This window comes from Ailuropoda melanoleuca, chromosome 17, assembly GCF_002007445.2.
Source record: "Ailuropoda melanoleuca isolate Jingjing chromosome 17, ASM200744v2, whole genome shotgun sequence".
Taxonomy (NCBI): domain Eukaryota; kingdom Metazoa; phylum Chordata; class Mammalia; order Carnivora; family Ursidae; genus Ailuropoda; species Ailuropoda melanoleuca.
Window position 1 is genome coordinate 438369 of NC_048234.1, and position 60546 is coordinate 498914.

A 60546-nucleotide genomic window follows, 5' to 3' on the forward strand; every position below is an offset into this window, starting at 1 on the left:
AGGGGGCGTGGGGCTGCGCGCCCTGGGACCGCCCCTCCGCCGCGAGTGCGTGCGCCCGCCCGCGCGCGTCTGCTGGGCTGGGGGCCGTGCCGCCGCTGGCCGCTGGGACTCGGGGTGGGGGTCTGGCCACCGCTGCGGAGTGGGAGAGGGCCGGAGAAGCCTGCCCGCTGCACCTGTCTCGGGCCCCCTCCTTTCTTTGGAGCCAGGCCCTGTTTGCCCAGAGTTCTGTCACCCTCTCCCCTTTGTCCCATGACGCTAAGGGCTTGGGCGCTGAGATAGGGCCCCTGACCGTTTCAACACCGCCTGGGCCGGCGTGTCCGAATGGTCAGCAGCCCCCGACTCCCCACCTCCATTCACGCGCCCCCCGCGTTGCCGCTTCACTGAGGCCTGACGGCTCCGTTATTAATTAACCCAGATTGAGAACTCAGGCCCCCTGTGTGAGTGAGAGAGGGAGGCGAGGACACAACGTGGTTGGGGCAGCCGCGTTTGGAAACTGGCAGGGGGTTAAGAGAGCCAGGGAAACCAGCCTTGAGCAGTGTCTAGCTTCCTGGGGTCAGTGACCCGCGCAGGGGGGTGGTGGAGGCTGGTGTGGACCAGTCACTTCCCTGAGCATGGGGCCTCCTGGAGAGGCAGGTTAGACTGTTTCCATGGTGTGTGCAGCGGCCCTTAGGTGGGATTTTCCACTCTGCTTGGGCATGTGCTCGGGGGTTGGGTTTCCAGGGTGTGGGTCTGAGCCCTGTGCACCTGCTGCCCCTCCTTGGGTCAATCCCTCATGCGTTCACTCTCCTGTGTGGGCTGGGCTGCACCTCAGGCCAGGAGGAGGGTGACCAGATCAGGGCCTGCCCCTGGAGGTCCCAGCTGGGTGAGAGAGGGCCCCAATAGAGCGGTGCCAGCCGTGTGGGCAGCCAGATCGGATGTTCCTTCCCAGCGGGTGTCCCAGGAGGCCTTTGTGCTTTAGGCCCAGGGCTCCTGCTGCTGGTGCAGGTGGAGGTGGGCTGGGGGCTGTGCTTGCAGGCTCCGCAACGCTAAAGGGACTGCCTGGCCAGAGGGGGAGCCGGGTGGGGATGAGAGCGGAGGGGTGAACTGTGAGGACCCTCTGGGTGCTGGGTAAGGGAGCTGGGCTTTGTCTCTGGGGGCGAGACATTCTTCAACCTTTGGTGGTGGCAGAGCCCCTGGGTGGCCCAGTGCTCGGTGTGGAGTGTCGGGAGTATGGATACACTTGATTCTGTCCTGTGACCACAACCCGCTACATGTCCGTGGTATAAAATCACCACTGTGAGCTCACACGTGCCTGATCACCTGTGTCATCGGCTGTTTCTGAAGTTGTAGCCTAACACACATGCTCATGGAAGCAGCTGCCCAAGGGTTCAGAAAAACAGCATCCACATCATGCGTATATGAGCATATATTTGCACATGCTTGCTCGTGCGTGTGTGGAGGGGGCTCTCCGGTCATCTGCCTCCGTGGGAACTGGCTGTTCTCGCCTGAGGTGAGCTGGTCCTCTTGGTTATGGGGTGGTGGGTGAGGGGTGCTGGGCAGCGAGGGATGGGTCCTCCCTGGCGCCATCCGCAGGCTTCCGCAAGGATGGACGGCAGGTTGGAGGGTGGCTGGAGACAGGGCGGGTTAAGTGGGATGGCCCTAGCAGAGAAGATGGTCTGAACTGGGGCAGGGGTAGGGGCATGGAGACTGGGAGCTGCCTCGGGGAGAGGTCTGCAAGGGGGAGTCAGCAGGGTGAGGTGGTGTTTGGGCTCAGACGGGATCCTGCCCGGGGAACTGCCGGGTCACAGATCTGGTGGAGATGCCAGGTGCTGGTTGGGTCATGCTGCGCGTGAGGGGCTGCGGACGTCCGAGGGAAGCTGTCTGAGAGCAGGTGGAGTCCGGATCTGGGGTGCCAACAGTGGTCGAGGCTGCGTGTCAGGGAGCTACGAGGGGAGAGCTGTCTGTTGAAGCCCTGAAACGGGCGAGGTCTTCAGGGCAATTGTACGGAAGGACAAGGTGAGGCGGGAGTCCTGGGCAGGGGAGGAGATGCGGGGGCCAGCAGGCCTACAGATCAACAGCTTGGGGTCAGGGACGCTGCAGCTCTTTCGGGGATGGGGACGGAGACGGGGGGGAAAGTGGGTTTTGAGCCTCAGAAAGCATCGCTGAGTCCTTGGGTGGGGGATGGTCAAGGTCTCCATGGGGGGGTCAGCTTCCCCTCGCCTGACTTCGGAAGCGCTGGTCCCCACTTCTTACGCAGCCCACCTCTCAGGAGCGCGGACACGCACTCCGGGCCAGGTGCTGGCAGTGAAGGGGGCCGTGTGGAACCATGTGCGCCTTCCCGCTCGTGTAGTGTGACAGGCAGCTCGGTCACGCACGGGAAGCTTGGTCTCGGACAGGGAGTCGGCTTCAGGCTGGGCACGGGGTGGCTGGCCCTTCTCACCCCGTGTCTGTGTCACGGGGGAGGGTCTGCTTACGGCTGCGCGGAGGCTGGGGTTAGTCCGCCCTTCTGTAATCAGTGAGATTCTGAGTGCACAGACCTTGTCCTTGCTGGGTAGTGAGAAGACAGAGCCATAGCCTGGGACGCTGCGGGAGGAGGGAGAGGGCCGGGCAGTGGAGTGGGAGCAACCAGGGTGGACTGCCCGTAGGAGGCCCAGGTCCCTGGAGCAGACAGGGGCTGCCTTTGTCATGTCTGCGGTGAGGTCTTGCAAGCATCTCCTCGGAGGCGGACCTCACTTTCTGTATCTAAACCAGGGGGATTGGGCTGGGCTGGGCGGGCCCCTCGCGCTGAGTGGGTGGGGTTCTTCCAACGGTGACACCCGCAGGATCCGTTCACACGCGTGCACGGGGGCCGCGGCCTGTGGAGGGTGGCGGCTGCCTGAGGCCAGGCGGAGCTGTTCCCTGGAAGTGTTCTGGGCTGAGCTGCAGGCACCGCATTCTCACGGTGCGTTCTCATGGTGGAGGCCCTCAGGGACAGCTGCCAGGAGCTTGGGTCGAGGCCCGCCTGCGAAAGAAACCAGACTCCCTTATCTGCCTTCCTCTCCCAGGCGCTCCGTGCGATAGCAGAGGTCACTGCTCTCGGGAGGCAGGCGGGTTTGGATTGTCTTGAGAACCGTGTGAGGGAGGGAGGGGGAGCAGCGGTCTGGGGTGGGGGACTCGGTCACTCCAGGGCTGCCCGCGGCAGGTCGGGGCGGGGGGGTCAGGCAGAACTGAGAACACCTGACATGTGCCCCCCCTCTCAAAAGTGTTTACAGACTTCCCAGGGAGGGGACTGTGTCTCCGGGGTCCCTGAAATCACTCAGCCCGTGCCTCCCCAGGATTGTCCCCAGGCCTGGGCTCCCTGACAGGGGCCCCATCCTCTTCACACAAAGCCCAGATGGGGAACCCCGCAGGACCAGTTCCCATCCCCAGGTCTCCCAGTCCCAGCACCCTGAGGAGCCTCCCTGGTTCTCTTCCTGGGGCCGAGGCAGGCTGCCCCCCAAGACCGAGCTGGAGGCCCCAGGGGTGTGCCTGGGGACCCCGACAAGGGCTTGCTCCAGCCCAGCTCACAGAGTCCTGCTGGGTGCTTACCCCCTTGCCACCGCATTTCCTCCCCCTCATCTGGCTAAGACAGGTCCAGTGGGGGCCAGGGCCTGCCCTGCCCCAGGCTCTAGGGGGCACGTTGGTGCTGAGCTGTCCTCTGTGTTCTGGACACAGAGCTCTCTCTGGACAGAGCCTTGGGTTGGGGTAGGAGACCCGGGCCCCAAACCTTGACTCCAGCACTGCCTTGAGAAGAGTGGGGGTTTAGGCCACCGGGGTGTGTGACGGTGGGATGGAGGGTGGTCTCCGAAGATCCCCCTTGGCCTGAGATGTGGGCAGAGAAGAGCCCTCTCCCCTAGTGAGGGACAGGGGACCCTGGGGGTCTGGGCTTAGCCCCCACCCTGGCTGCAGTCTAGCAGAGACCCCTTGATGGGAAACTGGCTGGTCCAGACCTTCTTTCTGTCTGGTTGTGGCATCTGGTCCCCTGGGGCATCCCAGGGGTGGGGACCTGCAACGTGCAGGGGCAGGTGTCTGGGGGCCCCCCCATAGAGACCCACATTCCTGAGGAATGGTTTCACCATCAGCCTGTCCCTCCAGGCTCCTACCTGGACCTGTGGCACCGGTTGGACCAGAGTAGGGAGGGTGGGGGGACACGGAGACCCCAGATCTGAGTTGGCCCTTGTGACAGGTAGGGGCTGGGGTTCAGGGTGGACTTCTGCTGAGTTGGCTTCCAGTCAGCCCACGTGTGGCTCTGGGGGTGCTCACAGATGCCCCCTTCTCCACTGTACCTGCCAGGGGGCCTGGCCCCTCCCCCATCCTCCTGAGTCAGGAGTTGAGGGGTCACGTGAATCCTGTCCTTTCTCACTTCTGCAGGGACCCCACCCCGCAGAGGGTCCCTCGTCCCACCTCTTCCGTCTGGAGGAGCCCCTCTGACTCTCCCCATCTCCCCTCATGGCAGAGTTTCCCCCCACTGACACCGCCCCCCCCCCGCCCTGATTCGGTTCCTAAACTCACCAGCAGGCTCTTTGATGAACCCAGCAGGCACGGTCTAGATCTCATCGCGACTTTTCCTTGACCCCAGGCCACCTTTGGGTGCCGTGGGCAGACCTGCCTTCTTGCTGCACGCCCCCCACCCCTCTGGCTGCTCCCGCTCTCAGACACCCCTTCTCCCCGTCCCAGGCCCCGTGCGCCCCAGGCCGCCTCTTGCTCTGCTATGCTGGGGAGGCGAGACTCCTGTTTCTCCCGCATTCCTCCATCCGTCCTCTTCAACCGCAGGCTCAGACAGCCGGCCCTCTCCTGACCTCAAGTCCGTGCTTCTCCAGGGGACACCTTACACTCAGCGTGTCCCAAACCCAAGTGCTTGTTTTCCCACCAGCACACCTCCCTCCCTCTCAGCACTCGGGTCCAAAGCCAGGCTTCGAAGAGACCTCACTCCTCTCCTCCCTCCACATGCACTCACTACCCCCAGGGCTCTGAGCCCTTCTGCCTTTGCCCTCCCATGGCCCCGCGTCCCCTCCCCTCTGAGCTGGCACCGGGGGCTGCACAGTGTGTCTCCTGCCACTGGACCAGAATGCTTTGTGCCTCGAAGCCTGTTTCTGCAGGCACGAGTCGCTCTGCTGGGAATGGCCTCCGCTCCTCGTCCACCCGGCTCAATCCAGACTTGGCTTGGGCTCTGCCGTCTCTGGGAAGCCCTCCCTGACCCACTGGGCTGGAGGAAGTCTGTCGTAGGCACGACTCTCAGGTGGCTTGGTGGTGCTGTGTGCTCGAGGTCCTGGCTCCCCCACCAGACTGACTCCTGCTGGCAGAGTGGCCTCCGCTAGCCCTGGGTGCAGGAGCAGTCGAGCTGCCTGGGGCCCGGGATGGGCTTCGTTAGTCGTCTGGGAACCTTGCAGAGCGGGAACCAGCCTGGAGGTGTCTAGGGAAGGGGACGGCCGACCTCTCCAGGTGTGCATCGTGGCCTCTCGGGAGAGCCCTGGTGGTGGACAGCCTCGATCCCCTTCCTGCCAGGTGGACCCACAGCCCCCGGCCTTGCAGACCCTCGGGGCCCCCACACGTCCCTCACCGTGAGAAGGGCAGGGCCCCGGTGGAGGAGAACGTCCCTCCTGGCCACAGAGGTCAGGTGGTTCTCCCGTGCGGCTGTGGACAACATGCCCCTTCGCCCTCGGGGTCTGCCTGCCGCACGCACCTGGGAGCACGGGAGCACGGTGGTTTTCGTGGTGCATCCAGAGAACAGGCCTGACACCTGCGAGACGCTCCGATGGCTCTTGCGGAGTGGCCTGGCCTCCAGCAGGGAAACCGAGACCCGGAAGGGGCTGTGACCTGAGCCCAGCAGCACGGCGGTCGGTGGCGTGGCCGGTGGCACAGCCGGGACACCAGGCCCCCCAGTGGCTCTTGGGATTGGCTCTGCTGCAGTGCAGAGGGGAAGGAGGGACCCCGAGGAGCCAGTCAGGCCCCCGTTCTCCGGGCATCTGGGCAGATTTTGTAACTCTGGGTCTAAGGAAAAGCCCTCAGTTCCCCCAGCCTGATGTTGGCCCTGAGGACCTTATACTTCTGGTTTTGGCTGCCCTCCTAGTGGAGCCGTGCTGGCCTGCCCGACTCAGATGAATGGGCTCTCCCAGGAAGGGGTGCGGGCTCTCCTGGGCAGGGGTGCGGTCTGGGAGAGGGCTGGGCCACCTTCTACGTGGCTCGGATCCCTTGCTCCCGATCTCTTGTCCCCAGCACTCTTGGGCATGTGTGCCTGGCTGGATCCCGGGGCTCAGCGGCGGGGGATGGGTCCACCCCAGCGTGCTGTGTGGCCTGGGCCCACTACAGTGTCTTCTGGGGGCTATCTCTCAAACCTGAGTGTTGTTTGCCCCAGAACAGTAATTTTGGGGGTGGGCCCCCCTGACGAGGCCTCCTCGGTGGCGTGTGTCTCTGCAGAGTGTGGACCAGCAGGACGAGGCCAGTGGGCTGGAGCTGAGAAAGGCCTCGGACTCGTGCGTCATGGAGAACGGGCACCAGCCAGGGGCAGGTAGGGGCCTACGGCACGGGACGGGTGGCTGGGGTTTGCATCTGTGCCAGGCCAGCCCCTGGCTGGGAGGGCACCTGACCCTGGACCCCCGCAGGTAGAGAGGCTGCCAGGAGGGCGGCTTTGGTCAGGACAAAGCAGAACTTTTCAACACAGAGGGAAATGGGAGCTCTCGAAAGGTGATGAGCGCCCCTGTTTCTGGGGGAATGCAAGCAGGGGCTGAGGAATCATCCAGGCATCAAGTAGCCTAGAGTGGCCGGCCCGCTGGCTAGTGTTTATTGAGCTGACTGTGAGGGCAGTTTGGAAGAGACATAAACTCTGGTTGGAGCATCGAGGCGTTCCCGGAAGAGGGAGGTCAGGGAGGCCTTCCTGGAGGAGGTGGGCGGAGGGTTCAGAGAGGCTAGTGTCCTCTGGCGGAGGGGGGTGGTCTGAGGTCCCAGTGAATGCCACGGCTGGCCTGCACCCCCGCCCCTCTGGTCACATGTTCCAGGTCTGGGCGATGGACCCCCGGATGCTAGCCAAGCCTTCCCGGTACCAGAGCCCCCAAAGCCTCGCCCCGTGAGCCTCTCCTTGCGGCAGCCTCACCAGCCCGTCACGGCCGTCACTCGGGTCTCTGAGCGGTTCTCGGGGGAGACCTCAGCCGCGGTGCTCTCGCCCACGTCCGCCGCCATCCTGGGGGGCCTCAGCCCGAGCCCCAGTGAGGCCACCACACCCTGGACTCCCTGTCCCAGCGGTAGGAGCAGGAGAGCATGGCCTGGGGGCAGGGTGAGAGGGCAGGCAGGGTGGGGGGGGGTTGGCAGGAGACCCAGAAAAGCTGGGGCCAGGCCGCAGCCCCACCTGTGCCCACCACTGCGACCCCCTTCCCCAGCCCGTCAGCGTGGCCCGTCCATGCCTGACTGAGGGATGTCCCGCGGGACACAACCACGCTGCCGTGACAGGTCCAGCTGTGGGGAAAAGGTGGCTTGCACCCCTGCACACTTTGGCATGGTTCCCTGGGCCTGGCTTGCTGTGGTCAGGCCGCCGGTGGTGGCCCTGGGGTGGGTTTGGGAACAAAGTGTTTGCTGGGTATGTGGCACAGGAGGACCTGGGCCCCGTGCCCTCAGACGCGGGGTGGGGACACCTACAAGACCTTTTCCGTCCTTCTCTACGTTCCCAGCTTCCTCTCTGTCAACTGCTGGCCAAGGTGGGGCCCGTGGAGCCTGGCAGCCCGCCTGTCCGGGGAGTGATGCCGGGGCGGGGGGGGGGCCGGCGGCTGGCCCTCCCCTCCACGCCCAGGGTTACTTCTCTTCTCTCCTCGTCCCACAGAGAAGAATCCTTCCGTCCCACGGTCGAGCCCCGGCTATGGGGCAGTGTCGGCAGGCAGGAACAGTGACAGGTGGGTCAGATGGCCGCAGCTCCCCAGCCCCCAGCGGCGTGCCCCCTGTGCTGAGCCAGGGCCCAGAGCCGGGGCAGCAGGGGCAGGGGAGGGATGTGGAGGGGAGGCAAGGCAGTCCTCCCCTTGGACAGTCTTGTTTGGAGAAATATGGTCGCAGCTGTTTCCGTGTGGACTCCTCTGGGCGAGGATGGGAGGGGTGTCTCAGGCCCCACAGAGGAAGGAGGGTGGGAGGCTGTCTTCATTCTGGCTGGCTGGGCTCCCTCCGTGGGGTGCTTTCTGGCAGATGGGACGGAGGAGGTCCCTGGAGAGGCCCCTGGGCTGGGGCAGGTGTGTGGGCCCCCCCCCGCACGGTGTAGGCCCCCTCCTGGCTCCCCCAGGCCAGCTGGACTGAGATTGGAGCTGGGATGGGGCTGAGGGGGCTGGCTTGACTTTTCTTGTAATAATAAAGGAAAATTGCGACTTTCTGGCAAACTGTTGAGGAGGAAACAAAGGGTGTCTTATCTAGTGGTGGTGGGGCCTGGGCCTGGCGGGGCTGGTCTGGAGTGTGTCCCCTGCCCGCCCCAGCGATTGGCACCTGCTGAGGGGTGGGTGATTACGCCCAGAGAGAGGGCCTACTCTCCCTCGGGGTTGGGCCTGGACAGAGGCTGTATCCCCAAACCGGCTCAACAGGTCAGGCCTGGAGCGAGTGGTCCCTCCTCTGTTCCTGCCACGACAGCCCCCACTTTGGCCTCCGTCACTCTGTGGGGCGATCCTGGGCCCGTGTGGGCCGGGGTGTTCCCGACACGCTGGTTTTCTCCTCAGCCCGCCCCTGGTGACGCCGCCCCGGTCGCCCCCATCTCCCCCGCCGCCAGCCACCGCCCAGGCCCGGCGCCGGGAGCTGGTGAGGTCGCAGACGCTGCCCCGCACGTCGGGAGCGCAGGCCCGGAAGGCCTTGTTTGAGAAGTGGGAGCAGGATACCGCGGGCAAGTACGGACGCTCATGCCCAGAGTGGGGGCCCAGCCCCAGGTGGGGACCAGGGGGTGCAGCACAGCAGAGCTGGCCCTGCCGTCGTCCCCTTGATGAGAGCCCCTCGCTTGCCCCATTCCAGAGCTGCCCTGGACTGCCCTCCGCCGCCTTCCCTTGGTTTCTGGGCATGACAGGGATTCCCAGGGGGAGCTGAGGGACACGTTGCCCCTCTTAGAGACAGGGCTGGTGTTTGCATAGGTATCCAGCTGTCAGCATGACACCTGCTGTGCGCAGGGTGGGGCCCAGGCCTGTGCGGGGAGGACATCCCCCATCCTGGCGTCCTCCCACCCGTGAGGGAGCCTGAGCCAGGCAGCCTGATCTCAGCTGCTAGGGAGTGTCCTCGGGGCCCGGAGAAGGACCCCTGTCTCTGGCTAGGAAGGAACCATGTCAGGGTGGCCTCGGGGTGGCTGGGATGAAGGGGGAGCAGAGGGCAGGGGCCTAAGGCCATGCGGGCTCTGGACCCCTGATTTCTGGGGCAGGATATAGATGGGGGCTTGGGGGCTGGAGGGAGGACAGTCCTGCCAGATACGGTCTAGGGAGGCTGTTCCCCGGGGGAGCAGAGCAGGTGGGGTCCTCTTGGACGCCCGGCCATCAGAGCAGAGCCCCACCGCAGGCCTGCGCTCTTCGCGCAGGGGCAAAGGCGAGGTGCGGGCCAAGCTGAAGCGGTCCCAGAGCTTTGGCGTGGCCAGTGCCGGCAGCATCAAGCAGCTTCTCCTCGAGTGGTGTCGCAAGAAGACTCTCGGCTACCAGGTGAGCCCGGGATCCCGCCCCAGCCGGGGTCACCTCCCTGGCGGGGCTGGGCGGTGGGAGCTGGAGTCCCGTGCCTTCCCCGTGGGCCGCCAGCCGCCCGCAGCACGTGCTCGGAAACCCTGGGGCTCCCGCGGCTGGACCCGAGCGGCTGAGGTCTGGGGGCCTGAGGTCTGGCGGCTCGGGCTTCTTGCTAAGCTGGCAGGTGCTGGGAGAGGCTGCTTGTGGGGGCGCCGCGCCCTCACTCACCTTCCTGTGTTGACCCCCCCCCCCCGGCGCCGGAAGCACGTAGACCTGCAGAACTTCTCCTCCAGCTGGAGCGACGGGATGGCCTTCTGCGCCCTGGTGCACTCCTTCTTCCCCGACGCCTTCGACTATAGCGCCCTGAGCCCCGCGCAGCGGCAGAAGAACTTCGAGCTGGCCTTCACCATGGCTGAGTGAGTATGGTGGGGCCTGAGCCGCCATCTGCCCCGGGGGGTTGCAGATGTGAGGCCCTCCACTCTGCCGGCCTCCTGTACAGGTGGGGAGAAGCCAGTCGGTGGGGGGGGGGGATCGCCCAGACTCGCCGTGGAGCCGGTGCTCTGCTCGCCATACCTGCCCTTCCTGCTGGCTGCCTGGCCCCTGCTGTGTGGTCTGGGAGACCGACCTTCAGGGCACGGGGCCCGTGGGGTCTCCCAGGACACCCCGTCTGTCCCCTCAGGGCTGGTGCGAAGATACCGTTGCTTTAGGGCAAGCGGGAAATTGAATAATATCTGCCTGGGAGACGTTCTGAAACTTCTCGAATAGGTCGACTTTGCTTCTCTAAGCATTGTTCTAGTCTCTGATAATGAAATTGCCGACCTTCCTGAGACCCGCTCACCGGGAGGGGTTTGCGTGGGGGATACTCTGGGACGTTTAGGGCTGCCTGATGCTTAGTTTCCAGGAATTAAGGGGAGAAGGTCAGGGGGAAGGGAGGCCCCCCAAAGCTGCATTTCCTGCAGGGGACGTTTATCTCTCCTGGCGTAGCCTCTGTGCCTGGTAATGTAAGCCCCTGGGCAGCCTGCGTGTGCCCACCCAGTGCCCTGAGTGGGGGGAGGCCTCCCTGCAGGCCTGGACCCCGGGCCTGGCCGGGGAAGCTACCGTGGGTCCTGGCAGAGCTGAGGGGGCCGCCCCTCCCCGGAGCCGCAGCCCGTGCTGTGGGGGCAGGAGGGAGACCCTGGCTCCGGGCTTCTTGGCTGAGTTGTGGGAACGTCGCTGTTGCCCCTGTGGTGGTCTCGGGTGACACACTTGGACTCTGGGCCCCCTGGGGTCACAAGAGCTCCTCATATCCTTTAAAAGCCTTCTCTCTCTTGGCTGCTGGGAATTAGCTGTCGTCCTAATCACAGGAACAGCTCTGGACGGAGTGCGTTACACAACTGCACCCAGACGGCGGTGAAGCGGAGCCAAGGGGGACGGCGCGATGTTGGGGAGAGGCGCCTGGCAGGGGAGGCCCAGCCGCTGGGAGCCTAGGGGTGGTGGCAGTCAAACTGCAGAGCCGGGCGTGCGGGGCTGGGGCTCTGATGTGGACACGCGGGGGCCCACCGCAGCCGGCGAGGCCGCACGTGGCCCCCGGAGTTCTCCATCGAGACCAGGGGACCGTGCCCTGGACCGGGCTGGGCCGAGCAGGGAGAGGGGCCCTGGGCCACGGGGTGGTGGCCCTGCATCCCAGATCGTGGGGATCTCAGCCCCCCCCCCCCGGCCTCCCTGGCAGCCAGAGTGACGGATCTGTGGCCGTGCTTTCCTAGCACGAGGGTTGGGCTCATGGAGCCTCCGGACTTGGAACACATGTTTCTCCTATTCCCAGCCGGGGGGGGGGGGCGGTGATGGTGCAGGCCGCTCCAGTTCTTGCTTCCCTCCTCCCCAGAGCAAACAGAGGGGTCAGAGGCCTGGCCCTGCCTCCCTGGGGCCTGAGCCTGCTTGTGTCTGGGCAGGGGAGGAAGGTCTGCCTGCCCCCAAGATGAATTCCGGCTTTTCTGCCACCTTGGGGGGGTGCGGGGAGGGCTGCCCAGGGCAGGCCTGTGTGGGGTTTGTTGGGGGCCTGGGAAGGGGCCTCCCCTGGGAGGCCTGTGGGAGGTGACCTCACAGGGGCAGCTTGGGTCACCTGGTTCCTTGGACAGCAGCTTGCTCAGGAGCTAGGAAGGAAGCACAGGGTCACCTGCTGAAACATGCTGGCCACCAGTTCTCGAAGACATTCCTCTGGTTTACCAGCAAAGACCCAGGAGACGGGTGGGGCCGTGCAGGTGGCAGGAGCAGGCCGTGTGGAATGGAGGACAGGCCAGCCCCTCACAGGGGGTTCACCTCCCATCACCTCCCTTCCGTGAGCAAGGGCCTTAGAGGCACAAAGATGCCTCGGGAACCTGTGCGGTTAGGGGGCTGGTGCTGCCCCTCCTCCCGGTGAACAACCGTCCCAGAGATTCCCTGCGGCCTAATCTGTGTGAGCAACGCGGTGTGAGCAACGCGGTGTTGACAGCAAAGTGAGCTCCCTTGTCGGACAGGTGTCCCGGGCTTGCAAAGCGGGAAGACCAGCCCTTTTATGGAAGGGGCTTTGGTGGGTACGTGGGGGCCTGCACTCTGCGCCCCCCCGCCCCAGCCCCAGGCTGAGTGCAGCCCCGGATGTGCGGCCCGAGGCTCCCGCTTGCCCTGCGGGGAATGTGTCCTGCTCTCCGGTTACGCCCGAGTGCAAGGGGCTTCGGCTATTTGTGGTGCCCATGTGTCCCTGTCTGAAAGCAGACGGGACGCTGTAGTCCCAGCCTGGCATCTGTACGCAGAGGAGGCTTAAACAAATAAAAATAACCCTTCCAGCCCCTCCTCCACGTCCCTCCCAGGCCAACCCATGTTGACGGAAGATCAGAATAGAGCGGGGGAGGAGAATCTCCTGAACCCTTCTTAACCCCCAACAAGGTGCGGCCACGTGAGCTCGTGCTTTTCCCCGGGACTGTTTCGTGGTGTCTGAGTTCTTGCAACAAGCTTGTGTTGCTTTTACAAAAGCAGTTTATTGATTTAAAGACAATTGGGTGTATGCTTCGGGAACATTCTATGTCAGTGATGCCTCAACTCTTTAGAAACGGCAATCGGGGCCCAGTATCTTGAGACTTACGTTTTGTTATAAAAGTCAGTACCGATCATCATCTTCCTCTTCTCATACCCTGATTTCGAAATTTCATTCAGCCTGTGTCCGCAGCTCCTAGGAGCCTTGATGCGACCGTTGCGGCTGGCGGGGTGGGGACCGGGGCCCTGGTTGTTTGCTGGGAGGCGGGGACCTTGCCCACGGCTTCCTGTCTGGGTCGTGGTGGGGAGGCCGCGGGGAGGCCTTCACGCCCGTCCTCACCGCCACCCTGATGGGGAAGCCCTGCTGTCCGGGCAGGGATGCCTGTGGTGGGAGCTCGGAAGTGCAGAAGGGGTCGGAGCACTCTCCCTGCACAGGCTGGAACTCGCCAGCGATCCCGGGGGCCCTCCGTGCTCTGATAGGAGGGTGGGAAAGAAGCTAGAACCAGCGCAGGGGAGGGAGTCCCACGTGCCCTTTGAGCTCTTTAGTTTCGGGGAAAGACACGATAGGGGATTCTTAGAAGATTCTCTTCCAGGCTGAGAATAGACTTGTGGGACCAATAGGTAGGAAGGACCCAGAGGCAAAATAACGTAAGAAATGTGAGGGGAGCTTTCCTGGCCTTGGGGGAGGGAGGGCCGCTGGCCTGGGCCTGGACAAGAGCCCTCCGAGCGAGTGGGGCCACCGTGGACAGCAGCTGCCTCCTCCCCAGTGTTCGGAGGCCGGCACTCGGTCCCCCTCCCCGGCTGAGGGTCGGGGTTTTAATATGGCTCCTGTTTAACTTGGGGACCGTGGAGCCCAGTGTCAGGGGGGATGGCCCGGCGCACATCCGGGGTTGGCTCACCTGGGGTCCTGGGAGGCAGCCCTGGGAAGGCAGGCGGGCAGGTGCTGACCGTCACTCGGGAAGGTGCACTCGGGTCGGAAGGCCGTGGATTTGCAACCCTTCCCCACCAACAAAGCACAGTTACAGACCTGCCTTGGTCAGAGGGCCGGCTTCCCCAACACGGAGCCCCGCCCTGGCCCGTCGGGGATGCCAGGGTGCCCCGCCTGGGGCCAAGCCCCCCGTCAACCCAGGACGCCACTGGGTTCCCTCACAGGGACCCGCTCCAGACCAAGGGGGAGGCCGCAGTGGGCTGCGGGACAGATGTCTGCGTTTTGCTCGGACATTCGGGTTCTGGGAGGAGGCCTGGCGTCGGGGCAGCACGGAGGGCGGGGCCTGGGGCCGGGGGAAGTGCCCTGACCCCAGGTGCAAGCACGGACGGGGGCGTGAGTAGCAGAGCCAGCCTCCCAGCCCAGCTGCTCAGACTCCAGATTCCGACCTTTCCGGGCTGCACGCTTGCTCCTTATATCGGGACACGATGACAAGAATGACAACCACCGGGGCGCCTGGGTGGCACAGAGGTTAAGCGTCTGCCTTCGGCTCAGGGCGTGATCCCGGCGTTATGGGATCGAGCCCCACATCAGGCTCCTCCGCTATAAGCCTGCTTCTTCCTCTCCCGCTCCCCCTGCTTGTGTTCCCTCTCTCGCTGGCTGTCTCTATCTCTGTCAAATAAATAAAATCTTTAAAAAAAAAAGAATGACAGCCACCGCTGAGGCTGACCGCACGGTTTGCGCAGGGCAGTTCCACCAGCTGGGCCGTCAGAGGCCGGGGGACACGAAACGTCTTTCTTAACCCAAGTCAGTAAGGCCGGGCCGGGTCGTGGACCCCGACGGTCATGCACTTGTTCACGGGGAAGGAGGCAGGGACCCCGGGACCATGAAGTGTGCCCCACCGCAGAGGGACAGGTGCTGACAGCACTGAGTGCAGGCGTTCCAGCCAGGTCGGTGCCACGATCCTGGTGCCCTGGGAAGCACGGGGCAGTGTTTGGAAGGACACTGGCTCTGAGGACACAGGGCTGACCCCTGTCACTGTCAGTGCCACCTCGGGAGCTGGGGACGCCGGGGAAACCGCCTTCTTTACAGCCCAGAGAGCGTCCAGCTTCCCGTCTACACCAGGGCCCAAGGCTAGACCAGCATTTCGCAGAGTACTGGCGCGGGAAGGCCTGGGGGCTGAGAGGTGGTTGTAGGTAACTTCCTGACATTGCCCTTGGGACACGTCAGCCAGCAGGTAGTGAAATCGGTGAGCAGCTCACGCCCCGAGTTACGTGGGGTGGGTGGGGGGAGAAACAAGCATTGTGGGGACATCTCAAGGGCAGAAAGCACCTCTGTGAAACCCTGGACATACGCATGTGTGTGTCACGTCTCCAAGCACGGGTCTCGTGGAAGTTTTAAAAGACTGTCTAGGAGCCGTCTGGGTGAATTTATTTTTTACATCATTTGTTTTACATTTTATAGTTCATGCCGATTTTCCGCATCCTGCCTATATACATTGAATTTTTTACTGAAACTTCAAGTTAAACTAAAATCTTGCTCATATAATTCTAACACAAGTGAATTTAGTGACATTTCCGAGTGAACTTTAATTTCACTGAAACTTGCAACAGAGAAGTCTGTTGAAGTGAAAACGTGCATTGACTCCGTGGTCCCTGGATGCAGGGGTCTGGGCAGCCCTGCCTTGGAGTAAGTGACCCCCGGGGTCTCCTGGGTCACCGGAAGGCCCCGGGGCGGGGGCGGGGGCGGGGCTGGCTGATGGCCGGACCCTCGTCCTGACGTCCTGACGGGGCTTCTGTGTTTCAGGAATCTGGCCAACTGCGAGCGCCTCATCGAGGTGGAGGACATGATGGTGATGGGCCGCAAGCCGGACCCCATGTGCGTCTTCACCTACGTCCAGTCGTTGTACAACCACCTGCGTCGCTTTGAATGAAGCCCATGGGGCCCGGACGGCCAGGGCCAACCCCCGGAGGAGACCCCCTGGACGACCAGGGCCAACTCCCCGCGTGGGGCAACCCCAGCGGTTTGGTGTGAGAGCGCTGTTGTTCCGTGGCGTGTGGGATGCCGTCTGGCCCGCTGTGTTGTTTGATGTGGGCACTGCGCGCTGTGCTCTGCGTGGGTCGCGGCCAGGGCTCCAAGGAAGAGGGAGAGCTACCAGAGAGCGCGATGGGTGCTAAGTGATTATCTCCCTTCAAATAAAAGGCTTGCCTGTGGATTCTGGAATGTGAGATCGTTTTCCCGCTGGTGAATTTGATACATTGGCTTCACAGGGTTACACTGGTTCCCAGGTGTGTTTATCACAATACCCAGAGTTCCCTACCTCCCCACACTATCGTGGGCTCCTCTCCTCCCCCCTCTGGGCCTCTGCCAGGAAGCGGGGGGGATGCTCCATCAGCAGCCTGACACGGAAGACCACGCACGTCTTGGGAAGAAACCGTCTAATCTCTCCCGGGTCCTGGGCAACAGATGACCTTCAAGTCACCCTGGCTCTCTGGGGAGATGAGAAGGCTGTCGCCTGGTCCGAAAGCGCCCCATCCTTCCCGGGAGGCCCCACAAGTGCCTGGCTAAGAATAGGCTCTCAGGAGGTTAACGCTTTTAGGGAAGGACGAGGCCCTTTGTGCAGAGACGTAGTTTTTATTAACATCTTTTTAGGGGATTTGCTGCAGATACGTATGGAAAGTAATTGCGTCTGTACCGTTGACTGTTTGTACATAAAGAATTGTGTCAAACTTCACTTTGGATTTGTTCCTTCTGTTGGGGACATGTGGGGCCTGTGGCCAAGGGGCGTTGCGTGCATTTCCAATGAAACTCTGCTCAACCGCCCCCCATCTGCTTCTGTAGTTAAATCACTGCCCAGAAAGTTGACAGTCACGTTTGCACATTTGTTGGTCCGTCTCCCTCGTCCCTGCTGTTGGGGGAGCGTAAACTGGGAGTCCCCCTCCGCGTGGATGGGCAGGTCCGTGAGAACCGCGGCCAGCAACAGCAGGCCCTGCTGTGGTCCCGTCGGGCAGTGCCGGCTCATGTTTACAGCTGTTTGCACTGGGCTTCCAGCAGAACGTTCTCAGATTCCACAAATGTACCCACTGGCTTATTCAGGAACCCTTTTCCAACCAGGGTGGATTTTAGGCACAAACTTCTAGAATTTCCCTTTAAGGAGCTAATACATCTTCAGCTCATGCAATGGACTCCAAACACCACAGCCTCCGTTCCTTCACAGACTCACATGCATGTTCCTTGTGTTCAGGGGGAAGAGCTCTCTGCGGTGTGAGGGGGGACGTGGTGGGACCTCTCGGGGGTGTGAGGGGGGACGTGGTGGGACCTCTCTGGGGTGTGAGGGGGGACGTGGTGTAGCTCTCTGGGGTGTGAGGAGGCACAAGGTGGGAGCTCTCTGGTGTGAGGAGGGACGTGGTGGGACCTCTCGGGGGTGTGGGGGGGATGTGGTGGGAGCTCTCTGGGATGTGAGGGGGGATGTGGTGGGAGCTCTCTGAGGTATGAGGAGGGACTTGGCAGAGCTTGCCAGGAGGGTGAACAGAAGTCAGGAGATTTGCTTGTTGGAGTTAAAGTTTGGTTTTCCCCGAAGTGGGAACTACTCTCTCTCTCTCTCTCTCTCTCTCGTTCTTGGAGGCTTGGGAAGGTGATCCCTATTATTAGCAAAGACACGGTGCCTGTTATTTATTTTTTTCTTCCAAACTGCAGCTTAGGTTTTCATACCTAAAGCCAATTTGGGAACACCAGGGCTCTATGAAAAGCATTTCTATATGTTACTGAGTATTCACACATGTTAAGTGGGGCTCTCCTGAAATGCAGACGTGGCCTTGCACCTTTGCACATAAAATACAGCAGATCCTGCCAACAATTTCTCTTAAGCTGGAGGAATGGTGTTCTTCATGTCTCACGTTCAGAATAACACGGACTAGATATCTTTAGGTTCTGTGATGATCTCGTCTGCGGTCTTTGGTGAGGGCTCTTATGACTTACTGGGTTTTGAACTTGATTCTCTCTAGGATAAAGCCCGCAGGTTCCAAGGCTGGGGCAGAAAATGCAGGAAGGCAGCACAGTCTGACGACATTTGCAAACCACGGCATTAGATCAGGGTTACGTGAAACTTCCCTCCTGTGGCATCCAATTTCAGGTGCCTTTTCGCCACGGTACAAACGGTTCCACATCTTTTTTTCCCCCTCCCCCAAGAAAATTATTTCTCAGAGTGCTTTTAAGATTCTCCTGCTTTTCCAGATAGAATCCTTCACCTGGCTTTTGTTAAACCTTATTAAGTCTGACCAAATTGGCTTGTGTTTCCCTGATGTGAACGTTTCACCAGAGCCAAGATGGGTTTTAGCTTTTCTGACAGCTGGTGGGTTATTTCTCAAGGCAAGGGAGAGCTCATAAGCACTTTCTGAATATGATACAGCACACGCTGGTTGGAGGAGCACGTACAGGCCAGGTGTTTGGGGAACAGTCTGTTAAAGCCAATGAATTTCGCAAATGGGCGAGATGATGAAAAGTTCTCAGCCTCCCGCCCGCCGCGGTGGGTGCCCGGTAACCGGAGGAGGCAAGCCGGGGATGCTATTTGCAGCCATACCAGCCCTAGAGGACTCCAGGCAATTGGGCACTCAGCTAAAAATGCTGGTAAAGTCAGTCAGTTTGGGGTGGGACATCTTACCAACCCAGCAAAATCAGTTGGGGATGGGGTTTCTTGAACTGGTGACAGGTGACCTGTGCATCCTGGCGAATCGATTATACCTGGCGAGATGGCCAACTTGAACCCTCCGCACCCCTTCTCTTCGCCTGCTCTCATCTCTACACCACTATTGACAACGGGCTCCTGCTAAGTGATAGATGTTCTTGGTATGATTATCTGTCTGATCTCCCTTGCTCTTGGAGCCTTTGATCTCTTATCTGTTCATTCTTGGCTCTTCTTTGGCATCAAACAGCCTTCATTGTCCTCTGAAAGAACACGTGAGAAATGCCTCGGCTTGCCTCTTCCCTAGAAAGTGCCAGATAAGGAAAACACCCAGGGAGGAGGGAGTGAGAATGCTGGGATCTCCTGGGTATCCAGGCAGCCTCTGTGGGAGGGAGACGCAAACCAGGCGTGATAAAGAGCTGGAAGGGGACTCCGAAGCAGCAAGGGAGGTGGTGGGGCTGGCGACAGCGGGGGGGGGGGGATGCCCAGCAGCGTTTGGGTCCATCTGGACTCCACAGGGTCATCCCTCCAGTGGAACCAGGGCCGTCACGTAGGCAGGGGTATGCACTTGTCTTTTACAAACCCATACGTAATCACTCACAAGTGTCCCTGGCATGTTTGACATCTTAGTGGTGTTGGCAGGGTTGGACACTTCCTGGTGTCCGTGGCCTCACCCACACCTCCTGGTCCCCTGCCTCACTGGCTGTTTCTTCCTGGTCTCCGGCATGGCCTCCGTTCCTGTATCCATCACTCCTCTGTGCGACCTACATCCCACGCTCTGTGTTCCGTCTCCTACATCGGGGGTTCACAACCCAGGGCAGGCGTGGGCTTTGGGAGTCAGTGGAGGCCCATCTGAATGGGGCGTTTCACCTCCCTTGGCCCCTCTAAAATTAGCTCCTTTTCCAGGGTTGGCTACCTCGACAGATGGCAGCGGGATCACTACGTGTTGCCCCCGCTGGGGATCCGGAAGTCTCCCTGCACCTGGGCGTTGTGGACGGGCTGCCCAAGCCGCTCACTGCCCTCCCTGCGTGCTCTGTGAACTAGGCAGTCACGGAAGCCTTGCTGCCAGGGGCCCAAGACTGCTCTCCTGGTCAGTGTCCTGGAGCATTAGAGGTGTCAGTGCTCCCCCGGATTCTGTTTTGAAAAATCTCAAGTTTACAGGAGCGTTGGAAAAAGAGTTCGGTGAACATGCATGTTCCTTTGCGTTGTTAACACTCTGCCGCATTCCTGTTCTGTCTCTGGTTTGCTGAGCCGTTTGGTGGTAAGCTACGGAGATCATGACACCCACCCCGAAGACTTAAACACACACCCACCAAGAATAGGGACGTTCTTAGCACACATGTCCCTCTAATGCACAGGCTGTATTCCAGTTTCTCTAATTGTCCCCACGTGGCTTTCATGGCTGTTAAAAAATGTAAAAAAACTCCAGGGTCCAAAGTTCACATGTCACCTTGGTTGCCCTGTCTCTCCCGCGTCTTACTCTAGAACAGTCCCTGCACATTTCGGTTATTGTCTATTTTCCGTTCAACTCTTTGGAGGAGCCCAGGCAGGTTGCTCCCAGGCTCTGCCCCACGCTGGGTGTTCCTGGCCCCTCCCGACTCGACCCAGGTGAGACCAGCTTGGCACAAGTACGCCCAACATGGTGGCATGTGAGGGGCTGGCACTGTGGGCTTGGCTGCTGTGGCCATGGGAAGGCCGACTGCACCAGATGCCCTTAGACCATTGATGGCTGAGTTTTATAATCTGTAATCATACTGAGCATTGAAAATGTGGTTTTTAAATTTCATGTAAACTCATGGATTCTTGGTGTTTTTCTCGGTTTTGTTCACGTGTCGTCCTTGGTGTCGTGCTCGCATGGTTCAAGTTCTGCCCACAGGCGAACAACAGCTCTGCAGCCCATTCCGTGGGTCCCTGCCAGTCTCCGGGCACCTTCCTGCTTTCGGGCCATGGTGTTCCGGGCTGACCTTTGACCTGACCTAGGAATCAGTCATTTCTTCAAGAAATCCGGCCTCTTTCAGTGGGCGGTCCTATTTATCCATCAAGATTCGGGTGCTGGGTGTCGCGCATCGAGGCCCCTTCGGTGAACGCGGCTAAGACATTCTGTGTAGAGATGCCTCAGGGACAGCAGCCCCCCAATTCAAATCCAACATGGCAGGATTCATGTGTCCTGCCCTCCATTCTGTACTTACATTCCTCTTTATCGTCTTATTCCCAACAGTTTCCACGTATGTATGCATTTCTTCTACAGGACGCAGACCACGGGTCATAACTTGAAGCTGATGCCGGCAGCCCTCCCTCCCTCCGGAGACGGCCTCCAGGCGCACAGAATATCCGATGCAAGGACTCAAAGTTACTCCTGTGATTGGGTACACAGAACGTCAGATTCAAAGTTACTCGTTTTGTTTTCTCTCTGAAGTCACTGTACGAATTTGATCACGGTTAGGTTCATTTGTTTCTCTTTATATTCAGTCGAGGGTTCATTTCCATTATTTTATTTCATTTTCTGGGTATGTACGTTGTTGACCTAACTCAAAAGTCAAAGCCATATGGAAAGGTGTATTTCCGTTCTTTGTCCTCCGTCCACTCCTGCTCTGCTTAAGCTCTGGTTTATCCGTCCTGTGTGTCTGTCTTTCCTTCTGTTCCCTCTCCCACGACAAGAAGCAAATGCATACCTGTTTTTATTTTCTGTCCTTTCTTACACTGCAGATGGCACGGCACATACTCTGTGCACATATCTCATGGCATATACTCTCGTGGCACGTGGTCTCGTGGCACACAGTCTCGTGGTGCATACTCTCCATGGTGTATGCTCTTGTGGGGCATGCTCTCTGTGGACCTTGCCTTTCATTTCTGTGCAGCTGTTTCCTGCCCGGGACAGGTTGGCCGCGGGGTCCTCCAGCACACGCACGGTGTTTTCCTCGGGAGCATGTGGCCACCGGCACCGCGCTCCTGGGACAGTGCTGCGGAGCGTGGCCTGTGGGTGTGTGGTTCACGGTTGTGCGGGCGTCTCTTGGTGGTGGAACCCCAGAGGCAAGATCGCTGGGTGGAAGATCGACACCTGTCTGGTCAGCAGTGGTCAAACCGCTTCCACGGTGTGGGGCCATCCTGAACTATCACCAGACATGTGGGAGAAGCCCTGATGCCCCCCAAGCGAGTGTTGCCAGCCGTGAGAACTGTCGGTCCCCAGGGTGGCAGGTGGCATCAGCGTTGTTTCAATCTATAGTTGTCTTGCGAGTGAACATGAGCGTGTTTTTGTGCGTAGGGGCCATTTGTGCTTCTCCTCCTGTGATCTCCCTCTTTTCATGTCTGTGTCCATTTTTCATTTATTCCCCTTGATTTTAAGAGCACTTGACCTGTGAGGAGGATTTCCGTGGCTCCTCATCTCGGTTTCTCTGTCCACTCTGCCCCAGAAGTGTGTCTGGTTCATATCACTTCTCACTCAGATTACAACCATCACCTCCTAAAACTGGCCACCGTTCTCTGCACGGCCCCCAGGAAAGCTCATCACATCACCTGCACCGCATGGGTTCTCATGTCCTCGGCACAAGGGGCCTCGAAGGCCACCTAACTTGGCGTGCGTCCAGCCCCAGCTCACCCCCTTGCCCCATCCTCCCCATCCACCCGACTCTCCTACCTGGTGCTCAGAGCTCAGTCTACATGTCACTTGCTTGGGAGGCCTTCCCGGACGCCCTCTGCGTCTCTGCTCCTGGAGAACCGTGTCATGTATGAACCACCTTATTCCATCGCGGGACCGCGAGCTCCGTGAGGGCAGAGGGGCCTGCCTCTCTTGGGGGTCCCCGTGGCCTGACAAGTGCCTGACACATAGTAGGTGCTCTGTGAGTGCTCTGAATGGATGCTCACGCCCCGGGTTGCTCAGTGCCAGGCGGGTCAGGAGGATTGGGCCGAATGACCCAGTTGTTCAGGGCCCCACGATCGGCCCAAGTTTCTGAAGGCCGAGTGTTTACCTTCGGAATGAATCAGGCACCATTGCCTTTCTTTCTAGCGTCACGTTCTCGTTCAAGATGGCTTCTGTTCCGAGCTCCAGAGACTCCCGGACACCAAGGGGAGGAGGCCCCCGTGTCAAGGTTATGCTCCAGTCGGTGTTTATTCAGCAGGCGCTAATAAATGAAGCCAAAGTAACAAGCTGTAACTTAGCTTCTCCGTTGGGGGAAAGGGTCAGATTTCAGCCCCCAGGGTGCAGGTCACCACCTTGGAAGAGGGATAGTCCTTAGTGTCACCGGGAGACCCCTGTGTCCTTGCTTTCGGTCGTTATCCCGAGCCTGGAAAAACAGAAAATTGAACTGAGTAGAGCAGAGAAGTGCTGGGAACCCAGCCAGAGAGCCCCCCGAGCTGGTGAGGGGACAGCAGGCCGGGGCCCCTCCCCCGCCCCGGCACCCCCAGAACGGTCAGTGGCAGAAACACTGTCCCGCGGAGTGCACGGCACCCTGGCCCAGCGTCGTGGGGCCCTCCGCATCTGCCGCTGAGCACGCGTGGAGCCCTGGAGCACGCTGCTCGTGCAGGATATCAGATATCGGGGTGTGCACTGAGAGCAACCCTGGGCCGAGAGCAGGTGCACGGCGGTCCCTCGCCTGTCGACACGGCCAGCACTGCACGGCCCGTTGGAAAATTTGGGGGCCACCATTTACCAGGCCACGTTATCACGTTAATCAAGGCTTTGATGTCACCAGGGCAGGTTCCTGGCAAAGCTAACTGTGAAGCGGGGGTCGTTGGTCACCGTCTGCAGAGGGTTAACAGATCGGCAGTGACCTTGCCTTGCCCTGGTGTTTCCCTCCTGCCCCCAGGCAGGGTTGGGTGGTGCACAGACCCCCATCCCCCTAGGGATGGTGCTCCTGCCCCACACCGTGCCCTGTGCCCCTCTGCGGTCCTCCTCTGGGCCAAGGAATTTCACTCCAAAGGAGATCTGTGTGTTTCTTTGTTACTTTATCCAGAGGCTTCCACTGACCTGAGCAGGGTGACTCAGGGGAAATGGGGTATTTTCAGCCAGGGGCCATCACAGCTGCTGTATCAAGTGTCTTTGGGCCAGTGCATTTCATGACAGGTGTGTTTTTATTCAGGAAAAAATAATGCACTTAATTTAGAGAATGGACTTCCCTTCCAAGAACATGGCCCTTTCCCCCCACCCACCCCAGCCACCAGTGGAACCCGAGGTGAGGGGGACTGCCATGTTCCCTATGGACCGACAGCCGACCCGGCTCTTCTCGTCTTTAATGAGTACGTGAGCTCCCTGGGCCCCGCTTCCCATCTCCCAAGTGGGTGCCAGCCCTGCCCTGCGAGCCTGGAGGTCTGGGGGCTCGCTGAGGCCGGCTCGGGCTGGGCGCTGGGGTCCCCGTGGGCTGGAGATGTGAGGACAGATGCACAGCGGATGGACCCTTGCCATATGGAAATCGTTTCCTATACCCTTTTAAAATGAATTCTACTGAGACAAAATTAACACCCTCTTAAAAACTAATTTGGCGAAGTAATACATGTGCAAAGAGTAAAAGGTGAAATTGTGCTAAAAGATCCATCCAGCCTCCCCCCACCCCCAGGGGACATCCTCACAGTTCCCTCTTCCGCGGATTTCCCTTAGTATTTACCCGTGCTTCTAGCTGGCGTTGTTTTACTTTTCTTTCTCGATTTTCCCTTAGGATAAGTCTGCGGATTTCCCACAGTGGGGGGTGGGAGCTTGGCTCTCTCGCTCTGCGACCCCCTCCGGTCCAGCGTGCTCACGTCACAGCATGGGTTAAAGTCACGGCCTTCTGCGGGCTCTGCAAGTACCGTTCGACTCCAACCTTCGCCAGCTGGATTCTTTTCTCCTTCCCTAGACCTGCCGTGGCGTCAAAACACAGTCACAAGTCCTGTGACCCCACTTCCGCCAGGAGGGGGAAACTGATCCCCACTCTACTTGAATACGGTGACTCGATTCTAGGGAAGAGACGTGCTGGCACTGGGTCACACGGCCGTGGCTTCCTCTCCCCCGCAGGGCATGTCCGCGCAGTCCTGGGCCGCTGTGTGCCGGGTCTGGCCATCTGAGTCCCCCGTGTGGGGGAGACGGTGTCCAGATGCCAGGGGAGGGACGGATGTCTGCACCCCAGCTACTGGAATCTTCGAGGGACCCCAGCCCCAACCACCAAGTGAGACACCGTAGCTGAGCCCAGTCCACCTCGAGAACCACGAGAGATAATAATGATAGTAATAGTAATAACGTGATTGTTGTTTTGTGCACTAAGTCAGGGTTGGTTCCTCAATAGTTATTGGGGAACACTGTCCCCCACTGACGGCAACTTCACCTTGCAGTTGCTCAGACCCAAACCTGGGAGCACTTCCGATCCCCTCTTTCTGTCACACGTCACAGCCAATACGTCAAGAAACACTTTGGCTAGGCCTTCAAAGTTCACCCGAGTCTGACCACCTCGCAGGGCCTCCAAGGCCGGCCCCCCGTCCAAGCCCCCATTACGTCCTGCCCTGGGGCATGGCTGTGGCTCTCCACCCTCTCGGTTTATTCTCAACACATAAGGGGAATTTTCCTGCCAACTGGTAGGTCAGGGCATGCCACCCTGCAGCGTCCTGGCCCCTCAGACCCTCTGACCTCGCCCTCTGCCCCCTTCTGCCCAGCCCGCCTCAGGCCCTTTGCACAGGCCATTCTCTCCATCGATTTGCTGGAACCGATAATTACTGTGTGTCTGTTACTTGCTTAGCGTTTCCCCCAAGTGCTTCAATGCTTCCGGACGCTATTCTCTGAACCGCAGGCACGCCGTTTCCTCCCGTTGCTCGGGTGCCCGTCTCCGTCAGCGGTCACCTGCCGTGTCCCGTCAGCACCTGCCTGTGTGGAGCCTGTGGTCCCGTTGCACATCCTCGTGCTGGGTGTCCTGCCTCGTGGGCGGACGCCCGGCCAGAGCGAGTCTGAACCATTCTTTCCACTCTCATGCCTCACTGGTCTCCGGGCCCCACGGGCGGAGGCCCTGCTGCTCACGGCTGTGCGCAGACGATTCAGAAACCGCGGCCACTCAGTTGTCCGTGAGAATTGCCTCCCTGCACGACTTCTGTTCACTCAGGGTGCTTGGAATTTGCGGTGACGCATCTCAGTGTGAGTTTTTATTCATTGTGTGGGGCACACAGCGGGGCCTTGCAGCCTGGAGACCCCTGGTCTTCGTTCTGGAAAGCCATACCCTTTCAGCCAGAAGGCCCTGCTCTCTCTGTAGGGACCCTCCTGGCTGGACACCGGACTTCTGGGACTCGTCCTTGTTCTGATCTTCCTCAGTTACTATTATTTTTAGGTCTCTTTGCCTTTTGTTTTATCTTCCAAACTGTCTTGTTAAGCGTTTTGTTTTATTCTTACTCCCCTTCGAAAATGCGTCCAAACTGTTTTCTCGGTAAGTCCTTACCAATAGAACCCACGTCTTGCTCAGTGGCTCGAACATCTTTACTCCTCTGACGGAATTCTTCGAAGGATCTTTGCGTCCATGTTTCTTCCTCTCCCTGCACAGCTCTGTCCTCTGGATCCTCTCTGGTGGCTGTCTGGGTCTCTATCTTCAAGCTGACACCTGGTGGTTCCGGACACCCACTCTGCCTGAGCCTGACCCCCTGGGCAGGTGAGGGAGGCCATGGGGCGGGACTTGTCCACGGAGTGGGGGACACTTGCACAGGTGATTTCAGAGCTGGGAGCCCTCTCCCTGGGGGCCGGGCAGCCCCTGGGGACCCTCTGCACCGGCCGTGGGGGCAGGCAAGCCCGTGGAGCCATCCATATGCCATCAGAAGCAGGAGGAGGAAGGGGTCCCGCCACCCCCAGTGCACGCTGCCTACCTTGATTTTAGGGCCGGGCCTCGAATGTTCCTGCAGCCTGGATCCTGGGCCTCCCAGGTCAGAACCTAGAGCTCTACAGGCTGGTCCCCTCTGCTCGTGGGGGCCCCAGGTCTCGGTATCTTCCAGACACCCATGGGACCCGCTCATCCATGCTGGGGAGCGAGCAGCCTGCCACGTCGTCTCAGAAGCTGGGTGTCTTTTAACACCAGAATTGTGTGTGCTGTCCAAAGAGAAGGGAGATTGGTTGAGGCAAGCAGTGCATGGGCGGGACGTGCACCCGTGCTCGGTGCACACACCCCTTCCCCGAGGGGCCGGCACCTCTCGCCCCCGGACGGGCACAGTGCCCGGCTCACGGAGTCGACAGAGTCAGGGGGTGAGCCGTGCCTGCCGTCTGAGTGCTTGAGGGAGGGCACATGTACTAGTATAATTTTGGGGTGTCTTTGACTATGGGTGCGGGGGGCACAGGTAAACAGCCCTGCTCTGTGCCCTGAAGGAAAAAGCAGGCTTCGGGGGGCTTCTCCTGGGAAGTGCGCCGGTCCGAGGGGCTCGGCCCTGGACTGGGAGGGGCTGGGGAGTCCCTCTGGTCTTCGCGGCTCTGGCACCAGCTAGCGGGGTGCCCAGCTCAGCCTAGAACATTCTTTCTCCCTGGCACGAACCCATCTCTCTGCAAATGGTCATTCTGTGTCCCCATAGGCCCCCGCTAAAGTTTTCTTCCGTCCACTCCTGCCTGTACGCCTCTGTTTCAACACTGACATCCCTCTTTCATTTGTCCCAAAGAGACCTGGGTTCTAGTTCCCACTTGGCCACCGATTGCCTGGAAATAGCTTGGACTTGGGGCCTAGACTCGAGTGGCCCAGGCTCGAACCCCAGCCCTGCATGGGTTGACCACGTCCCACAGGCAGGTGTGGGGCCCCCACAGGTCTGCCCCCGCCTGTCCCACGCAGACACAGCAGTGGTGCCTAGCTCGGGCCTCGGTGGGGCCAGACAGGCGGCGGGGTGGGGGCAGCCTGGCTCGCAGCTCACAAACGATGGTTGCTGGCTGCAACCTTTACCATCATTCCGCTGGAAACCCTTGCACAGACTTGTTTCTCCAGCACGACCGCGCCGCCGCGGACTGGGGCGCCTGGCCTGTGAGGCTTCTCAAAGGGCTGAGGCAGAGGAAATGCGATCTGGCTGACTTTGTTTGTGGCCTCCCCGGGCCTCCTAGCAACAGGCAACACAGCAACAGGGGAGAGCACTTCCCTTGGGCTCAGGGCACTCGGTTGCATTTAAAAAATGCCATTCGGCTTGAAACCCCCGAACCATTCTCTGTCACACGGAGGACCCTGTGGCAAGCGTGGTCTTTGATCCCGTCTGTGCTGGTGGCGGGTCTCCCACAGATTTGTGCGGGCGTTGCCAGCTCTGGGCCTCCCTTCCCGCCAGCCTGGGAGCTCTCACACCGGTGACAGGGTGTCGCCATGGCGCCCTCTCGCGGAGCAACGCTGTCCTTGCCTTGAGTGCCTGTTTCTGTTTCTTTCTTTTTTTTTTAAAGATTTTTTTTTTAAAGATTTTATTTATTTATTTGACAGAGATAGAGACAGCCAGCGAGAGAGGGAACACAAGCAGGGGGAGTGGGAGAGGAAGAAGCAGGCTCATAGCAGAGGAGCCTGATGTGGGGCTCGATCCCATAACGCCAGGATCACGCCCTGAGCCGAAGGCAGACGCTTAACCGCTGTGCCACCCAGGCGCCCCCTGTTTCTGTTTCTTAATCACAGTTTGGGACGCGCCCCGGAGATAAAAATTGGTCATTATCTCATTTTCAATCCTTGGGACTATAAGGCTTGGTCTTCGCCATCTAAGATTCCACCTGGGGGGCTCCTGGGCTCAGAGGGCTACTTTCACGGGAGCGCCCGCCGCGCTGGTGCCGTGGGGAGGGCAGGCCTCCCTGGGGCACAGGCCAACTGTCCTGCGTGGGGGGGCCGCAGTTAGGACTCAGAAAGACTGCCTGAATCACCGTTCTGTGCCGGCCCCAGCTCACCTGCCCCCAGCTGGGCGTGCTGACAGTGCCGGGGGAGGTCAGAAAATGCCACCGGGAGAACTGCCACTTTGGCATAAGGATTATTTTGAGCTGAAAGCAATTGAGAAGCAAAAGTTCTTTGCCTTCCCTTATCTGCCTAAAAGCAGGGCATACATCTCCGTTTGAGAGAGGTGCCCCTGTGTACCAGGAAAGGAGCTTGTTATCACGAGATTGGGGGTCACACCAAAACAAATCTGCATCAACAGACCTTCCTAAAATAACGCTTATCTTCCATTAGTCCCCCCGTATATTTTAGTCACTTCCCCACAATTTATTGCCCTTTCTTAAATGGCACTAAGCCCCCAAATGGAGGCTTCTTTGAGTCTTTACGTCTTTTTTGTGAAGCTCCCATGCATGTGAAAGTATGAACGTCGATAAAAATGGCATGCCTGTTCCCCTGCGACTCTGTCTTTGCCTGTTTAATTTGCAGGTCCCTGGGTACTGGACGTAAGAGGGTAGAGGGTAAATTCTCCCTCTCCTTCAACCCAGTGTGGTGTTAGTTGTGACAAGGGTGGGAGGTGGGTCAGCAGCCTTTGCTCCACCTCCAGGGCACCCCTTGCTGCTGGTTCAACCCTTGAATGTGACTATTTTATCGGGTTCAGCAGGCGTAACCACGGTGCCCCACAAACGGCCAAAGACAAGAAGCCAAGCGTACAAAGAGCCCAGTACACGCTTGGCCCCACGTCATCTTGACTTTCAAGTGGCTTGATGTGCTCTGTGAAATGTTAATGCTCCAGGGTGAAATCCAAGCCGCTTTATCCTCAGAGCCCCCGGTGCCAGTGGTGACGGTGAGTGGTGAGCCAGGCGTTTCTTCTCCCAGAGCACAAGGGATCTATTCAACAAACTCACGGTTGAGGACAAAAAGCTATTCTTGTATCAGATCAGCGAGGGAACTGGTCCAAGGGCAACGACGATTTGAGGCTTAGGTCCCGTTTCCTGTGCAGAAGTGAGCCCTGAGGGGAGACCCCCGGTGAGACACGGCCGGCACCTGCGAAGACACAGCGCTTCAGACACTTCAGTTCCTCTGCAGCTCAGGGGTGGGCCTGGGAGCCCACAGGTGGACAAGCATCCCCGGGGGGCTGTGCTGCACAGGGCTGCCCAAATTCCAGAAACACTCAACGGCTTCCGCAAGATGACTGGCACACGCCGTTAAACCTGCCAGGAGCACAAAGCCAGACTCGGTAGTAAAGGAGAATAAACATATTCACATGTTCCAGGGTGTGGCCCATTCACACTCTCCCTGGCCCACGTGCCTGCTAGCTCATAGGTATTTATGGACACTGCCCATGCGTTTGGCATCCAGAACTGTACTTTCTAATAGAACGTTAAGAAAGAGCCATTATTTTTGCAATGAACAACTCCACGGTCAACATGTAACACAATTCACAATGAATAACATCGTTCCTACCGTGCAATGCTAATTTTAAACTGTCTCTTACAGCTCCCAGGATCAGGCCAGCCTGCCCAGCTTCTGCAGAAGGCCTGGCTGGCACCCGTGCCTGCTGTGGTCCCTCGTCTCCTGGAAACTCGGTCCTCAGATCTGGACGTTTGATAGTCTCCTCGTCCGGGACAGAGGCAAGTGCTGTGTCTGGATGTACTCTGCACGCTTAGGGACCTGTTCTTTAGAAACTCTGTTAAATACACAATTTATGTGGGAAAAGAAAGCCCTTCAAGAAAAGAAAGCCTTCCCACTTGACTTTTCCTGGAAAATTCTGGTATTTTCATTAGGAAATGCCATCCGTTGTAATCATATATATATATATATATATATATATATATATATATAAATGTTTTGGCACTCATTTATCTAAATAAAAAGATCACTGACTGGTTATTTTGTTCCAGAAGCTCCTCTCAGTCTTAGCCAAACTTCGTCTTTAGAGCAATTTGCAGTGAATGTAGTACGCACTAATTACGGTTATATACTTTCCTGTGACCAATGTAAGATGAAATGATGTCAAAAACAATGATTTTCGGGGCACCTGGGCAGCTCAGTGGGTTAAGTGACTGCCTTCGGCTCAGGTCGTGATCCTGGGGTCCTGGGATTGAGTCCCGCATCAGGTCCCTGCTCAGTGGGGAGCCTGCTTCTCCCTCTGCCCCTCCCCCTGCTCGCGCTCTCTGTCTCTCAGATAAATAAAATCTTAACAAACAACAATGCTTTTCTTGGGCATCATCTTAGCAGAAGCCTACTTCCTTCTCCCCCGTGTAGAGGAGATGTGTTTTCCCCTGACGCAGAGAGCAGCAAGAGAGGACCGCTTTCTCCTCGCTGCTGGACTCGGGGGCCAGTGTTGTTCCAGTGACCCCAGGACCAGCGACACAAACACACATGTTCCCATCCTGGTTGCAGCCTGCGACGGCTCTGGGGCTCCTGTTAAGGTCCTGTCCTGCAGGTCCCACACATTCCTTAACGAGGCACCGGGGAGAGATTTTTTAAATCGTCTGATAAAACAATATGCAACAGTCAGTGTGTTTTGGTGTATTTTTACCAAACAACTCAGCAGAATATATGCTGTTTTCACTTACATTAGATTCCCCCTACGGTTTTCAAGTGAAATACTTGCTTTTTAGTAAAGACTGAAATTCAAAGTTGCTTGCAAGATGAATAAAAGGATTTTAAGAGATTATAAAAACTTTTTTTCCTGTGAAGATCGCTGGGTCTGATTCTTCAGTGTCTAGCTAGACAGGGAATTTGAGAGTTAAATAGAAGTGGAACAATTTTTTTGTGGGTAAGGGGAAATATATCATGGGGCGAGGGCTGAGTCATAATGAACAAATAGGAAATTCCACCAGGGAAACGGAAATTGTTTAGAAAAGTAACCAAGTGATTGAATCCTTATTTATTTATTTATTTATGTATTTGAGAGAGAGAAAGAGAAAGCAGGAGAGCACAAGCAGGGGGAGGGCAGGCATAGAAAGAGGGAGAAGCAGGCTCCCCGTTGAGCAGGGAGCCCCGCACGGGGCTCGATCCCAGGACGCCGGGATCCTGACCCGAGCTGAAGGCAGACGCTTCACTGATAGAGACTCCCAGGTGCCCCAAGTGATCGAATCCTAGTACTAAAAGTCCAATATTGGAAATATAAAGTCACTGGGTGGTCTTACAACAGAATGGAAATGACAAAAAGAAGAGAGAAAAAAATATGGACAAAAATGGGACATGTTTTTGGGAAAAATGAAGGCCCCATGGGAGGGGCACAGGACGGGGGTGGCAGAGAGAGGGAAATCTAGTTCTCAGGGCAAACCCCTCTTACGCGATTTAAGCGGTGGTGTTTTTTAAGTTTAATAATTGGACGTTTGTACTTCTTAATCCTCCTAAGTTTTTGGCCATCAGCGTGCATCCCGTTTAAACAGGAAACACGTGCGTGCTGTCTGCGGCGTCCCCAGCCCTGCCTCGGGATTCTGGCGGAGCAGGTCCCAGGGCTTCCACAAAGGGTTTCAGGTGGATGCCGATACGGACCGCCGGTTAGGAGCCACCGTCCCCCAGTGTCTGCTGTTCGATTCACCTGCTGAACACAGTACCTGCCTGGCGAGTGATGTTCGTCTGACACCAAGCACCTGAAAAGAGGGACGAGGAGTATTTATTGACCACTACCATGTGACGGCCCTGTGCATACATATCCTTTCATGCACACGGTGCCCCGTGAGGTAGGTATTGTTGTGTTTATGTTCACAGATAAGGAAACTGAGGTGCAGAGAAGCAGGTGTCCAAGATCCCCCAGGTGCTATGAGGCTGAACTGGATTCCTTTGTTCTTATCTGAGTCTAGTTGACACACAGTTACGCTAGTTTCAGGTGTACCACATAGTGCTTTGACCTCTCTATACCTGAGGCTGCGCTCGTCACCCGGCACCACACGAGGCTGTCACCGTGTCACTGACTACGTTCCCTATGCTGTGCCTTTTATTCCGGCGGCTTACTCCTTCCATCACTGGAAGCCTGGTCCGCCCGCCCCCTCGGCCCCTGCAGCCCACCGCTCCCTCTCCCCTCGGGCAACCGTCAGTTTGTTCTCTGTGTTTACAGGTCTGATTTTGCTTCTTGTTTGTTTATTCATTTGTTTTTTTTTATTCCACTTATGAGTGATATCATAGGGTAGGTGTCTTTATCTTATTTCCCTGAGCATAATACTCTTGAGATCCATCCATGTCACAAATGGCACGATCTCGTCCTTTTTTATGGCTGTGTAATATTCCGTGTGTGTGTGTCTGTGTGTACCCACATCACATCTTCCTTATCCATTCACCCATCGATGAACACTTGGACTGCTTCTGTACCTTGGCTATTCCAAACAATACAATTCACATAGGGTGCAAATATCTTTTTGAATTAGTCTTTTTATTTCCTTTGGGTAAATACCCAGAAGTGGAGTTATGGGAATAGATGGTGGTTTTACTTTTAATTTTTTTAAAAAAGATTTATTTATTTTAGAGAGAGAGGCAGAGAGATCGAGTGTATGTGAGTGGGGGGAGGGACAGGGGAGGGAGAGAAGCAGGCTCGCTACTGATCCTGGAGCCCGACCTGGGGCTCCATCCCACGACCCTGAGATCACGATCTGAGTCAAAATCAAGAGTTGGAGGCTGAGCCACCCAGGCGCCCCATTACTTTTAACTTTTTGAGGACCCTCCATACTGTGGCCAGAGCGGCTGCACCAGTTTGCCTTCCCACCACAGTGCACGAGGGTCCCCTTTCTCTGCTTGCTTATATTTACCCATTTACTGAAGGATGTGATAAAGGCCCTGGGAGGGTCCGGAGCAGGGGAGCGCAAGTAACGGCCTACGCGTAAGCCATGCTAAAGCTGCTATTGGCTGCGTCATGACGACACAGTGCCCCCCGGCAGGTGGCCTGAGCCTCTCCTGGCACTGATGGTAGGTGGTATATATGTCTTACTAGGTCAGTCTGATATGAATAGACACACAGGCCTGGGCTTTAAAAAGCTCTGCTCAATAAACCCTTCTTAATGAAAGACACTTTTATTTTTATTTTTTTTTAAAGATTTTATTTATCTATTTGACAGAGAGAGAGGCAGCGAGAGAGGGAACACAAGCAGGGGGAGTGGGAGAGGAAGAAGCAGGCTCCCAGCAGAGCAGGGAGCCCGATGCAGGGCTCGATCCCAGGACCCTGGGACCGCGCCCTGAGCCGAAGGCAGATGCTTAATGACTGAGCCACCCAGGCGCCCCTGAAAGACACCTTTAGATGTGGTTCTGGGCTTCTGGGGTTATGTAGCACCCTCCTTCTCAGGTTCAAAATGAAGAAAGTGGTCAGAGAGGGGAAGTGACATGTTCAAGAGTCGTTGGCAGAACCAGGAATAGAAGTGCCCCCTGTCCACACCCCCTGTGGCCCCAGGGCTCCCGCCAGTCACGTTGGCAGTTCATTTCAGCTTTGTGAAGGGCCTGGTGAAGTGCCCTACCACCGAAAGCTCTTGTTCTGGGCATTTTGATGCTGAAAATCCACCCTATGAAATCTGCTCCTTGAAAATCACCACCCACTTCCAGTGTAGGAGTATTGCATGCAGTTTTGGACTATAGGTAAACTGGGATAAATCGGGAGCAGAGATGGTGGGATGGAAGAAATGCCGTCACCCGAAGAAGGGTTGGAGAAGCCAGAATAGTCATCCTGGAGGAGAATTCTCGGCCGAGAAAGGGCAGGTGTTTTAAAATATGCAAACGTAGCTCATGCAGAGAAAAACCAGGTTTATCCTGTATGGCCTGAGATGTAAACTAGTGTCCATGCGTGGAAACTACCGGAAGGCTTTTCCAGCACAGCAGTCCCAGGAAGGATTGCCTTGGGAGGTGATGAGCTCCCCATCACTGGGTGTGTTCAAGCCCTGGGCAACCATTTGGCACGGATGCAGCAGAGGATATTCACATCCGACTGGATCAGACAACCTCTCAAGTTCCTTGCAATCCCAAGTATCGGATTCTCTTCAAAGGTACCTCGAAAACTCAAAAGTAAACCCATAGATTTAAAAACCACCAAAATTGCTTCCCAGAGCTCTTTCAGGCAAAATGAAATAAAGGGGAGTAGAACTCTAGTGCCCCGTGCACTACGTGGCTAGGAAGTCTGCAGGAATAGAACTGTGAGCTGTACCTACGTCGTCAGAAATGCACAGTAAACAGGAGCGGGGTCAGGACCGCAGCCGCACCACCAGGAACAGCAAGATAACTAACCGTGTGCCTTCTGCCGAATTCCTATATGGATAATACAACTTATGCTCACTTTCTATAATACCAATGATACTAGCTTTCCCTTTACGACGGCGATACAAAGTCTCCTTTTAAAATAATCATGCTTACATGTAAAAATGAGTGCATTTGCGGGAAAACACCAAAGAACCTTTACAGGTGGTGCATGGCTGGGTCAATGAGTAAGAAGCTGGTACCAGAATGGCTCGGTTTCGGGAAAACACAGCTTTATTCCAACCAATGAAAATCCCCAAATCATTTAAAGCTACCATGCACCTTGCCTGCATATTTGGACTTTGTAAGCTTGGATGCCATGCTTTTGCTAATTTAGCAGATTCTAAGCCTTGTGCTGGATGCGCCATTGATCCCTACCCACAGCCTGGTGCCAGATGGATGCGGAGTGTTTAGTGATGACCAGCTGTTCCACACTTCTTCTGTCGGGCTCAGTCCTTTGCTGGCTTGCATGTGCAAAATAAGGGTTTTCTTTTGAAAAGATTCTCAAGTGCGTGTAATTGCACTGGAAGAGTTCTTTCTCCTTCCTTCTTTCTTAAGCACAGGGAGAGATGCAGCGGCGTCCAGAGTTAGGCCTTCAGAGCGCGGGCTACCAGGAGAGAGGGGCTGTCGTCACTTCATCCCAGAGCTGGTGTTCGGGTTCGGGGGAGGGTCTCAAGGTTTTCAGCCCCTCCACCCCGTGGGGGAGGGCGAGGGTTACCTCTGCACACCGATGCAGATACAAGGGTGACCTACGATCATAACCCACAGAGCTGATTTCATGTATTTTTACCGATTCTATCATGTTTCCAACAGTTCCAGGTAACCTGTGGGTCTGCAAATTGGGGGCGCCCCCAGGGTGGCGCCTCGGACCTGGCGGGCTTTCCAGGACGCCGCCCCCTCCTGTCGCCCACGTGTGGGAACTCCGCGCACTCGGGAGCCGCACGACCTCAAGACCCCAAGTCGGCTCCCGCGCGCGGCTTACAGCCGGACCACAGACGGAGGCCCTGGCTCCTCGCGGCGACCCGAAAGCGGCGATGCTCCGCGCGCTCCTTAAGTAGGCGTTCCGGGGGGGGCGGGACAGGGATATGAATATGCAACACCAGCTCCCCGGCGTACCATTGGACAGGCGGCTGCTTAATATTCATGAGGCTTTGCGAGTCTTCCGGGTGCTCCGACGCCTCGCGAGACCTAGGGGCGGGCCTCACGAGGCCAAGCCTCCTCTGATTGGGTGTCCTTAGAGGGGAGCTGGCCTTCGATTGGCCGCTGTAAAGTGGAGCCGCGGTCCATCACACGGTCGGGAGATTTGAAAGCCCATTTTCTGGTTTTCGGGCTGTGAGGACGACGACCGGTCCGCGTTTCTCCCTCACTGGGTAATTCCTTTATTTTCTACCTGTTAGTGCTTCACCAGTATTACAGCCCTAACGCACGTTTCCCGAGCGCTGTCCTCTCATTCCATAGCCGGACAAGCTGCTCCCGACCCCCGACCCATGACCCCTGACCCCCCGCCGCCCTGGGCGCAGCCGCGCCGGCCTCTTGCGCCTCTTCCCGCGGCGCGGGGTTGGAGGTCCCGTGTCCAGGCCCAACCCGCTGAGCACGAGGGGGCCGCGGCAGGGCCAGGGCCAGGCGCAGGGCCCCGCCCCCAGGCTCGGGGCTGTGGTCGCTGTCCCCTGCTGGTGTCCGCGCGGGCGTGGGAGGTGGGGACAGCCGTGCCCTCAGTCCATGTCCCTGGCCGCCGCTAGGCCGCAGGGTCGCGCCCGCGCAGAGCCGCCCGGCCGCGGCCCCACCCCCTTCGCCCGGGTGACGCGTCCCCGGTTGCCACGGAGACGCGCCGTTTGCCTGGCGGTTCTGCCGGAGCTGCAGGTGGGGTGCGGGCGCCCCGGCGAACGTGTGGTCCGTGGTTCCCGCAGGCGCCGCGGTGAGTGCAGGCCTCCCACCCTCTGGTCTGCGGCCTGGGCCCCGTGCCTGCCCCGGCCGGCCTCCTCTCCATCTCCCCGGGGGTTGCTTGGGTGCGTTTTGAGCCCGCACCCCGAAGTACTCGGGGGGCCGTGGGAGGGTGGGAGCGCCGGGGCCCTGAGGGCCGTGGGCAGGCAGCTGTCCCCGGCGGGCTGCCTGCAGAGCAGGTGGGGTGGTGGTGGGGGGCAGGTGTGGCAGCGGTGTGGAGCAGGTGGACCTCCCCCCACCTCCACCCCCCCACCCCCCCACCCCCACCCCGCAGTCTGCCTTCTAGCTCTTCTTTGTCCTGCGGAGGGTGCATATCACCTGCTGAGTGGGCTCCATACCCAGCTGGAGTGTACAGATGCCACGTGTGTTTGCTTGTTCAGGAAATGTGGCTGGGTTCCTCAGTCTACAGAATGTCCTAAAAGTGAACACTGCCTAGGCCCAGCTATTCTGATGAGTTATATAAATGCATGCCCAAAAGACACGGGTGAGAATAGCATTCTCCCAACAGCCCCACCCTGGAACGCAAATACCCGTACACAGTAGACGAGAAGGATGAGCGCGGTGTAGTCCGTGTCCTGCACAGAAACCCCAACCCGCAGACCACGGCTGCATGGGCAACGGGGACAAATCCTACAGACATAATGTTGAGTGGAGGCGTCAGACGTAACAGTGCATACTGGGCGATTCCGTTTACGTGAAATCCAAAAATACCAAAACTAATTCCTAGTGGTTGTGCTGCGGGAGCACGGGTGGAGGGCGGTGACCAGAAGGGAGCGAGGGGCCGGCTACGCGGATGGGTTCATTTTGTGTGCAGGTGATGGTCTATGCACCTCTGGGTACGTATGTCACACTTGAATAAAAGCTGACATAGAAGGACCAGTTGCTTTCGGCGAAACTGAGAGAATGTCTGTCTTTGTGACCAGGACTTTGGAAAGCCGACATGGCCAAACTACTACAGCCTCCACCCAAGTTCTTGCCCTCAGAGTGGCACATCGCTAACAAGAACCAGTACCACAGAGCCGAGGCCCAGAGGTCCCGGTCCGAACGCCTGGTGGCAGAGAGCCAGAGGCTTGTGGACGAGATTGAAAAGACCACAAGGAAGTCTCAAAGCGATGTAGACAAGAAGCTAGGTAAGACACCCCACTTGCTGCATTTGCGCCCATGCCTGGGTGCCACGGCAAGGTGTGGCCACGCTGCCGTTTGCGTTCCGTGTTCAGGAGGGTTGATGGAGTATCTGAAATACTGAGGGAAAACATTCAGTCTTCAGGTTCTGTGTTTAAGCTCACCACCCTAAGACAAACAGAGGCATGGTAACTCAGCTGCTTTCCACCCTCCGTCGTTCAATCTCGTACAGATTTGACACATACTTGCTAGGCGTCTGAGAGACACTGGGGCTGCCCAGTCACTCTGGACAATGACGTGCAAACCCAGACCCTGCAGAACGAGGTCCAGTTAGCACGCTAGCCTTGTAGTCTCAAATATAATCAGGTGAGGGTCAGAGACATTTGAGGAGCACCTCTAACACGACAGATGCCCAGACAGGCAGACAGACACACACACACGACAAAAGAAAAAATATGCCATAAAATATTCAGGAAATTTGGAGAAGACACTGCATCTAGGAAACAAGAGAGTCTTGAAAAAGAACACTCAGGGAATAAAGCAACCTTGGGAATTAAAAGCATGAGAGCACGTTTGTAAAAATCAAAAGGAGGCTTGAAAAAGAAAGTTGAAGAGTCTCCAGAAAGTAGGGGGGAAAAAGACAAAGAGATGGATGGATAATAAGAGAGAAAGGCTAAGAATTAGGGGACCCACAGGGAGGCTCGTTATGTAACAGGGATTCCAGAAGAGGTGCGGAGAAGAGGAAGAGAGGAAACCATCGAAGGAGGAATCCTAGGAAATCCCCTAGAGCCAAGGGTCTGTTTCCAGCGTCTGGCATAATGATTGAGTAAGGCTGACGCTAGGAAAACAGGGAAGAGACCCCTGAAAGGCTTTCAGGTCTCACAGAGAATGGGGAATTCTCCGCAGGAACTCCAGAGACCAGAGGAAATGAAGCCCGTTATCCAAATTCTAAATGAAAATCACCTGCAACCTAGAAATCTACAAGTAACCCTAGTCAAAACGATGAAGGTAGAATGAAGGCATTTTCAGACCGGCACACTTTGAACAATTTCACCTTACGTGGCCCTGTCCCTGAGGAGGGCCTGCGCCAACAGGTGGGAGGGGTGAGAGCAGGAGCAGGTGACAGCTAGGAAGGGGGCGGCGGCAGGTGCGAGGGTGAGGGGTTCTGGAACCGGTGACCACGGCCAGCGAGCAGGCGGGAGGGCAGGGGGAGAAGGTGCTCCAGGGCAGAGGTCCTGGAAGAAGCAAAGCCAGCAGGTTCCTTGATGGAATGGAATATCTGGGGGGTGTTTATAGTTCTGTCAGAAAGTCCGAGGCAACATTAGTGATGTAATGAGTGAAGCAAAAACATGACTACCAGCCCCTCTAAAAACAAACAGGAAGTTGTACGAGAGGAGAAACTGATCATAGCGCACCACACGGCTCAGGTGTGAATAGCAATTCCACCTTTACGGTGTGACAAACAGGCGTGAAGCTGTTGTGTAAGACGGAGCAGCGGGAGCGTGCTGTCCGAGAGCAAACCCTGGCTTCCAGCCACAGGAGATGGGTAGATACTGTTTAAACGGATCACAAATAAGTAGCAGTGTGAGCGAATGCTGAAGAAATTCTGAAAGCGTTTAAGTGATTGCTCCTGGGGTGTCCAGGTGCAGTCGGGTGAAGGTCCAACTCTTGATTTCGGCTCAGGTCATGATCTCGGGGTCCTGGGATCGAGCCCCGACTTGGGCTCCATGCTCAGCATGAAGTCTGCTTGAGAGTCTCTCTCTCCCTCTGCCCCTTCACCCCCTACCTCTAAAATAAATAAATCTTTTAAAAAAAAAACCAAACGTGTTGCTCCCAGAAAGTGGGAATGGGTGGGGACGGGTCAGAGAGCTGCAACACTTGCACTGGTCAACTTTTCAAACAACGTACGTCTAGATCTTTGATAAAATTAGAAGTTATGAAAAACAGCAGGTGTTAAAGAATTGCGGTCAACCAGCGTGGGTGATGTTGCATGAACTGGATGTTGACCTTGTAAGAAGAGATCCCTTCCCTCCCTGCTGTCCCCCACCTGCCCTCCCCTAATCAGCACACAAGATGGAAAGGGGCCATGGGCAGCAAAGAGCACGGCTCGGGTATTTTGAGGACGGTCTTCACGTTTCTGATCCCAGAGCTGGCAGCACCTGGAGCGGACTGACCCACGTGTAATGCTGTGTGCTTTTTCTGTGTGCCTCAGAACAGAGACTCGAGGAAGTCAGGTTCTGGAAGAAGGAGCTGGACAACAAGCTCGAGCAGCTGGTGTATGTCACGGACGACCTGCTCACGTACCAGACCAGACTGGTGAACGCCCTGGAGAGCATGAAGGAGCCCCTGCATATCACCCAGACGTGCCTGGAATACAGGTGGGGATCACCCTGGTCGTGGGGGACCAGGTGCTATAGGGTAGAGTCCAGCTGCGCCGGGTGCTGGGACCCAGTGAGGCTGGCGAGCGTGTGTTCTCCAGAGCCCGGCGTGCTGGGCAGTGGAAGGAGCTCTTCACTACCTAACCTTAAGTGTAAATTAGGACTAGGTTTGACTGCAGAGACCCAGAAAACTGTAAATCACACTGAATTTAAGTAGGGTTGCTCTTTCTCTCTCACAGGGAGTCTGGAGGTAGTCAGTGCGGGGCTGGCATGGTGTGGGTCTCAGTGCTTCGCCACATGGGTTCACTCCCCAGGTGACCTCGTGACTCCAGACAGCAGCCAGAGCTCCAGTCATTCTATCTATGTTCTAGCAAGTAGGAATAATTAGGGTTTGGTATTCCCCATTTGCCCGTGCAGCCCATTGACTGGAGCTTAGTTACACGGCCACACCAGCAGAGACTGGGAACTGGGCGTCTTTATTTTGCATAGGCAGAGTGGGTCCAGTTCCTAGAGGACAAGTCTGTACCAGTACGCAGAGCCTCACTGAAGCAATTTGTAACCCAGAGTCCTGAGCAAACATACCTTTTTATTGTCATTTCCCTCCAAGTCCTGTGAGTGGGTGGTGTTCTCTGCCCAGGGGAGACATTCAGGTCCTGACCCGTTCTCTGGCACAGCCCCTGCTGGCATGCCCAGGGGCTCTTCTGGCTGCCGACACGGGCCCCTCCACATCCCGTGCCCCCTCCACACTGGCTGTGGAGTGAACTTCTCCAGATACAGGTTTTTACAGGTCACCCCTGTGCTCAGAATCCTTTCCCTACAGCCCTGGGCCTTTAACATAAAGTTGTAGTTCCTTGGTCTGGCCATCGAGGTTCGAGGTTTGTCAGGACCAAGCCTGACAGAGCCTCGGGACTGTCATCCCTCCGGCCCCACGTCACGCCCCACAGTGGGGTGTGCGCAGGTGTGCAGAGTTACCTGCTGTTTCCCAAACGCACGGCAGCTCCCTCTTCCGGGAAAGCCCTGCTCCCGCAGTGAGTTGAGCCCGGACCCTCGACGGCAACCTCTCCAACCAGATTCTGGAGTTTGTGAAGCCAAGGNGGGGAGGGGGGTGGGGGTGCCTGCTGCCACGAGCCAGGGAGTGCGCCATCTGTGCCGCCTTTGTTCCTTGCCGCAACCCTGTGAAAGCGGACTGAGTTCCCCATTTCTCCGGAGAGGAGGCGGAGGCCTCCCAGACCTCATTGCTGGCGGGGTGGAGCCCTCCCGCCATGCACTACGCTACAGGGTGGAAGAGAGACGTGTCAGGCAGTGACAGGTCCTTCTGGGGCTAAGAGCACGTGACACTGGCTGAGTTACTTACTCTCCGAAAGTGCTTCCTTCCCTTTACTCCAAAGGGAAGTTAGCGTATTCATTGACACGGTCAGCGCGGCGCCCAACAGGTGTGAGTGCCCACCGGCGAGCGAACGTGGACATTGCATTGTTGTTTCTACGGTAGAGCCCCTTTCTGGGTTCAGATCCTTGGCAAAAATCGGGACGAGGTCCTGTTTCCAAGAAGGAAACTATCTTCCCAATTCTAAGTCAAAAGAACTTTTCTAATGAACGGGTTAGGAGTAAACGTCTTCCGGAATCATGGCCAAATGGAGGGGAAAAGTGCGTCGGGCATTTTTCTGACCAGGTCACCAGGAGCCGATGGCTCTCACTTCCTTGAGTTTTGGTGTTTTGAAGTCTCGCAGATACTGACGCACGCACGTCCCCGACGACGCCATCCAGCCGGGTGGGGTCATAGTCAAACCTGTCGTCCAGGTGGTTCTGAGTGGATCCAGCGCCTCCGCACGCGCTCGATGACCCGCCCCTTCCTCTCGGCCAGGGAGAAGCGGGTCGGCATCGACCTGGTGCGCGATGAAGTGGAGCAGGAGCTGGTGAAGGAGGCCGAGATCATCCGCGGGGTGATGGCGCTGCTGACCCGCACCTTGGAGGAGGTGTCCGAGCAGATCAGGTGTGCCTGTGAGGCCGGCCTGTAGCTCCCCGCGGCGCACCTGGGGATTAGGTGCAGCTCCCCGTGGTACATCTGGGGGTCGGGTGCGGCCCCCGTGGTACATCTGGGGGTCGGGTGCGGCCCCTCGCGGAACATCCGGGGATCAGGTGTGGCCATGCGCTTGCCTGCAGTTCCCCCCGGTGCATCCCGGGATCAGGTGCAGCTCCCCGCGGTGCATCCGGGGATCAGGTGCGGCCCCCTCTGCGGTGCATCCGGGGATCAGGTGCAGCTCCCCATGGTATATCTGGGGGTCAGGTGCGGCCCCCCGCGGCGCATCCGGGGATCAGGTGCAGCTCCCCGCGGCGCATCCGGAGATCAGGTGCAGCCTCCCCATGGTACATCCGGGGATCAGGTGCAGCCTCCCCATGGTACATCTGGGGGTCAGGTGCGGCCCCCCACGGCGCATCCGGGGATCAGGTGCGGCCTCCCCATGGTACATCTGGGGGTCAGGTGCGGCCCCCCACGGTGCTTCCGGTGATCAGGTGCGGCCGTGAGCTCGCCCGCTGCTCCCCGCGGCATACCCGGGTAAGGAACCTGGGGTGGGAACATGCAGTGTGAGGCCTACGTGATAGCCGCCTGCTGGCCGTGGGTGGGCACGGGCAGATTCATCCCAGTGGTGCCCCGGAGCCCTTTCCTGAGAGGGCTCCAAACCCTCCCATCAGAAGGGTATTGAAGATCCAGGCCGGTCAGTTAAGCCTGCCCCCAGCGCCCAGGGGTGTGCGTGGTGCTGGGGGTCCGGTCGGAGGGGAGCAGGCGCCGCGTCCCGCGCCAGACTCGGCGTCCCCGCCTCCTCCTCCCTTCAGGCTGAACCGCTCGGCCAAGTACAACCTGGAGAAGGACCTGAAGGACAAGTTTGTGGCCCTGACCATCGATGACGTCTGCTTCTCCCTCAACAACAACTCCCCAAACATCCACTACTCGGAGAAGGCTGTGAGGGTTGAGCCACAGTGAGTGGTCCCCGCGTCCCCGGCAGAGGGCGGCCCGTGGGTTATTCTGATGCGGTGCTGAGCGGCCTGGGGACCCCGCTTTGGGGGCGTCTGATGTCAGATCCCCATAAACAGAATTGGTTCATCCACCTGTCCTGTTTTCAGACGTCCGAGGGCAAGGTCCCCTTCCCACCGCACACCCACAGAGACAACCCGCATTGGCGGCATGTTCTATATGCGTGTAGAAAAGTGCACAATCGCAGCCCTCTGGTCTGACGACTTACACCACCATCCGTATATTTTGCTGTGTAACCCGTTATGCGAAATCCAGCAGCTTAACGTCACGTGCACTTATTGTCTGGCGGTCCTGCGGGCACCCGGCTCGTGCCCGGGCTCACGTTCCCCGTCGGACCGGGTCGGCCAGGCTGCAGGTCTGTCTGAGGCTCCGCTGACCCGGGTTCACGACGGCGGCACGTCGGCAACCTGGCGGGCGAGCCTCCCCTGGCAGCAGGGGTGCCGGCCACTGGCTTCTCCCGCCGTGGGCAATGCTCCCGCAGAGTGCACCCCGGTCTGGCTGGCCTTATCTTCGCGGATCCCAGCGGCATCTTTCACTTGCATTTGTGGGGAGCGAGCTGTGAGTTTGGCTACCACTCAGGGGAGGAGATGCACAGCTGCGCGGACCAGGAGGCGGGTCCCAGCCCAGGATCCCCACGTGTTGGGCACCCGGCCTAGGAGATAAAACTCAGGGCCAGCACAGATTTCTGAGACCCGGTCCCCTCCGCAAGCCGTCTCCTGCAGCCCAGACACGCTGTGAGGGACTGCGTGGCTTGTCTTGCAGCTCCGTGAGCCTGGAAGACTGGCTGGACTTCTCCAACAGCAACGTGGAGAAGGCCGACAGGCAGAGGAACAACTCACTGGCACTGAAGGCCCTGGTGGACCGGATCCTGTCGCAAACGGCCAGCGACCTGTGCAGGCAGTGTGACGTGGTGGACACTGCATTCAGGACCGGGCTGAAAGAGACCAAGGCTGCCAGGGACCAGCTGGCCGCCCACCTGGCCAAGGTGAGCTCCCTGGAGGGAGGCCGCCAGGCCGGGCTGCGGCCTCCGGGCTTGTGCTCGTGAGTTGATGAGGAGGGAGGCTCACTCGCAGCTCCCCGTCTTTGCAGCAGGGTGTGGGCTTCTGGGAACCGGAGGGGACTTCGCCCCACTCTGGGCCTCAGTTCCTCCTGCATGAGATGTGGCGCGGGCTGGAGGGTGTTGACCTCCTCTATGACTCTGTCGTTCCTGAGTTAGGTGGATGCAGCCAGTTTCTGCAAACCCCACTGCAGGCTGGGGATCCGGACTCCTTGTGCCTCTCCATTCCCCAGGGTGTGCGGTAAACCGGCATTCAGGAAAGAATTCACAATGCAAGGCTCTGATTTTTAGCAGTTGCAGATTTCTGTGGTGTAAATACGTCCACCGCGGTCAGCTTCAAGCTGCCATTTAACAGCGGGCTGGCGAGGCTCCTGGACAGTCAGCGATCAGAGCCCCGTGAGCCGGCACCCCTGGGTCCTGAGCACAGGCGGAGGGTTCCGAAGGAGATGTGTGGGCAGGCTCCCGTGCACAGTGGCAGTGACGGGTAGCACTGCCCCAGAGCATTGGACGCAGCCCCAAGTGCCATTCACAGTCTCTGCCAGCTCTTTACAAAAAGTGGCAAGACACAGGTGAAATGAAAAATCAGGTTTTATTTAGCCCAACACATCAGCTATCGCTTCAGCCTGTTATTAGTATACGTAATTAATGACGTCGTTTACGATGTTTTTTTACAAAGTAGACGATGGAGAGTGGCACCGCCTGGTGGGTGGCCTTGCTCTGTGAGCAGCTGGGTCAGGGAGCGTGTGGGGACCCCGACCCGGTTCTAGAGAAAAGCCTCCCTCTGGTCAACCTGTGGCCAGAAGAGACAGCAGGCTGAGAAGACCAGCCCCCAAGGCAACAGTGGGCGGCTGGACCCCATTTCGTGTTTGGAGGCACATTTGTTTCCTTATTGGGCGTATTTTATCTCCAGCAAGATTTAGAATTAAGGAAAGGAATGTTTAATCTAACCCAGGGTTTAGGTTATCTTAAGGGCACAGCTCACTTTCTCTATAAAAGGTCAGATAGCGACTATTTCAGGCTTTGTGGACCAAGAGGCAAAATCAAGCAATTCTGTATGGATTTATAGAGTAGGAAAGAAAACAAATGTCCACAAATTCTCATTGCCAACCTTGAAGATAAAATAATGATAATTGAGTCTCGTCTTTTGGAATGCAGGTCTACTGAATAGAAGGAGGTAATTCTCTTCGGAGAAGCACTAATGTGTTGCTTTGTGGGGTTCAAAGTTCAAACTCTACAGGGAATGCAAAGCCTGATCTGTAATGAGACTGCTACACATTTCGTCTTCGGAAATGTCTTTTCATTCAGATCAGCTCTGCCCAAGAAGAGCTGTCTGTGAGCGGAGGGTTTTTAGCAGAACAAAGCCATCGCTTACGAGGCCTTCGCGGACTTGCTGGCCTCTGCTCCCGCGACTCCCTCCTGGCGCACCACGGCCTGAGATTCGTGTGTCCGGCTGCAGGGCGCGTGGTGGCTCTTTAATTGCACCCTGAAGTGGATTTTGAAACACGGGCATTTCCTCTGCACTTGCCTCTAGCTCCAGAAAAAGCAGTGTCAGGAGCTCGGAAGACAGAGGCGCTGTAGACCTGCGTGGGGATGGAGGTCTTGCCTCCTGTTCTACTCCTCGACGGTGCAGCTTCATGGTGGGATTCCAAGCACGCCAGTTGTCAAAGTGACTTTGCCCCGTGCGCACAAGTGCTGTCGCACCTGTGATCGCAGCCCGGATTCATCAGGAAATGCTAAGTCTGCCGCAAAAGCTAATTTCTAAAGCCATTCAGTGTTTGATCGTAGCGGCTGAGGAAGGTTCTTGTTCAGTCTTTTCTCTTCACAGGAAAACTGCACCACCACCGAAACCCCAAATTGCTGGGTAGTTGGGGAGATGAGCTTCTGTTTCTGACAAAAAGTCACCGAAGTTATGATGGCCAAATCCACGAGAGCTCGTGAAGTGGACCGTTGGTGCTCCGGGTTCCGTCACACATGGCAGATGCAGATGTTTTCTGCAGAGTGCTTTGTGATGAATAGCAGCGGACTCGCAGAGGCCCTGCGTCGCTTGCGTTCCCACGAGCTCTGTCAACAAGGCCAGGCCTCGTCCTGCTCCACACTTCTTAGCAGATTCCGCGTTAGGTTGTACTGAATTCGTGTTTTCTCAGCTTTTTGAGAATACCCTCCTGGTGGTTTTCATGTGACCACTCACAGAGGCTGAATCTCGAGTCACTGCAAAGAGCACGGACTCCTCCATACGGCACAACGAAGCTGTATCAGACACCTGCCCACTCATGAGGGGCCGAGGGAAATCGGCTGCAGTCCCGTGCCACGTTCCTTTTGCACTACTGACGTTGCTCCGACGTCCTTAACTCCTCCAGCAGCTCTTCGTGCAGAAGGACTCGTAGTCTTAAACAAGTGGATACTCTCGGGACACCCTTCCTCAGCTGATCAGTACGTGGCCGTCCTCGCTTGGCGGACAGAAGAGCCACTTGGAGTCTCACTTTGTGCCTCATTTTCGTTTTTGTGAAGAAATTCTGCAGTGAGGGGATACTCTGTGTTAAATGCCTAATGTTTCGGGGCACCTGGGTGGCTCAGTCAGTTGAGTGTCTGTCTTTAGCTCAGGTTATGTTCTCAGGGTCCTGGGATCGAGCCCCATCTTGGGCCCCCTGCTCAGCAGGGAGTCTGCCCCTCCCTCTGCCCCTCCCCCTACCCCTCCCCCTGCACGTGCTGTCTCTCTCTCAAATATAATCTTAAAAAAAAAACCTCAACAATAAGAAACAGGCCAATTAAAAACTAGGCAAAGGATCTGAACAGACATGTCACCAGAGGAGAAGCACAGATGGCGAATAAGCACGTGGAGAGACGCTCCACGTTGGACGCCATCAGGGAAGTGCACATTAAAACAAGGAGTTGTGTCTGCCCGCCTGCAGTAAACGCAGCAGGTCGACGGTGCCAGATGCTGTCAGGGCTCTCGCTCTGTGCCGGTGGGAGCGCGGGATGGTGTCGGCGCGGGGAAGGCAGCGTGGTGGTCTCTCACAGAACTGAGCACATGCATACCCCCCGCAATCTCACTCCGGGTATTTACCCAAACGTGCTGAACACTCATGTCCACGCAGAACCCTGCATGTGAATGTGTCTGGCAGCTTTATTCATAGTCGCTAAAACTTGGAAGCAACTAAGATGTCCTTCAGTAAATGAACAGATGAGGAAACTGTGGTCCATCCAGACAGTGGGCTGTTATTCAGCAACAGAGAAATGAGCCATCAAGGCCCCAGAATGACGTGGAGGAAACTTACGTGGAATCGCTAAATGAAAAAGGTCAATCTGAATCTCGTGCCGCGTGATCCCACCTATGAGACCTTCTGGAAAAGCCGTGACTGTGGAGACTGTGAGATCCGTAGTTGGTGGGGCTTTAGGGCCGTGAAGCTGCTCTGCATGACACTACGCATGTCTCGGATCACACGATGCCCGCCACAAGCAGTGAGTGCTAACATCAGCTGTGGATGTCAGTGGACACCGTGTCTGTGTCGGTTCGCCCGCTGGGACAAACACCACGCTGACACCAGACGTTAATAACAGAAAACCCGCGTCCGGGGAGGGAGGTGTGTGATTCTGGACTGGCCGCTTGACCTCGCTGAAACCCTAAAGCTGCTCTGAAAAATAAGTTTATTGATTAAAATTCTTCAAATTTCACCATCTGTACAAAAACAGTCAGCAGACTAGATTTTGCCAGACTGCTGATTCCCGATCTAACCCATAGTAACAGTAATTTTGTTTTAGTTAATATGTATTTGGGCATTTTAAGTATTTGTAAAATTTAAGAGAATGTAGCCTGTTTTAAAAAGATTATCACTTAAAATACTTAAATTGATTTAGGCCTATGATTTCAAGTTGGCATTTTGTTAAGTTGAAAGACAGGGCTGACGTGTTTGTAAGAAGCTAAGATTAATCATTTTCACTGGTTTGCCCGATTGACACCATCTTTTAAGGGCTCCAGTCGGCTGTGCTAAGACAATGCAAGCATTTTTTTAAAAGATTTATTAGAGGGGAGAGGGGCGAAGGGACAAGCAGACTCCTCGGAACACAGAGCCCGCCACCATGTCATGGGGCTCCATCCCAGGGCCTCGGGATCACGACCTGAGCTGAAACAAGAGTCGGACGCTCAACCAAATGAGCCACCCAGGGGCCCCAGGACAATGCAAGCATTTATGAAGAGTTATACATCAAATTTATAAATGCTGCTTAAAATATATGTTTAAAGGATTTCAACTAAGTTTGAAGTGGGAGCAACTATTAGTCAAAATTAACTTAGAGCAATCGTGAACATTTAAGTTTGCAAATAGTATAACATCTGGGAACCGAACTTAAGAAAAGCTTAGGAGAGGGCTGCCTGGGTGGCTCGTTATCCTCTCTACTTCTGTGTGCGTCTGAAGATTTCCATGATGCAAAGTTAAAACTAAAAAACTTAGAGAAGAAATACAATTTTAAGCCAGTTAAATATTAATCTAAAAACCCAAGTAATTTCTAAGTGATCTTTTCTGTGCACAAAGCCACCATCAGCGGAACCCCAGAAACTGCTCGTATAGTCTCTTCAGGCTTCTAGGGGTGGACCTCGGGCCAGGGGGCAGCTTCCAGGGAGCCCACCCGCCAGGAGGGGGCGATGCAACAATGGCCAGTCACGTCCATTCCGTCCTTGCGGTTCTGAGGGCGGGTGCGGCTCCTTGCCCACCAGCAGCCAGGGCTGTAGGGAGGAGCGGTCAGGTAAGCATTGTGGGGTCCTGCTGGGGCCAAGTGTGAGGTCCCCTCTTGCTACCTGACTTGATCACAAGACCTGAGCGTGAGCGCAACGTGCCTTCACCTCCTCCAATCTTTCCGTAAGGTCATGGAAGAGATTGCTTGCCAGGAGAAAAACATCTCCGTTCTCGAAAAGGCCATCCTTGACCAAGAGGGGCCTGCCAAGGTGGCTCACACGCGCCTGGAGACCAGAACACACCGGCCTAACGTGGAGCTGTGCCGCGACGTCGCGCAGTACCGGCTGCTCAAGGAGGTGGGGGAGATTGCCCACAATGTGGCCAGGTAGGCGGGCGGCGCCAGCGTGGGGAGCCTGCTGGGCGAGAGTGCGTTTGCGTCTGCACTGTTTGGGGGCTCCCTTTCCCCAGGGCAGGCCTCACTAACTGCAGCCACACAGAAAATGGGTCCCAAAGTTTACATTTTCCTAGAGCCCCAATCCAGATACTTAGGTAAAAATCCTCAGTTTTCAATGTTGGTGGTTCTCGGGGTTTTCTGCCTGGGGGACCTGGCCTGTGGCCACTGATCTGAAATCTGTGTCTGGAGGCAGGGAGGGAGGGGCTTCGGTCCTGAACCCCCGAATGCGTTTCCCCCGGAGAAGGCGAGGCAGAGAGAGGAGTCAGTGCCCTGCCCTCCCTCTCCTCCTAGGCTGAAGGAAGCCTTAGCCCAGGCTCAGGTGGAGCTGAAGGGCCTGAACCGCAGGCAGCTGGCCCTGCAGGAGGAGATCCAGGTCAAGGAGAACACCATCTATATCGACGAAGTGCTGTGCACGCACATGAGGAAGTCCATCCCGCTGCGGGACGGGGGCGACCAGGGCGAGGGGGCCGGCGGCCTCTGCCCCGACGCCATCTGCTGACAGCACCTGTGGGCCAGAGGCTGATTAAACCATGTTACGGTCAGGCGCGCACGGTTCTCATTTCAGGGAGGCCCACTGCAGGCGGGGCCTTGAGCCGCGGGTGGGGTTTGGGGGGCTGGCTCCAGGCTGCCGGTGGGCAGTACTGGTGTGAGTGGCTCCCGCGTATCCCCGCGTCTGTCCACGCAGGCCATTCCTCCACGTGATGGACTTGCGGCCTGCGGGGGAAGGGCAGCAGGCCAGCACCTTTCCTTCAGATTCCGTGGAGTGGGGGTCTGGATCCCCTCTTTGCTCTGGCCCGTCTTCCTCGTCACAGGCACCAGACCTCTCTCGGCTCCCCTAACTCCTCTTCCCTAGGAAACCATGTGGGCGATGCTGACTCGGATCCCCCTTCAAGTCTTAGAGCAGATGGGAGCCCTGAGCCCCCAAGAGCCTGCCCGGCAGGCTCTTTGCTGGGAGAAGTGAAGAGGACACATGGGGCCAGAGGGCCATCTGGCTCCCAGGAAGTCAGCCGAGCCGTGGGGCTTGAGCAGGTGGGCCAGGCTGCTGCTGTCTGAGGTCTTGGGGTGCAGGGCGGGAGATGCTCTGGTTCACCAGTGGGCGCATGTCAGCTGCAGGTGGGGGTGGCTCAGGGCACGTGGGTCCCAGCGGCTGTGGTGTCAGGACTGCCGGCTGGCGGCCGGCGAGGGGCCGGAGGGGAAGGGAGGCACCTCCTTCAGCACCAGGAGGGTACGGGGAGGATAATCATTGGGAGTATTTTTCTTTCTTCATTCTCAAGTAACTAGAGTCAAAGAGAAAAACACCCTCCCATTCCTGCCGCGAATTCAGGTCAGTGGCTTGGACTGTAGGGTTTGGAGATAGCTGGGTGGAGGTTCCCGTCGCGCCCACCCCGTGGGACTCCGTGAGGCTGAGCGAGCCGTCGGCAGCAGTCCCCACCCCGCACCCGCGTCATTTCTGCGTGGCTGTAGCCGCGGCGGGCCTGGATTTCGCATCCATGTTGCTGTGCCGTCTTTCTGCACCTCCTCCAGCCTCCCGAGCCACGGCTGTCCCTGGGAGACCTCTGCCCATGCACTCACTCCTCCGGACATCGAGGGGGCACCTTCCATGGTCCCTCCTGTGAGCCACTGCGACACTCTGTGCTTCTGTTCTGCTCCTCCGTGCTTAGGGGGGACCTGCACCTGGGCCGGCCAAGCTCCTCCCACTCCTAGGGTCACCTGTAAAGGGACAGTTGGCCGGATGGCCCGGACCCCTTCCCGTCTTTGACGGTCCCTGAATGTGGCTGCCCAGCTCCACTCGTGCTGTCTTGAGGCGCAGAGACAGTGTCAGACGTGGGCCCGACTCCCAGGAGGTTTACGAGCTAAGGTTCCTTGGTCCAGAGAGTCCTTGCTGTCGGCAAGGGGTGTCCCTAACCTGGGGCGGAGAGGCCCCCTCTGAGGCTGAAAGCATCAGTTTCATGCCGAGCTGTGCTGCCCGCCCCGGTGCTGAGCGTCCCCTCCCAGGTGCTGAGCACATAAGCAGCCCTCTGCAGGCGACAACCTGGGAATGTCTGTGGGTGCTCTTGTACTCTGGCTTGGAGGGGTCCCAGTGCCCTCCCCAGCTTAGAGGACGGATCGGAGTTTGTGCTGATTTTGGAATGGTGCAGGGCTATGGGGCCTGTCCCTGGGGACGAGGCCAGCAGGGTGTGAGGACTCTGGGAAGGCCTTTCTTGTGGACACAGCTCTGGGAGGCTTGGTGGCTCCACCTGGTTCGGATCAGCCCCATCGTCTCCCTGGGGCTTGGCCCCGACAGGTTCCTCTGCCCCCCAGAGCTTCAGCGGCCCCATTGGTAGACGAGGCGAATAAAGCCTGTCTTGGAAGCCTGTGGTCTAAAGGGACACGGTAGGGTTGGCCACAGCAGTCGTGCGTGGTGCCCGTGGCATTGGCACGTACCCTTGCTGCTTAAAGAAGGACATGTCTTATTACTCGGTAAGATGGGCCAAAACAAAACATAACTCTGAAATAGCAAGCTGCTGCAAACACAGGTAGAATCACACCTCAGCAAGATCCTACCTTCAGTCCTTCAGCCGATAGCCGACAGCGGGCAGGTGTGCTTCTGGCCAGGCTGTGTTTTGTCCAACCTGTACTTCGGCAAATGTGGAGGAGCGGGAATCAGATTAATGATCCAGGCACCACCCAGGCAAGCCGGGCCGGTTTCTCACACCGTGATGTTGGGCCAGGGAGCAGAAGTTTCCGAGTGCCCTCTCTGGGGGTGGGGGGAGTGGGCAGGAAGCAGGAAGGGGGAAGTACCCACCGAGAGGGATGTTGTGTGTTTATGCAAGATTGTTTCTGTCCAGTTACAGCAGGGGACAGTGACATCCGTCATTCTAACAACATCTACCACTGACATGTATTCGTATCTATCTTAGGCAGAAAGCTTGGCTCTTGAGAACTCGGCCTCACTCAGCCGCGTCTCTAAGCTACGCAGTGAACGGAGGTTTTCACTGATTCTTCCCAGCTCTCTGCTTCACACACTTGCAGAGTCGACTGCAAATCTCCTTGTCGCAGGAGATGGTCAGCGGAGATGACGAGAGTGGCTGTGGACTCAGGCTGGCTTTGACACACTTGCTTCCCGCACCTTCTGAGACACTGACCTTGGGCGGGTTCACCTTGCTAAGCCCTGTTTGCTTAGCACTGAAAGAGGGGTGACAGTCTCCACCTGCCAGAGCCGATGTGAGTGTTCAGGGAGGCTGTGCCCAACACCCCGCATGCACGGAGCGCTCAGCCAGCCGCCACTTCTGCGGACCCTGCCACGAACCCTGCCATGTCAGCGCTGGGGGGGAGGAAGGGTCCCACGTGCTGAACCAGGGACTGTGGCGTGGGCTCTGCTAACCCGCGGAAAGCCGCCCCCTTTTCTGCGTCTGTTTCCTCATTAAACAACACAAAAGCCAACATCTATGGAACACCCAGGGAAGGTTTATGCACAGAGGAACACGTATTAAATTCCCATTCCCCACGATGGACTGCATGGGGCCTGCGGTCCCTTCTCCACGTGCAACAGAGAGGCTGGCGCCCAGGGAGGCGGAGACGCGCCCAAGTGACAAATGCGGTCGTGGACACTTAGGTTCAGGGTCTGGGACCCCGTCCCAGCTTTATTTGTGTGTTAGGGACCTTAGCAACTAACTCCTGAATGGGGCGCAGAACTCGGGGTCACAGCAGTCAGCGTGGTTTCCGGACCCTTCAGACCAGAGAGTTGAAGGCCCCTCTCTGACAGTCTTTTCAAAAACAAAAACTGCCCGTTGGTTGTAACCTTGCCTGTGGGCAGTGGTGTGGTGCCTCCGGGGACCGCGGCCCCACTCTCCTCACCCGGCTGGAAATTCAGAGGCAGTGGCCCCCATCACTGTCCCCAGGGCTGCTTCCCCTCCCCCAGCAGCCGAGAGGAGGCACCAGTGCATCAGAACACGTATCCTGCTCATCCACAGGGTCAAGGGCATGCCGAGGTTCTGTGTGTTTCCACGCAGAACCCGGTGCTATTTGCAGACCCACAGCCGGGCGGGGCTCCTGGGAGACGGACGGGCGTGGACAAGAGTCTGTGGCCCACGGAGGTCACAAGTCTGTGGCTGTCTTTATCTACCACTGGGTTTACAGACCTCGTGTGTACGGCATTTTCCCAGGGGACTCGCCTGCACTGGGTCCTGCTTCCGCTCCCCGGTTGGGGGAGTCTCCGTGTCCTCCAGACCTGTGGTCAGGGGATCCACGAGTCAAACTATTTTAACAATACCAAGACATCACGTGGGTTTTCACTCCTTCTCTGGAGTTTTCCGGAGGCTGCACGGTGTGCGACCCTGGAACGGACTGCAGAAGCAGGGAGGTCTGCTATCCAGCCAGACGTGAGATTGTCAACACCGGACACCGAGCCCACACTTCTGCGGAAAGCACGTCGGTAAAATGTTGACATGCTTTCTGTGAGAGAGTCTGCTACACTCGGATTCCGCGTTTGGAGATGAAACTAACCAGAACTGGTCCACGCCAAGAAGAAATCCTGCCAATCAGTCCATCAGCCAACCAACCAGCGTCCCAGGTGGTCTGCATTCCAGCTGAGGCTCCCCCTCACCTCAGCGGGCACATGCCTCTCTGGCTCCCAAGGCCCTTACCACGCGGGGACCCCATCCCCTCACCCATGTTGGTCTGTCCCGAATGCCGGTGAGACAGGAACCACAGGCCCCGATAGCGTGCAGGGCGTTCCGATGAGGCCGTGCACGTGCTGGGAGCTGGGAGCACTGGCTGAACAGAGACTCTGACGGAGGCCCAAAGCACTGAGCGTAAGCGCAGACGCAGCATACAAACCAAGTCTGCAATGAGACGCTTGTCAAAGGTATTCTGAAGTCTCGTTCATTTAGGTCTATTGAAAAACCCCCGTATGCAACTCTGTGCACCAAACTCTCCAAAGACCCCGAGCGACCCATGTCCTCTGTCGGCACGGGCTCGAAAATTCGTTATTACCTCTCATTTAAAGCTCGGGATTCCCTCCCCACCCCTGATGATACAAACAACACAAAGCGTAAACAGGAAAAGAGAAACTGTCGCCAGGAGACCACGGTTAGCATGTTTGGTGGAGCTCTCTGTGCTTCCAAACAAGCCCACAAATGTGTTCTGCGTGGTGATGTCACGCCAACTACGTGGTTTTGTGTCCTGCTCTTTTCACTGAACGGTGCATCAGGAACATGTCCCCAGCACGCTGATTCCCCCTAAACAGGAGCGGAGGGCTCAGGGCAGGTGGAGCACAGCATCCACTGTGGAGACAGGGAAGGGAGGGGCACAAGAAAAGCAGGTGCGCGTGCTGGGCGACCGCCTCACGGTAGATGGGCGCTCCTTCCAGCTGGGAGCAGGCTGCATTCACAGTGGGAGCGTCCTGCCTCGTGGAGGACCGGTGGGCATGCTTCCACCTGGGAGCGGAGCGGGCGGGTGGGCGGCCTCAGCGCCGGGGGCTCCCGCGGGTCACCAGGCTGTGTGCCAGGAGTCAGGGTGGGTGAGGGACGACTCCCAGCGCCTGTGGGAGGCTGTCAAAGAGCCAAGCCACGCCACAAAGGAGAGACCAGCCTGGGGTTGTTGGTAAAGATAGCACTTTAAAGTCCCACCACCGGCGGTCCCAGCCTTCTCGGGGCGTCAGCTGGGGTGGAACTGGCAAAACGGAGGAAGGGGGAGGGGTGGGGCGCCAGGGGCTCCCGCGGAGAGCATTGCTACATCATGGGGTACGCGATGACAAAATAGTTGAGCTCTGCGTCGATGAGCTTTCTGTACTTCCTGTGAATCTCGCGCAGAGTCCTGTCCTCCTCCTTCGTCTCGTATCTGTTCGTGTAAATTCTCACCTGCACCAGCACAGAGACACACCGTGTGTTCGGCAGGGCAACACCGCGCCCATGCTCGCCGGGTACACGCTTGGCCCGGCAAAGCCCAAATCCAGCCGCTGAAGAAAGCGGCTCCGGGTTCCCGTCCGTGAAGCAGACCCCCAGGGGATGCGCTGCCCGCCTGCCCACCCAGCCGCACGCCTGACCCCGGCGGGAGCACACACACCCCGGCCACCTGCCCTAAGCCCGGGAGCCAGGGCCCTACCTTGAGAGTGCGCAGGGAGCACTGGCCCTCCTCCTGACTCTTCAGGATCCGCTCCACAAACTTCACGTCCAGGAAAGCCCAGATCTTGAAGTAGGACAGCTTCCGGCAGGACAAGACGAGGAGGTACAGCTCCTCGTCCAGGAACTCGTGGTTGTTGTTGAACTCAAACGTCAGTTTCTGGAAAAGCACGAGGGTCGACGGAGGTGGGGGAGATGCTGGGACCGGCTGGTCATTCCGCCCCAGCCCCAGGGCCTGGCTGACGGTGGCCCCACGGCCGCAGGGAAGAGACGGGGACGTGTGGGTGAGTTCACCCCACTTTGCAAGATGCATCTGGGGTTCAGAGACCCAGCCCCGCGGCCAACTGGCCGGACAACTGGCCAGCCACCGCCCCTCCAGCCCCTCGATAGCACAGAAGGACAGCAATGGCCGAGGTCAGGAGCCTCGTGCTGCCGGTGGTATTTATACCAATTGATATCATGCAGCCTTCTGTGCGGCCCTTGCAAGGGACAAATGATCCTGATTTTACAGCTGGGGAGGCTGGCAGGTTAGAGAACAGCCCAGTGACTCAGTGAGTCGGTCTGGTTTGGACCCACTGTTCCCTGTGCTGCTGGGATGTGGGGAGGACCAGCCGTCCCCCGTGGAGGCCCCTTCTTGCTCAGAGGGGGCACAGATGGGCTTGGCAGCCAGCCAGCGAATCCCTTGTGTTCCACGTGGACAAGTGAGCCGCTGTCCCCCGCCGTGATCTTGGGGGGCCAGGGGCTGGTCGTGAGTCCCGTAGCATTTCCCAGGACCTCAGTGTGAGACCAGCGTGTGCCAGCCCCGCCGGGAGCAGGCCGAAGTGGCCTCTCCCCTGGGGAAGCGGGTGACCTGAGCGGCCCTCGCGTCCCACCCACCTCCAGAGTGTGCCGGAAGGTGGGCAGGAGATCCGTGAGCGTGGGCCTCATGGACCAGTCGGGGTCACTGAAGTAACAGCTCCGCAGACTGAGGCTCCGGACGGGGACCTCCTGCAGGAGGATCCGGGCCAGGCGCTCGTACTTCATGACCCGCTCAAAGAAGAAGTTCACTTTCAGGTTGGTGGCGTGCCTGGCCAGCTTGGCCCAGGACATGCCCCAGATGACCTGCCCGTGGGGGTCGTGGGTGTGGCACTTGATGTTCATGGTCCAGAGGGTCCCGGCGTTGTTCTCGCACAGGTTCTCGAGCAGCTCGTCCGAGACGCAGTTGTAGTTGAGGGTCAGGGAGGCCAGGCTGCGGAACGTGGCCATGGTCTCGTTGAACTGGGCGCTGCTGTACACGGCGAGGTGGTGGCTGAAGTAATCCTCGATGTTGAGCTGCGATACGACGCTCTCGCTCCGCAGGTGGCTCAGGGACTTGAGCAGTGTGCAGCCCTGCTCCACGGTCAGCCTGGCCCCCTTCAGGTTCAGGTAGTCCAGGCGCCTGCCCACCTTCTTCAGGAAGAAGCTCAGGCTTCTGATGAGGGAACTGCGGATGCTGTTCCTCCAGACCAGGCGGTCCAGCTCCAGGTGCTGGATGGACAGAGATTTCAGACGGTGGTTGCTCTTGCCCAGACAGGACAGGAGGCCGCGCATGGTGACCTGGAACTTCTTGGTCAGCACGGCGTTGTAAGGGTTCAGGAATTTGATCTCCAGGTGCTCCAGATAACGACCGAACTTCTTGACGTACCAAAGAGCGGACTCGAATTCGGACGCGTGCACCCTGGAGGGCCTGCCGCTGAACGTGATGGTCCTGTATCGCCAGAGGTCAGCCGAGAACATCATCTCGTTCCACTTTCTGCAGACCAGGGCGGCTCTGGACCTGTCCCTGTCTCCCAGCCACCAGAAGACACGACACAGGCACACATCGGGCAGACTGGCCCAGCAGCTCTGCTCTTGGGGCTGGATCCGTTGGCTGTCTTCGTCCATCGAGGAACCGTGATGTCCAGAGCAGCTGGGTGGTAGGCAGGGCTTCCAAATATGAGGAGAGAAAAGCAGTCACTCGTTTTCTGTGGGGAGTAGAAAGGAAGAAATGTTACCTACCAGACGGAAACGAGACCCAGTCGAATGAACTCGCCCTCCGCGTGGGTAGCTGGCCCTGTGCTGGCGCGGGCGGGGACAGGCGCAGATCGGCCTTGCGGGCGCGCCTGCCGGGACTCCATCCGCCGGGCCCTCCCGGGGTCACACCCAGGACTCACAGCACAGCGGATGGAGTGAGAAGGCTTGGGCATGTGTGCGGTGCCGGGAGCACAAACGGGGTGATTCTGACTGGGGAAGGAGGAAGTAGATAGGGCTGCTCAGAGGCGGTGGCCCCCGAGTGGGGCTTTGCACGGTGAGTAGGAGCTGTGAGGACGGCCAGCTTGGCCTGGTGGCTGTGGAGGAGGAACCCGTGCACTGTGGATAGAGGGAACCGTAGGCACAAAGCCACGGAACTGGGGCCATTTGGGGTGTGTGCCCATGCAGGGAGCTAGAAATTGTTTGGGGCTTAACTTGTAAGGGGCAGGACTTTGGGAGCTGGAGCAAGGGGAGGTGCCGGGTCAAGGGGCACCAGGGGTTCCCCAAGACTTTGAAATTATGACACATGGGCCCCCCTCTCTGGATGGGAATCACTGGTTCCCCGATGGCTGTGTCTGCGTTCAAAAGGGTAGCGGCAGGTCTAGGATCAAGGCTGGAGAGCCTCAGCTGAGGCCACCAGGGGCGAGGCAAGGTCAAAGGGTCACCTGTCCGGAAGCGATGTGGTCAGTCTTAAGGCATAGAAAGGGCCTTCGGGGGAAGAGGAAGAAGGATGGCCCAGAGCCGAGTTCAGGCTCTGAGCCTGGGGCTAGGGCAGTGGGACTAAGGGAATGGGTGGGCTTGTGAGTTCTTCGAAGGACAGGATTTGGTAACTGGATAATGAGCTGGGGAGCACCGGAAGGTCTCTGAGCTGGCTGCTGGACTGCACGTGGGCCTCTACCAGGCTAGGGAGGCCCGGGCAGAGCCAGGTCACAGCCCACCTGAAGCACCGAGCCCTCGCACTTTCTGTAGCCGTAGCTGGTCTTCACGAGCTGCCTTCAGTGTGCCCCGGCCTGAAAACCCTCCTCCTTCCCTTTACCACTCCCAAGCACCCGTCTTCAAGGTGCAAGCCCTACCACTCCATAATGCTTTTAGGGGCTGTTTTAGCAAGTGGCCCAAGATTATCGTAGCTCACAAAAACGCAGGGCTGGAGAAGCCCTGAGAATCATTTCTTTACAGATGGAAACCGAGGCCCAGAGAGCTGAAGGGGCTTGCCTCTGGTCACACGGCAAGTTGGTGAGAGACCTCAGGAGCTGAGGGACACGTTAAGCATAGTTCTCAGCTCAGGACAGACATTGGTGTAAGAGCGCTCTTGGGTTTTACTCCTTTGGTGTCCTTGTCTACACTGGTGTCCTTGCCCACATGCACCGACCCATTCCGACGTGCTGATGTGGGTCTGTGCCCGTCCTGGCCAAATGTGTGCTTAATGCTGGTAAGCATCAGCCTGTTGCCGGTCTCCCCGTGATGGACCCCCCGACGTCCCCAGCTCCCACCACCACCGCAGGGGCCACAAGTGCCCTCGAGCTCCTGTGTGGTGGTGGGGTGGTTCTCTGGGGTCTTTGCCACTGCCTCGTCCTCACCACCCCACACTTCCCCTCCATGCCTGCAAGAGAGTCACCAACCTCCAGCTGGCTCTCTCACCTCCGGATCCAGACAGACTTCCCCGCGGGCTATGGCAGCGGCCTGTCCCCCGACCAGGACACGGCGTCCATGGGGTCCCAGAGCCACTGCCTGCCCTGCCGCCTTCCCCTTCCCCTCGCACCCGTGTCTGTCCCTCAGCATAATCTTCGTTCCAGTCTGTGTCACCCCTGAGACGAGGGACAGCTTCATTCTTCTTCTGAGCAGTCCTTCCACATTTAACAAAGGAAGAGGTAGGGTCGTGGCTTCATCCACAGAAGCCGCCCGCGGCTAGGGGCCCCCTCACAGCCTCGTGTGAAGCAAGGTGCTCAAGAAAAGCCAAACCGATTCCCCAGCTCAACAGAAGACTTCGCCCGGCAGTCACTGGTTGGAGGAATCCTCGGACATGATAAGCCACAGGGTGGTGTCAGAAGAACATATTTGGTAGGCTGGGGAAGCTGTGGCCAGTGGTTCACAAGTCCCAGCCCTTTCTGGCCACGTCGCCCCACCCCACCTAAACCACCTGGCCAGCCAGAGCGCCAGAGCCTAGCGGGCTGGACCCCGCTTCTGTCAGCTGCTATGTATGACCTTAGGCAAGTTAATTTTCCTTGTGCCTCAGTCCCCACACCTGCAAACCAGGGATGAAATGGTGCCCTGTCAGTGTTGGGAGGCGTAAATGAGCCTGATACCTGGTGGAAAGTGCCAGAACAGCGCCTGGTTCATAGCAGATGCTGCACCAGTGCTCGCTGCCCCGGGGGTAGGCCGATTTCAAGGTGCTCTGCAGGGCGCACCCAGTTTGCAAATGGGGAAACAAAGAAAGTGAGGAAGGCTCCCAGCCAACCCCTGATAAGTGGGGAAGTGGGATTCAGACCCACCCCAAGAGCGCGCAGGCCGAGTCCTGTCCACCTGCCCCAGAGCCCCAACCCGCGAAAGGAAATCTAACGGAGTCCCACCACCCACAGCCCAGAGGTGCCCGAGGACGCGTCCTTCCAGGAGGAGGCGGAGGGGCCCATTACCCGCTCGCCGCGCCCCGCTCACTGCGCCCCGTTTGGGCTGCGGGGACCGCGAGCCGCCTGCCTGCTCCACCCGCGTCTCCTGCGCTCCGACGCCGACTCCGCGCCCTCCGGGACGCGCGCCCTCGCGGGGCATGAGCGCCAAGGGCGGCCGCCTTTGTGACGCGCCGCCATCCACCATCCGCGGGGCTCCGCTCGTCCTCCCGCGGCGCGGGGAGCGGGGTCCCAAACCTGGGGTCGTCAGAGCCGGTGACCGTTCGCGGAGAGGGCAGGACCGACCCGGCGCGGAGTCTCCCGGAAGGCTCGTGGGCCAGGGGCGGAGGAGCGGAGAGTCGGGGCACCTGGTCCCGGGGTCCCAGGAGGTTGTGGTGTCAGGGGGCCGGGGGCCCATGAAGGATCTGGACACCGCTGTGTGTGCCTGTGCGTGCGCGCGCGAGTACGCGCGCGCCCGAGTATCTGAATATAGGAAAGGAGGTTCTGGCATGGCAGGGCGCTGGGGGCTCGGGGCGGGGGGTGACTTGGGTCCGGGTGTCCAGAATCCAGGGGTCCGTGGAGGGGGGGCGCTGGGGATGGGGAGGAGTAGGTTCGGGCACCAGGGAGAGTGGGGAGACCAACGACGACGGGGTGGGTGGAGCTAGGGAGGGGACGGAGGCCAGGGTCCAGGGGGCTGGGGCTGGGGAGCCAGGACACCAGGGCTACCGTGGTGGGATGCAGCGTCTGGGACTCTGGAGCCGGGGCCCTGGTCCTGGAGGGCCGGGGGTCTGGCGGGTGGTAGGCAGGGGTGCTTCTGGACCTGGGTGCTGGGGTCCGTGGTACTGTAGGCAGGGGTGCCTGGGGCCAGGGGCTGGGGGTCCATGGGGGATCCCGG

At 58.1% G+C, this 60546-nt stretch overlaps 3 protein-coding genes across 20 annotated transcripts; 2 read left to right on the forward strand and 1 right to left on the reverse strand.

Annotated features, from left to right (window-relative positions):
* Nucleotides 1-135: 135 nt before the first annotated feature.
* On the forward strand, nt 136-16294 carry SMTNL2 (smoothelin like 2). Of its 2 annotated transcripts, XM_034647124.1 has the most exons (9): nt 136-1489; nt 6415-6505; nt 6993-7235; nt 7659-7685; nt 7808-7877; nt 8679-8843; nt 9515-9632; nt 9915-10066; nt 15367-16294. In XM_034647124.1, exons 1-9 carry the CDS (start codon nt 1340-1342, stop codon nt 15491-15493), a joined length of 1143 nt encoding a protein of 380 aa, XP_034503015.1. In that variant the 5' UTR covers nt 136-1339; the 3' UTR covers nt 15494-16294. The 2 variants fall into 2 exon arrangements, with proteins under 2 accessions (XP_034503015.1, XP_011234371.1); XM_011236069.3 differs by lacking the exon at nt 7659-7685 and having other exon boundaries at nt 143-1489.
* Nucleotides 16295-35509: 19215 nt separating this feature from the next.
* Nucleotides 35510-54058, forward strand: TEKT1 (tektin 1). 15 transcript variants are annotated; one of them, XR_004621669.1, is made up of 10 exons: nt 35797-36184; nt 37134-37340; nt 39545-39710; nt 41572-41700; nt 42543-42686; nt 43504-43726; nt 48657-48824; nt 49214-49951; nt 50197-50246; nt 51823-54058. XR_004621669.1 is itself a non-coding variant. In XM_034646859.1 (8 exons), the coding sequence occupies exons 2-8, from the start codon at nt 37151-37153 to the stop codon at nt 49622-49624; spliced, it is 1431 nt and encodes a 476-aa protein (XP_034502750.1). In that variant the 5' UTR covers nt 35510-35639; nt 37134-37150; the 3' UTR covers nt 49625-51473. The 15 variants fall into 15 exon arrangements, 6 of the variants coding, with proteins under 6 accessions (XP_034502750.1, XP_034502751.1, XP_034502748.1 ...); XR_004621667.1 differs by lacking the exon at nt 51823-54058 and adding an exon at nt 51439-51567; XR_004621665.1 differs by lacking the exon at nt 51823-54058 and adding an exon at nt 50447-51473.
* A 21-nt stretch (nt 54059-54079) lies between these two features.
* On the reverse strand, nt 54080-59803 carry FBXO39 (F-box protein 39). 3 transcript variants are annotated; one of them, XM_034646862.1, is made up of 5 exons: nt 59682-59756; nt 59355-59443; nt 55900-57005; nt 55007-55183; nt 54080-54762 (listed from the first exon to the last, which is right to left on the reverse strand). In XM_034646862.1, exons 3-5 carry the CDS (start codon nt 56923-56925, stop codon nt 54634-54636), a joined length of 1332 nt encoding a protein of 443 aa, XP_034502753.1. In that variant the 5' UTR covers nt 56926-57005; nt 59355-59443; nt 59682-59756; the 3' UTR covers nt 54080-54633. The 3 variants fall into 3 exon arrangements, with proteins under 3 accessions (XP_034502753.1, XP_034502754.1, XP_002928282.1); XM_034646863.1 differs by lacking the exons at nt 59355-59443; nt 59682-59756 and adding an exon at nt 57195-57240; XM_002928236.4 differs by lacking the exon at nt 59355-59443 and having other exon boundaries at nt 54081-54762; nt 59682-59803.
* Nucleotides 59804-60546: the final 743 nt, after the last annotated feature.

What these genes read in the sequence shown, in the direction of transcription:
- SMTNL2 (XM_034647124.1), top strand. Translation starts at nt 1,340, where the DNA reads ATGCTCATGGAAGCAGCTGCCCAAGGGTTCAGAAAAACAGCATCCACA. An exon ending in TCTGTCAACTGCTGGCCAAG is followed by an intron (nt 7,686 to 7,807) that starts GTGGGGCCCGTG and finishes CTCGTCCCACAG; the next exon opens with AGAAGAATCCTTCCGTCCCA. An exon ending in CTGGCCTTCACCATGGCTGA is followed by an intron (nt 10,067 to 15,366) that starts GTGAGTATGGTG and finishes TCTGTGTTTCAG; the next exon opens with GAATCTGGCCAACTGCGAGC.
- TEKT1 (XM_034646856.1), top strand. Translation starts at nt 35,989, where the DNA reads ATGTCCCTGGCCGCCGCTAGGCCGCAGGGTCGCGCCCGCGCAGAGCCG. An exon ending in GCTGTGAGGGTTGAGCCACA is followed by an intron (nt 42,687 to 43,503) that starts GTGAGTGGTCCC and finishes CTTGTCTTGCAG; the next exon opens with CTCCGTGAGCCTGGAAGACT. An exon ending in TGGCCGCCCACCTGGCCAAG is followed by an intron (nt 43,727 to 48,656) that starts GTGAGCTCCCTG and finishes TCTTTCCGTAAG; the next exon opens with GTCATGGAAGAGATTGCTTG.
- FBXO39 (XM_034646862.1), bottom strand. Translation starts at nt 56,925, where the DNA reads ATGGACGAAGACAGCCAACGGATCCAGCCCCAAGAGCAGAGCTGCTGG. An exon ending in CCTTCCGGCACACTCTGGAG is followed by an intron (nt 55,184 to 55,899) that starts GTGGGTGGGACG and finishes GTGCTTTTCCAG; the next exon opens with AAACTGACGTTTGAGTTCAA. An exon ending in GCTCCCTGCGCACTCTCAAG is followed by an intron (nt 54,763 to 55,006) that starts GTAGGGCCCTGG and finishes GTGCTGGTGCAG; the next exon opens with GTGAGAATTTACACGAACAG.